This window comes from Furipterus horrens, unplaced genomic scaffold (assembly GCF_987537825.1).
Source record: "Furipterus horrens unplaced genomic scaffold, mFurHor1.1.pri manual_scaffold_6, whole genome shotgun sequence".
Classification (NCBI taxonomy): Eukaryota; Metazoa; Chordata; class Mammalia; order Chiroptera; family Furipteridae; genus Furipterus; species Furipterus horrens.
Window position 1 is genome coordinate 85290824 of NW_028327176.1, and position 70185 is coordinate 85361008.

The window sequence follows — 70185 nt, forward strand, 5'->3', positions numbered from 1 at the left end:
CCCTCACTGGCAAGGTGCTCATTAAGGCAAATGACTTCCCCCTCAAGGTCATCCACAACGTTGTCACCACCTGAAAAAGTTCTATGATAAAGACAGAGGTCTCCTTCTGGGCATCTACCTGCTGTTTGTGCCAAGTCAACTCATTCAACACTTTGAGATTGAGACTTTCTTTCAGACAGCACCTCTTATACCTCCACCCTGGATGCACTCATCACCTGCCTCAGTTCCTCATGTTCTGCCTCATGGATAGAGTCAGCTGGCACCCCCTAAAGACTTCCTCTTCCTGCAATCCTCCGGCTCAGCCTCTGTTTCTTTGCTTACTGAGTTCCTCTGTCATCCTCTTTCACTTCCCAGTGTTATCACTGGCCTTCTGAGTCATCCAACTTTTAAAAAACATTTTATTGATTTTTAGAGAGGAAGGGAAGGAGAAAGGGGGAAGAAAAGCATTGTGTGTGAGAGAAACATCGATTGGTTGCTTCTCACACACCCCCAACCAAGGACCTGGACCACAACCCAGGCATGTGCTCTGACTGGAAATTGAACAGGCTTGCTCTCAATCCACTGAACTACAAGCAGTCAGGGCATCATCCAACTTTTTAGTGTATCTTCTCATTTCATGATTTCTTCTTGGGCCCCATGGTATTTCTCAAACAAAACTGCTTTCTCCTATCTAAAACATTAGACAAAACAAACAGACTCATAGATACAGAAAATAAATAATTGCCAGAGGGATGGGCAGGCAGTGGGAGGATGAGGAAAAGGTGAAGGGGAGTAGAAGGTACAAACTTATAACATAAACAAGTCACAAGGATGTAAAGTACAGCTTGGGGAATACCATTAATAATATTACAATAATTTTGTACTTTGACAAATGGTTACTAGACTTCTTGTGGTGATCACTTCATAAGGACTATAAATGTCAAATCACTATGTTGTACACCTGAAACCAATGCAATATTTTATGTCAAGTATACTTTAATTAAAAACAGCTTTACATTCCAGAGGGAAAAATACTTTTTCCTTATCCATGTTGTCAATTACAGAGCACAGGAACTTTTCATTTCCTCAGACTCTTCCTCAGGTGGCTGTTTTACCACACTTTTTCCCTTCTCTACAAGTCTTTCCCTTCATTTCTTTCACTTTCTTCTAATGCATCTGGAGGTCCTGCCTTAGCACATCTCCTTCCTCCTCAGTGACCGTCAGCTCCTGAGATATGAGTAACTGTCCATGCTCTCAGGAGAGCCGAGGCCCAGCTTCCTCCACTCCTGCTCACTGAGGACATCTTTCATTACCTCATCATACTTGCTTTGAGTTTCTTAAGTTTCTGGCTGAGATCGGAGCTGTTCTTGAAAACCTTGGCATTGTTTAAGCACATGATTCTGTCCTCCTGGACTGGCATTTGGCCTATAGCTGTTTCCTCTGCTTCAGAGATTGGAGAATCTCTTCTGCAAATCCTAAAAAATCTCTGCAATTAATTGCTGAATTCTGACATTGCTGCCAACAGTAGATTTACTCAATGAATGTGTTAAGACAAATGGAGAGAATTTGGAGTCAAGAGGGGAAATTCAGGAGGTTTACCTTGGGATGGGGCCAAGTCAGTGTGAGTGGGATGGTAAGAGTGAGAGTTCAGGTCAGCTTCAGCCTCCGTGGGTATTTTGACCTGTAATTTTTTACTGTGTAAGGTTCAACTTTTGCTTGCAATAGCACAAAAATATCTTATTGAACCATTTCAGAAGTTGTATCCAATCAACTGTCAGCACCTGTTGTATTGTCACTCATTCTGTCTTTGTTTTCCAAGTATAGAACTTAAAAGGTGGTTCAGCCAAAAATTCTAATTTCATCCCAAAAGTGGAGTGAAATTATTGATCTTGGGAAAGACACATCACTCTGCTGGGCAGGACTGATAGGAGGTGGTGGAGATTTGCATTTTTTTTTTTTGGAGTTCCACTTCTTTCTGAGTTTAACTTAGAGACTTTATTGTGCTGCTTTGGTTTTGTTGGTATCCTTAAATCACCATCCTGAGAGATTTTTGATAATAGAAAACTTTGAGTTCTGCATTTTCTGTGAATAATGTAAAGCACTGTGTCCAGGAGAATCTGCAAGGGTTAGGTCTGAGGCCTTTTTAATTAAGACTTCATTATGTTAGAGCTGCTATCTGACAAGCCAGTGTGAGGGCAGTTCTTCCTTTTTGTCCCTGGAATTTATTTCTGCTCAATGATCCAGAAGAAGACAACTGACCTCACTGTAGCTATTTGTGTTACAAGAAGCAATCCTCTACAACCACTTTCTCCTGAGTGGAAATGTCACACATCACAACATTTTAACAATTCCTTAGGTTTCACAGTCATCTGTGTCAATTAATTACTTGACCATTATAGTTTATTTAGCATGTCAAGGATGGGGTCTTGTCCCATTCTCAGAGAGATTCTTTTCATTGCTGAAGGTCACAAGGTAGTGAGCGTAGAGAGGGAACTGGAACCCAGCTCTTCCAACCGCTGGTCCCGAGCCCTTTCCTCCATAAAGTCAACCATCCTTCCTGGACTTCCAGGTGTGGCAGCACTGGCAAACTGTCTCATTGGCTCAAAGCCCATTCTACCAAAAGAATATTAATGTTTAAATAAAGTAATATGCTAAGTGTGTTCCAAGGCAGTTAGAAATGGTTGCAAACAGAGATGAATCCAATCCTACTGTTTTGAGGGGGTTGAAGAGGCCCTCATGGTGTAGCTCTGGATTCAGGGTACTCCCCAGGATCTTGGCCTGGCTGCCCCTCACCCACCGAGGCTCCAAGTCATCTTAAGTATAAAGTGTTTCGCTCCACCCTGCTTCCAGCCCCTTGTGCTTTGCCCCATAAACTACTTTGTCTCCTCCTTTAGACCCCTGGACTCAACAGCCCAGGGCACCCACACATCTCAGGGCCCACTGCAGGTCCTGAAAAGAACCTGAGACGACCCCACATGGCTGACACAACCCAAGGCAGGACTTCGCTGGCTGCTGGACCAGAGTTTACAGGAAGAACCAAGGATCACCTGCCCCCCACCCCGGCCTAAAGGAAATACAAGTTGTTCATGGATCTCAAAGCAGAATGAAGGCACTTCACAGGGAGTGCACTGAGTGTGGGTTTCCTCTTCTCAAACTGTGGGTGGCTGCACCTGCCAGTTGGGAAAATACTCATTTTAAACAGCATTACGTTGGTCCTGAGGCCCATAAGTCAGGAAGTGCTTCTTCCAGCCTCCTCCCCACAGCTGCCCCTGGATTCTAAGATCCCAAAACACTCCCTACAGCCTCATGTCACCAGGAAGGCAGGACCATCCTGGTTGAGTCGGGGTCTGCTGGCCTGGGTGAAAAGTCACCACTAAGGACCCAGAAAAATCCCACAGAGGTTCTGTCCCATTAAGGGAGAACCTACTTTAGACCCAGTGTGACCTCCATCATAGTACTGGAGTGACCTCATGGAAATGACACAGTAACAGTTGGGCCTATAGTGTTTACAAAATGCCTTGACTGGCAGCCCTTCCTGTCTCTGACCTGACCTGTCCCAGCGTTCCACAGTCACCTGTGTTGACCACAAGGCTCAAATATGCAGGGACAAAATGATATGGTATGCAGAAACAAAATGTAAAGGGGAGAGTGGGAAAGGAAGGAAGGGAGACAGTGTGGAAGACAGGAAGAAAAGAGAAAAAGAGAGAAAAAAGTAAAGGGGAAATAAATTATATAAGATGTAATATTATTTCTAACCTTTATTTTTACCCGTATCTAGTCTCTGCATTTGTTGACATGTTAAAACAGCTGTTTGATCTTTCTTTGTATTCAGATGTAAAGAGACAGCTGTAACTGTTACTGTGGGACCACGTGAGAGTAAGCAGCAACATCAGGACCCTTTTACTCCAGATGTTGAGGGCGTATTTCTTAGTAACAAGAATAAGTTGTCTTGTTTGTTTTGTATACATCACCATAGTACACATTTCCAGGAGGATAATATGTCTAAAGCTAACTTTGTTGGGACACATGTTACACACAGTAAAATGCACCTTATTGAAATGCACAGCAATGCACCTTATTGAAATGCACGGCGGTTGAGTTATGACCATTGTACACGCCCATGTCACCACTACCAGAGTGAAGATGGAGAACATTCCATTATCCCCAAAGATAGTCATGTCATAAAATGCTATGCAGCCAATAAAAATATATATAGTTTAATGTATTGCTGTGGAAAATATATGTCCAACACACTTTCAAGCTTGTTTAAAAGGTTAAGAACATGCTAAATTATAATGTCACAATACCACTTACAAATTATATGTTTTATTTTTTATTATATTTTATTGATTATGCTGTTACAGTTGTCCCAATTTTTTCCCTTTGCTCCCCTCCACCCAGTACTCCCCTTCCCTCCAACAGTGCCACCTTAATTCATGTCCATGGGCCGTGCCTGTATGTTTTTTGGCTTCAGCCTGTCTTACACTATTCTTAACATCCCCCTGTGTATTTTGTACCTACCAATTATGCTTCTAATCCCTGTACCATTTCTCCTCCTTCCCCCTCCTAGCTGATAACACTCCAAATGATCCCCATACCTATGATTCTGTTCCTCTTCTGGTTGTTTGCATAGTTTGTTTTTGTTTTTATTTTTATTTTTAGATTCTGTTGTTAATAGTTCTAAGTTTGTTATCATTTTAATGTTCATAGTATTGATCTTCCTTTTTCTTAAATAAATCCCTTTAGCGTTTCACATAATAATAGCTTGGTGATGATGAATTTCTTTAGCTTTACCTTGTCTGAGAAGCATTTTATCTGCCCTTCCATTCTAAATGATTGCTTTGCTGGATAGACTAATATAGGTTATAGGTCCTTGCTTTTCATCACTTTGAATACTTCTTGCCAGTCCCTTCTTGCCTGCAAAGTTTCTTTTGAGAAATCAGCTGACAGTCTTATGGGAACTCCTTTGTAAGTAACTCTGCTTTTCTCTTGCTATTTTTAAGATTTTCTATCTTTAAACTTTGGCATTTTAATTGTGATGTGTCTTGGTGTGGTTCTCTTTGGATTCTACTTGTTTGGGACTCTCTGTGCTTCCTGGACTTGTATGTCTATTTCCTTCACCAGATTAGGGAAGTTTTCCTTCATTATTTTTTCACATAAGTTTTCAATTTCTTAGTCTTCCTCTTCTTCTGGCATCCCTATGATTCAGATGTTGGTATATCTGGAGATGTCCCAGTGTCTTCTTATACTATCCTCCTTTTTTAGAATATTTGTTTCTTCTTTCTGTTCTGGTTGAATGTTTATTTCTTCCTTTTGTTTCAAACTGTTGATTTGAATCTGGCTTTCTTCCTGTCACTGTTGGTTCTCTGTAAATTTTTCTTTATTTCACTTAGTGTAACCTTCATTTCTGCCTGGGTTTTTTTCATGCTGTTTAAGTACCTACCAAGTTTCTTAAGCAGCCTAATAATCAGTGTTTTGAACTCTATATCTGATAGATTGCTTATCTCCATTTTGCTTAGTTCTTTTTCTGGGGTTTTGTTCTGTTCTTTCATTTGGCCCATATTTCTTTGCCTCCTCATTTTGAGAGCCTCCCTGTGTTTGTTTCTATGTATTAGGTAGGGCTGCTTTGACTTCCTATGTTAATAGCATGGCCTATTGCAGAAAAGCACACCAATAAGTTGGATGGGGTGGAGCCTTAGGTAGTCACCAGGGTAGGGCAACCAAGTCACTACTCTGTGGCTCTATTGTGGGGAAGGGCTCAGAGAGGGGACAGTGCCACTGCCTGGCCTCTGGGTTTTATCCAGGAAAAAGCTGTCTCCTGGCATTCACCCTGATGCCAGACCTCAGTTTCTCCCCATATGCCCTTCCAGCAGTTGCCCTGGTTCTGAAGCCCAGAGGGAGTTAGTCTGTGTAAGTTATAAGTTTGTTTCAGTCCCTTTAAGAGGAGACTCATGAGTTCCGGCAGTTTCTTCTGCTGCCCCAACCCCCACTGGTTTTTACAGCCAGAAGTTATGGAGACTTCTCTTCCTGGCTCTGGAACCCTAGGCTCAGTGGTCCGGTGTGGGGATTTTTACCCACCACATGTGGGTGTGGGACCACCCATTCTGCCTCTTCGTATCTCTCCACATCTCTGCCCCTCCTACCCATCTGGGTTAACATGGCTTCTTTAATTTCTTGGTTGTCGGACTTCCATACAGCTTGATTTTCTGACAATTCTGAATGATATTTGTTTTGTAGTCTCTAGTTTTAATTTTTGCCAAGGTTGTGCAAGGAGGTGAGCCATGTTTATGTACACCTCCATCTTGACCAGAAGTCTGAAACTGTTCTTGAAGTAAGATCAAGGACTGCCTTTGTGAGCTCTGGCCCCATGTTTAGGTTAATTTTCTCTGTCATCTTGGCTAGGCCATGGTACCCAGATATTGGATCAAACATTATTCTAGATGTTTCTGTGAAGCTATTTTTTATGTCAGAATAATATTTAAATTGGTAGACCATGAGTAGTGCAGATTACCCTCCATAACATGGGCAAACTTGAGCCAATCAATTCAAGGCCTAAATAGAAAAAGAAAAAGAAAAAGAAAAAAACCCTGACCTCCTCCAAGGAAGAGGGAATGGTGACAGCAGACTGCCTTCAGACTTGAAATTCAGCACCAGTTTTTTCTGTGGTCGCCAGTTAGCAACCTACCCTGCACTACAGAGTTTGGACTTGACAGCCTGTGTAAACCACATGAGCCAATTCCTTAAACTATGTCTGACTCGCTCTTCTCTCTCTCTCTCTTTCTCCATATATATAATTTTAATACAAAGATACATAATAAAATATCTTTATGATATATAATTATATGTTTTATATAAAATGATATCTATTTGAGTTCAGGTGACAGAGTAGAGATTATTGCAGTTGTCACCACATCTGGAATTTCTGGCCCTTTTCACCTTAAATTCAGGTGTACTTTATGAATAATAGGAGCGAAGGCTAACTCTATCAGGTCAGCATTTTAAAACCAGAAAAAGAGATGAAAAAGAGAGTTTCGAGACTGTATTATTCAAGGTTTAACTGAAACTGGTACTAATTTAGAAGCAGTAGCAAAGTCTCTTGTTGCTTCTGGAGCAAATCTCGATTACCACCGATGTGCAGAAACACTCTTTGACATTCTTGTGGTCAGGGAAAGCTGGCCCTAGGTGGTACACTGGCAGATGGCATGACGTGTACAGATGTCTGTGTGTTTGCAGCATAAGACCTAGAGACCATACAGTCATTTTCTCAGGTTTTAACAAGTTTTTCAGACGCTACCAATACCTGAAGAAAGGTTTTGAATATGAAGTAAAAAAGCTGCTGCTGTTCTTTGTGGGTTTTTTAAAAGATTTTTATTTTTTAGAGAGGGGATAGGAGGGAGAAAGAGAAGGAGAGAAATATTGATGTGAGAGAGTGAGACATCATTCAGTTGCCTCTCACACTCTCCCAACCTGGGACCTAGCCCTCAACACAGGCACATGCCTTGACTGGGAATCGAACCAGTAACCTTTCAGTTCACAGGCCAACACTGAGCCCACTGAGCCACACCAGCCAGGGCTGCTGTTCTTAAAGAGATTTTCAGAATTGGAGAGGAAAAAGCTGGCTATGTTGACTGGTGTTCTTCTGGCTAATGGAACACTTAATGCAGCCATTCTTAACAGCCTTTATAATAAGAATTTGGTTAAAGAAGTGGTTTCAGCAGCTTTTGTTATAAAGCTCTTTAAATCATGGATAAATGAAAAAGATATCAATGCAGTAGCTACAAGTCTTCAGAAAGTCAGCATGGGTAACAGACTGATGGAACTTTTTCCTGCCAATAAACAAAGCATTGAACACTTCACAAAGTACTTTACTGAGGCCACTTTTAAAAGTTTTCATACTATGTTTGGAATCAGCAAACCATAGGAGCCCGTAAGGAACTCCAGAAAGAACTTCAAGAACAGATGTCCCATGGTGATCCATTTAAGGATATAATTTTGTATATCAAGAAGTAGATGAAAAAAACAACATCCCAGAACCCACTGTCATTGGAATAGTCTCGTCTGGTGTAATGAGCACTGTGGAATGGAACAAAAAAAGGAACTTGTAGCAGAGCAAGCCATCAAGCACTTGAAGCAATACAGCCCTCTCCTTGCTGCCTTTGCTACTCAAGGTAAGCCTGGGCTGGTGCTGTTACGGAAGACTCAGGAGTATTGCTATAAAAACATTAATCTCACGAAAGGTTTCCAGAAAGTAATGGTTTTTTTGATGAAGCTGAAGTCCTGAATGAAGAGCCCATTCTGATGTGGTATAAAGATGCACATGTTGCAAAGGGAAAAACTGTCTTCCTTGAACATATGAAAAAGTTTGTGGAGTGGCTCAGAAATGCTGAAGAAGAACCTAAGTCTGAAGATGAAGAAGGTGAATGAATTTTGAAACTACAGCCTCAGTAAAGCAAACAGGAGTTTTAGATAAAATGTCATGTTTCATGTGTCCTTGTTCTTACATCTTACCTCCCTACATCAGACATAATATAAAGGCTTTCATAGCAAATTTTATTTTAACCATTTCTATGATTACTGGAAATGTTGGGTTTAGTTTCTAAAACCATATTTTAAGTAGCCACAGGAGCTATAGATTTGAATCTAATGTTACATTAGTCTTTTAGTTATCTTCTACCTCTTGTATTTTCTACTGTAGTAATATAATTTAAGGCCTTCCACAATAAATACAACTGTTCACTTTTCCCTAGGTTTTCTATATACACAGTTGTCAAGATATAATTTGGTTAAAAATAATGTTATAAAAATTCTGTTTGCAAATTCAACTGTAAAGCTATCCAAAGTCTCAAAAAACAATGATTTGTGTGATAATTTAGTATGCCCAAAGCCATCCTGATTGAGGAAAATCTCATATATGGTAACTGAATTCATTAACATGAATCTTGAGTATTTGGACCATTGCTTACATGTTATTTTTTTCTTGTACTTTTAACCCAAGATGTTCTTGAGCTTCATGGTTTGCTCTCTGGTTTTCATTCCTTAGTGAAGCCATGGAGAACAAGCTTGAAAGTGAGGTATTTGGGAAATTGTATGTGGCAGAGGTGGTGGGAAGAAGAAAATTTAGCTTTTTCCCATTGAGAAACTTCTGCATTCCGTTTGTATCTTTCCAGACCAAACAAATGGGTATTCTTTTCATACCATTTTCAACTGTACCTTAGAGAAGTGTTGTTATTTAACTGACTTAACACTTGTCATACACTTGGATTGATAGGAAAGGATTCATGAAATAGTGTGAGTAAAGAAATGACTTTACTAAACTCAGTAAATTATTGAAAATAATAAGTGTCAGCATGTTCTAATTGGAACTCTAAATATAACTCATATTTCCTATTGGCTTAGAGTATCTGGTGTAAAGAATGGAGTGCAATGATAATGATATATTCCCACTTGGTCATATAGGACCAGCTTCATTCTCTCAACATATTCACTAGTCACTCAAGCATCTGGCTATTAACATACCCTAGTAGCCTTTTTTTAATTGCCATGAGCCAAATATCTCTTCTATACAACTGATTCACCTGTTAAATGGCTGTCTTTTAATTTTCGTCTTTTCTGGCTGCCACCCATCTACATAGGTAGTCAGTAGAAAACAAAATATAACCACACTTCTTGGTGAAAAGACTTTATCTTAAAAGTGAATATTTTGGAAATTTCAATTGTTGAAAGAAACTATCTTGGATAGTTAGAGGATGAATGGAAATTGCCCCTTCCAAAGGTGCCATTTTTATGAGTCAAGAATTTGGTGTTTAACAGTTCATCTGGAAAGAATAACGTTTAGTACAATTTTAAATAAAGTTGTATAGGAATCTCAGAAAAAACATTATTACTGATACCACTATGAATGGTGTGAAACTACTAAAAGAATAACTTTGACCAAGTTTTCATGCACAGGCAAAATGTTTTCACTAGGTTTCAAAAATAAAGTCTATCCTTATACTTAAAAAATAAAATAAACTGATATCTATTTGTATTTATAATATATAAATATATAAATATTTTCAAATTTATAAATATACAGACATATATTAAACATCTACAAAGTTTCAGATATTCCAGCTGGCTTAGTAATGCTTTACCCTGTCTTAATTCTTTTTTTTCAGCTTCTTTATTCAAGAAGAGGGAGAGTTTATTATGACTTTCTCCAAAGTGATTGACTGCCAAATTTAATAAACTAGCATATTTCAATTTATTAAGTTACAAAATGTAACATTCTTAGGGAGTGCAATTTGTGGCAGATACTAGATAGTAACAAGAGAACTGGAGTGTTCTGTACCCCTAGGATGTGTGTGAACTTTGAAATATTGGTTAGAAGCTAGAAGGCAACTTTTTAAAAATCTATACATGCTGCGAAAAGAAGAAATGTTTATCAGATTTCAAGTGACACTGAAGTAAATCAATAATTGGCAGCTTTCCACATAAAATTTCACCAGCAAGTGAAAACTGTTTGTAGTAAACTAGACCAGGCAGTTAGGTATAAGATCTCTAACATCCACTCTATGCAAATGGGTACTGTGTGCTCTCTATTCAGTCTTTTGAAGACTGCCTGTAACAGTCACAGTTGTGGGAAGAAATAATCCCCCCCCCCCACTTTTTTTTTAGTTTTTTAAGTTGTATTAAAGTCTTAGCACCTTTGGCATTTTTGTCCAAAATGACTTCAGCATGTGAAGTGGAAACATTCCCCTCTTCATTTTCATTTCTACCCCATCATCTTTGTCTTTTATGACAAACAACATTTCTCCTTCAGCCACTGAAATGGTTCCTTCCAGCTGACCATCAACCGTATAGACGGCTTTGCAATGGCAGACAGGTAGTGTTCCTGATGTCCTCAAAGGGATCACCTGACTGTCAGTGTACCTGCCAACTGGGCTGCCCTGGTCCTGAGCACAGTTGTTGATTGTCAGAGTTAGACATCCAGCTCTGTCACAGGCCTGTTCCCTGTGTGCCTGGAGCCTGCCTTCATCTCACCAAGTCAGGCCTCAAATTTGGGGGCCTCTGGTCATAGTTTTTCCATATTTCAGGAGACTTCTGTTCATCTGTGATCCAAACTGGCTGGGTCTCCTTTCTTTGATCCATCTCATTGACTTTCTGTTGGAGCTTTTTCCTTGTCTGTTCAGGTAGGAGGTTGCTGAAATCCTCTGGTTTGCACCCAGCTTGAGAGAAAGCCCTGGCTTTAGACTCCTGGAGCAGTAGGTTGAAGGATGGGAGACCAGAGCTCTGGGACCAGCAGAGGATGCGCAGAAGCAGGGGGAGGAGGAGAGCCTGATGGGGAAAGGGGACATAAGCTTAGTTTTTTGTTTTGTTTTGATTTATTTTTCTGATGAATGGCCATAACTTTCCTTTGAATCTGCCAGCAAATTTGAGCTCCCTTTTGCTGTATCCTCTGACTTGGTATGCTTCATCAGCTGAGTGAATCTTCAAACTCCACATATTCAGGATGCTAACTTTGACCATGTGTCTTCCTTGCTTCTCCAGTTCTCACTATCCTCTTTTCTGCTTCAGCTGTATATTCTGAAACATGTTGAGAATGGGAATGTGGTTGGATTTCTGAGGAATGGGTGAGGAATCTGCTTTGCTGTCCTATGCCACTTGGTGTCGTGCCTTTTTAATACCTGCCCCCATTCTCTCACAGTACTGCTGTGCCAAGTCAGCCTCTTCACAATCCTGCTCAATTGACTTCTCCTTGGTTCAAGTTGCTCCCAGGGGCAATCATCCATCACTTTGAGGATGGAAAGGAAGGCTGTATATGCCCTACACCTGAAGTCTCCCTCCTCCTTTGAGTTCTTGTCAGGTAGGCATTTCTTCAAAAGATTCTTGAGTTGCTTTGCATGCTGAGTTCAATCTCTGTTCTTCCCCTTAGAAATCTGATGTGTTTCTCAAGAACATCAATTCCACACTATGTGTTTTTCTAAATTGTCAGCTTGATCCCAGAGCTCAGTGCCCAGTTCATGGTGCAGGGGGTGGGAAGTGTCCCCTTCCCCAGTAATCCCTTCACCCTCTCAATCCCCAGGAACTTTGTCCTGGGTGTCCTCACTGCTCCCCTCACCACCACCCCCATGACTCCTCAGCAAAATGGTCTGGAGAAGCAGTAGCTACAGTGTCCAGAGAATGAGGAGAGGGGGAGGACTTAATATTTTAAAACAAAGGTTTATCTTACTGTTGATTTTTATTTTTTAAGTATATTTTATTGACTATGTTGTTACAGTAGTTCCAATTTTTTCCCCTTTTCTCCCCTCTGCCCAGTACCCCACTTCCCTCCAGCAATCCCACCCCACTTAGCTCATATTCATGGGTCGTGCATATAAGTTCTTTGGCTTCACCCTTTCCTATATTATTCTTAACTTCCCCCTGTCTATTTTGTACCAATTGATTATGCTTCTTAATCCCTGCACCATTTTCCCATTCCTCCCCCTCCCTCCTCCCAGCTGATAACCCTCCAAATGATCCCCATACCTATGATTCTGATCCTATTCTGGTTTCTTTAGTTAGATTTTGTTTTTATTTTTTAGGTTCGGTTGTTGATAGTTGTGAGTTTGTTGTCATTTTAGTGTTTAGTTTTGATCTTCTTTTTCTTAAATAAGTGCCTTTGACATTTCATATAATAATGCCTTGGTGATGATGAACTCCTTTAGCTTCACCTTGTCTGGGAAGCACTTCATCTGCACTTACATTCTAAATAATAGCTTTGCTGGATAGAGTAATCTTGGTTGTAGGTTGCTTTTCATCACATTGAATACTACTTGCCAGTCCCTTCCTGCCTGCAAAGTGTCCTCTGAGAAATCAGCTGATATTCCTATAGGCACCCCCCTGTAGGCAACTCTCTGCCTCTCTTGCTGCCCCCAGGACTCTCTCTTTATCTTTCACCTTTGGCATCTCAATCATGATGTGTCCTGTCACGGTCCCCTCTGGGTCCAGCTCCCCCAGGACCCTCCATGCTACCCGGACCTGTATGTCCATCTCCTTCGCAAAATTTGGGAAAATTTCCTCACTGTTTTCAATTCTTGCTTCCTCATTCTGCACTGGTTGATTGTTTTTTTCTTCCTTACGTTCCAAATCATTGATTTGAACTCTGGTTTCCTTCCCTTCACCATTGGTTTTGTGTGGATCTTCCTTCGTTTCACTTAGCATAGCCTTCACTTCTTCTCTTATGCGTTTGCCATACTCAAGCATACCTGTCAAGTCTGTGAGCATCTTTATTATCAGTGTTTTGAGTTCTGCATCTGTTAGGTTGTCTATCTCCTCATCTGTGAGGTTGGCTATCTCCTCATCACTTAGTTCTCCCACTGGAACCTTGATTCGTTCCCCCTTTTGGGTCATACTTCTTTGTCTCCTTATTCTGACAGGCTCCTGTGTTTGTTTGTCTCCTTGTCCCAGGTAGAGTTGTCACTCCTGTTATGTTGTAAAAGTCAGAGCCTTAGGGATTCATCAGTACAGGGCAACCTGTTTCACCACATTGTGGTGCTGCATGTGGGGAAGGGTTCCATGAGGGAACAATGCCGCCAGCCCAGCACTAGCCCCTTTTCCAGGCACCTCTCACACTTCCGCATTGGATTGGCGCCCCTCTAGGTACTGCTCTGGCCTTCGCTCCCAGAGTGGGTGGGTCTGTAGATGTTCTAGGACCATGGGGGCCCTTTAAACACACAGACTCTGCTGAGACAGCAGTTTCTGCCTCCACCCCAACCCCCACTGGTCTGCACAGTCAGAAGCAACGAGGCTTTATTTCCCCCAGTGCTGGGACCGTGAGCTGCGAGGTCTGGTGAGGAGCTAGGAACACTCCCCAGGTGTCCCTCCTGACTTTTTAAAATGTGTGACTGCGCTTTCTGCCGGTCTGCCACTGCTGCCGCCACTACTGCCACCACCGCTGCCACCACCACACCACGTCCTCTCCACCCTGGCTCCACCCCTCTTACCTGTCTGGATGAGTATTTCTTTTTTATATCTTTGCTGGACTTCTATGCAGTTTGATTTTCTGGAACTTCTGGTTTCTTCTAGTTTTGAGGTACTCATATTCCTTCTTAGTTGTGGAGGGAGATATAGCTTGTCTGTCTATGTCCCAATCTTGGCCAGAAGTCTAAGCATTCTTTAAATCCAATTCCCATGGAAACCCTCTGAGTGGCCTTCTATCCTGTCTTCCCCACCTTCCAGTTTTCTGTTGAGACTTAGAAGCTTCCCAGGGGTGGCAGCGTGGCTCACGGCTTGGGCTACAGTTTCCAAAATCACAAGGAGCAGTTTCCCACAATCATTGATCTTAGAACAAATTTTGTTTATTGTCAGTGAGTATCACTGAAATATACAAGATCTGTCCAGAAGGTATCCAGCCATGTAAGATGAAAAATAGAGACTTTTATTGAAGAAGGTACAAGATGAAAGAAACAGTGTACCTAGGACAATGATGCCTCAATCCCCTTCAAAGTAGGCATCTTGGGACTTCACACAGTTCTCCCAATTGCCATCAGTGGCACTGTCATATTTTCCTGAAGTTCATCCTGGTCTGAAATCTCTTCCCTTTCAATGGTGATTTTTAGTTTTGGAAAAAGCCAAAAGTCACGGGGCACCAAATCTGGGCTGTATGGGGGCTGAGTCACCTGAGTAATTTGATGTTTTGCAAGAAAAAACTCTGTATGAAATGTGATACATGAGCAGACACATTGTTGTGATAAAGCTGCCAGTCACCAGTTGCCCATAGCTGCAGCCTTCCAAATCAACAGAATAGTTTCCACAGAGGAATGTTCAGGCTTAACACAAAATTTGATGCAGATTCATTGCTCTACTTGCTCAGTCATTTGTGACAGCCACACAGTACACGTGCTCATTCAATGGTGTCTCCCGCTCTCACTGACTAGTACAGTGAAGTCATCATTGTTCATGCATGAGCATTCCAGACCACTCTCCTTGGCTGCCAGGTTACAGAGATGTCATGCAAACCATTCTTGTTATATTATCAAGGACTGGACTTTTTCCAGACTACCTTCATATGTTCCTTGAGCAAGAGGTCTTGTCTGTTTCTTCAAACTGTATCTCCAGCATCATTACCAGCTCCTCATGGTGGCTCAATAAATATGTGTTAAATTAATAAATATGTCATTACAGCAACTTAGAGAAGGAATTTGACCATATGTATGAAGAGGCATAAAAGTGTTTAAACCCTATGACCTAATATTGGCCATTTGAGTAGTCTATCAATTTTAAAAAGTCCCAAGTATAGAAGAATCCTTATGCACAACAATGCTTATCAAATCATTATTTATGAGAAGAGATAAAAAGAGATGTATATCCCTGAACACTGTTGTTAAGGTGGTTGGGCATTGACCCACAAAGCAAAAGGTCACCAGTTCAATTCCTAGTCAGGGAACACATGCCTAGGTTAGGCGTTCAGTCGCTGGTATCAATCAATGTATCTCTCTCATTAATGTTTCTCTCCCTTTTTTGCTCCCTCCCTGCCCTTTACTCTAATAAATAAATAAATACTTCCTTTTAAAGCTTTTTAAAAATACAGGTGAATAGCAAAAGAATCTAATTGTATCCCATTGTCTGAAGTTGTATACAGCTTGTAAAAGTTGTATAAATTTATACAGAGCTTATAACATGGAAAACTACTTGTTGTATAATAACACATTTCACAAATAACATTCAAAATAACCCATAACATATAAATGCAACTTTCTAAAATGAACACACATGTACATACATATATATTTTATACGATAATATATTCATACAATATTATATATAACATTTTAATATATTTTTTATTTTTCAATTACAGTTGACATGCAATATTATTTTGTATTAGTTTCAGGTGTACAGCATAGTGGTTAGATAATTACATACCTTACCAAGTTCCCCTGGATATTTCAATTCCTACATGGCATCATACATAGTTATTATAATATTATTGATGGTGTTGCCTATGCCATACTTCAAACACATAGAAAACTACAGAATGAAAATCAGAACCATTATGAAGGGCAGCTCCAGGGAACACTGCTCACATTGAAGTCTGTGAATTTTCCACGATGGAATAGTTAACAGTGACTTTTGAGGGGAGGCCATATTTTTATATTTTGTCTGTGCATTTTAAAGTTTTCTGTGGTCGAAGGGTTTCTATTTTTCTAATATAAAAACATTTAAAATTTCAAAATAAAACATTTGATGTAAATTTTTTGTGTCAGGCTGACAAAAAAAATCTCTCATTTGGACATCACAGGGCAGAAATCCCTACTGGTAGCTGTTGAAAAGAAACGAACCCTTTGTCCACAATACAGGATTCATCCTTTGGTTATGGAGAGCAGAAGGGCAACAGAGGCAACACCAAGAATACCATTAATGTGTAGATTACCAGCTGCTTGGCCTAGATTCACAGGAAATGTTGGCCTTGAGACTTCAAGGAGCCTGTGGAGCCCACCTGGGATGTAAGCCATATGGTCAGTGGCTCCACAACAGTGGGAAAAGCAATGAGACCACAGGATGGGTCCCACTCTCAGTGTGTCCTCATCAATGGAATCCAGCTGAAGGATGGGCTGAGGTAAGAGTTCCCACCTTTCTTCAGTTGTGGGGGGAGATGGGTGAGTCATTCGGCTGTCAGCGAGGTGCAGGTGCCTGGTATTCCTAGAGCTTTCTCTAGTTCCTCTGCTGAGGATTCACCTGCATAACCCAAAACTACATGTTCACTTGTGAGCAGGTTTTCTTCAGAAATACAAGCACGACCTTCCTCATATTTAAGGCTAATCATTGTCATTCCAAGTGAATCTTACTACTTGGATAAGCTCCTAAATTAGATAAGTACCACTGAAAATTAGGCTCAGACTTGCATCTGGATATTTGGATTCAAGGCAGGAAGTCATTTGGGGGTTTAGATTTGGTTGATCTATAGGATGTTCTGAAAGAGCTTTCTACAGACAGAAGAGCAAGGGGAGCTCCAAGGAGCAGACGAAGTCCTGATGGGAGAAGACAGATGGGTAGATTCTAAAGCAAAACTTAGTTTACCACACAAGAGTTTTAGAATATATTTTCAAGCCTTTTTTTAAACTAACAAAATATGCATAACATAAAATTTACCATTTTTATCATTTTAAAGTGTATGATCCAATGACACTTAGTACAAGTTATGTAATCTTGTATAATCATCACCACAATCTAGTTCCAAAGCAATTTCATCACCCAAGAAGGAAATCACTTACCCATTAATCAGTCACCACCACCCCATGGAATCAACAATCTGCTTTCCATCTCCATTTGCCTCTTCTCGATATTTGATATAAATGGAATCATACAATATATAGCCTTTTGTAGCCTTTTGTGTCTGGCTTATTTCATTTCTCATAATGTCTTCAAGGTTCATCTATGAAGTACTTCATTCTTTTAAAAAATTCTCACCCAAGGACATGTTTATTGATTTTTAGGAGAGAGAGAGAGAGAGAAAGAGAAACATTGATCACTGCCTCACACATGTGCCCTAACTGGGGACAGAACCTGAAACCTAGATATGTGCCCTGACCAGGAATCCAACCCATAGCCTTTTGGTTTATGGGACAATACTTCATCCAACTGAGCTGCCCAGTCAGGACCTTCATTTCTTTTTTTCTTTTTTTAAAATATTTTATTTATTTATTTTTAGAGAGAGGGGAAGGGAGAGAGAAAGAAAGGGAGAGAAACATCAGTTTGGTTACCTCTGGTGCACCTGGCTCATAACCCAGGCACATGCCCTGACTGGGAATCAAACCGGTGACCATTTGGTTCACAGGCTGGCACTCAATCCACTGAACCACACCAGCCAGGGTAGGCCTTCATTCTTTTTATGGTCAAATAATATTCCATTGTATGTGTATACCACCATTTCTTTATCTATTTATAAGCTGATGGACATTTGTGCATGACATTGCCTTTTAAATCCTATAGGGGAAAAATAGTTACAAAACAAAAAACAAAAAAAGCATAATACTGCCTTTTATATTTAGCTATGTAGTTACATTTACCAGTGTTCTTTATTTCTTCATCTAATTTGAAATTACTTCCTGGTGTCTCTTTATTTCAGCTTAAAGTGATAAACTTCATCACCTTTGTTCATCTGGGACTGTCTGAATTTCTCCTTTATTTATTTATTTTAATATTTTTTTAAAATTTTAGTTAGAGGTAACATACAATATTATATTAGTTTCAGGTGTGCAACATAGTGGTTAGACATTTATATAACTTTCAAAATGTTCACCCTGATAAATCTAATGCCATCATGGCATCATATATAGTTACTAAAATATTATTGATTATATTTCTTGTGATGCATTTACATCCCCAAGACTATTTTGTAACTACTAATTTGCACTTCCTCATCCCTTCACCTTTTTCACCCAGCCCCTCAACCCCTCTCACAATAAAATGTCCTCTGTATCTATTACTTTATTTGTTTTGCTTGTTCATTTATTTTGTTTTTTAAATTCCACATATGAGTGAAATCATCTGGTATTTGTCTTTCTCTGTCTGACCTATTTCACTCAGCACAATACTCTCTAGGTCCCTTCATGTTGTTGCAGATGGCAAGATTTCATTCTTTTTTATGGCTGAGTAATATCCTATTGTATAAATGCATCACTTCTTCTTTATTCATTCATCAATTGATGGGCACTTAGGTTGCGTCCATAGCTTGGCTATTGTAAATAATGCTGCAATAAACATATGGATGCACATGTCTTTTCAAATCAGTGTTTTGGGTTTGATTGGATAAATACCCAGAAGTGGAATTGCTGGGTCCTTCTTTGTCTCTTGTTATAACTTTTGTTTTTAAAGTCTACTTTGTATATTTACAATAGCTAGGATACAGAAACAGCCCAAGTGCCCATTAGTAGATGAGTAGATATAAAAGCTGTGGTACACTTCTGGTCAAAATAGAGGGGAAAGTAGACACACTTTGCTTCCTTGAGCAACCATAAAAATAATTAGAACTAAATCTCAAAAAAAATAACACAGAGAACTGTTAGAAAATCAGACTGTATGGAAGTCCAACAACCAAGGATTTAAAGAAGCCACAATCATCCAGATGGGGAGGAGGGACAGAGACTTGGAGATGGGCATAGAGGCAAGGAGAAGCGATGTGACACAGAAAGGCAGTGGTGGAGGCAGAACAGGCACAAGGGGTCCCACAGTCATGTGTGGTGGATAAAAATCAGGAGGAATACCTTGGGAGCAAAGGATCCTAGCCCCAGGCCAGACTGCATAACCCAGGGTGCCAGTGCCAGGAAGATAAATCCCCATTACTTCTGGCTATAAAAACCAGGGTGGGGGGGGTGTTGGGGTAGTGGAAGAAACTGATGGATTTTCAGGAAACTTCACTTAAAGGACATGCATGGTCTTAAAACATATACAAACCTACCCACTCTGGGATTCAACACCAGGGCAACAGCTGTAAGGGCACCGGTTGCATACGGGGAGTGGGTGAAGTGACTGGAAATGGAGAGAGTGCTGAGCAAACCCCCAGAAGCCAGGCAGCAGCATAGTTCCCTCTGTGACCCCTCCCCCACACACAGAGCCACAAAGCAGTGAAGCAGGTTGCCCCCTCATTGATAAATACCTAAGGCTCTGACTCATACAATTTACAGGTGCCTTTTACAGGGAGTCAAAGCAGCTCTACATAACACACAGAAACAAATACAGGGAGGCTGCCAAATTGAGGAGACAAAGAAATATGGCCCAAGTGAAAGAATAGAACAAAATCTCAAAATAAATAAATAAATAAATAAACAAAATGGAGATAGCCACCCTATCAGATGCAGAGTTCAAAACACTAGTGATCAAGATGCTCAAAGAACACATTAAGTACAGCAACAACATAAAGGAAGAAATGAAGTTTACACCAAGTGAAATAAATCTACAGGAAACCAAAGGTGAAGGGAAGAAAGCCAGGATTCAGGTCAACAACTTGGAACAAAAGGAAGAAATAAACATTCAACCAATAGAGAAAGGAGAAACAGAAATTTTAAAAAACGAGGACAGTATAAGAAGACTCTGGGACATCTCCAAACGTGCCAACATCTAAATCATAGGGATACCAGAAATAGAAGAGGAAAATCAAGAAATTGAAAACTTATTTGAAAAAAGTATGAAAGAAAACTTCCCTAGTTTGGCAAAGGAAGTAGACATACAAGTCCAGGAAGCAAAGAGAGTCCTAAACAAGCTAGACCCAAAGAGGACCACACCAAGATACATCATAATTAAAATGCTGAAGTTAAAGATAAAAAGATAATCTTAAAAGCAGCAAGAGAAAAGCAGAGAGTTACCTACAAAGCAGTTCCCATAAGACTGTCAGCTGATTTCTCAAAATAAACTGCAAGCAAGAAGTATTCAAAGTGATGAAAAGCAAGGACCTACAACCAAGTTTACTCTCTCCAGAAAACATTTCATTTAAAATGGAAGGGCAGATAAAGTGCTTCCCAGACAAGGTAAAGCTAAAGAAATTCATCATTACCAAGTCATTATTATAGGAAATGTTGAAGGGACTTATTTAAAAAAAGGAGATCAAAACTATGAATAATAATATATCAACAAACTCAAAAAATATCAACAACTAAATCTGGGGGGGGGGGGGGGGAAACCCTGAGCAAACAACCAGAACAAGAACAGAATCATAAGTATGGGGATCATTTGGCAGGTTATAAGCTAGAAGGGAGAAGTGGGAGACAGGGGGAAACGGTGCAGGAATCAAGAAGCATAATTGGTAGGAACAAAATAGGGGATGTTAAGAATAGTATAGTAAAGGGTGAAGCCAAAGAACTTACATGCAAGACCCATGGACATGAACTAAGGGTGGGGGGTATTGCTGGGAGGAAGCGGGTTACCAGGAAGAAGGGGATTAAGGGGGGAAATTGGGACTACTGTAATAACAATCAATAAAATATACTTAAAAAAATAAAAGCTGTGGTGCATTTACACAATGGAATACAACTCGGCCTTTAAAAAAAGAAAGAAAGAAAGAAAATCTTAAATGTTGTGACAGCATGGACAGTCCTGGAGATTATTATGCTAAGTTAAATAAGCCAGTCAGGGAAAGACAAATACCATATGATCTCACTTATATGTGGAATCTAATGAACAAAATAAACTGATGAACAAAATAGAAAGAGAGACATAAATACATGGAACAGACTGATAGCTGTCAGAGGGGTGGAGGGTTTGGTGGACTGGATGAAAGAAGATGAAGGAATTAGCCAAAAAACATATATACATAACACATAGACACAGACAACAGTGTGGTGTTGGACAGAGGGAAAGGGGGAAGTAGGTGAAGGTTGGCAAAGCAGGGGAAATGGGGATGGAGAGAGACTTTATTTGGGACAATGGACACATGATGCAGTAGGCAGATGATGTTTTATGGAGTTGTACACTTGAAACCTATAAGGTTTTGTGAACCCCTGTCACTCCAATAAATTCAATTTTTTAAAAAGTCTATTTTGTTTGAAATATATATTGCTATCCCCGCTTTTCTTTTCATTTCTTTTTTCATAAAATATATTTTTCCATCCATTTACTTTCAGTCTGTGTGTGTCTTTCTATTGAAGTGAATGTCTTGTAGACCGCATATACATATATGGGTCTTATTTTCTTATCCACTCAGCTAGCATACGTCTTTTGATTGGAGCATTTAATTAGTTTACATTTAAAGTAATTATTGGTCCTAGTTGATAGCTCAGTTGGTTAGAGCATCATCTCAATACACCAAGTTTGCAAGTTCAACCTCCACTCAAGGCACATAGAAGAAGCAACAAATGCATAAAGAAGTGGGAAAATAGGACTTCCGGCCAAGATGAAGACCTAGACAGACACACTGCATCTCCCTCCATAGCTAAGAAGGAATACAACTACCTCAAAACTAGAAATAACAAGAAGCTCCAGAAAATCAAGCTGCATGGGAGTCCAACAAACAAAGATATAAAGAAGAAATACTCATCCAGACAGGTAGGAGAGGCGGAGCTGGGGCGGAGAGGATGTGGTGTGGTGGCAGCAGCGGCAGTGGAGGCAGCAGCGGCGGCAGCGGCAGGCTGGCAAAAAGCGCAGTCACATGTTTTAAAAAGTCCAGAGGGACACCTGGGGAGTGTTCCCAGCTCCTCACCGGACCTCACAGACCACAGTCAGAGCACCAGGGAAAATCAAGCCTCAATGCCTCTGACTGTGGAAACCAGTGTGGGGTTGGGGCAGAGGCAGAAATTGCCAGTATCTCGGCAGAGTCTACTTGTTTAAAGGGCCCCCATGGTCCTAGAATGTCCGCAGACCCACCCACTCTGGTAATGACGGCCAGGGCAGCAGCTAGAGGGGCGCCAGTCCGGTGCTGAAGTGGGAGAGGTGCCTAGAAAAGGGGCTAGTGCTGGGCAGGTGGCATTGTTCCCTCTCAGACCCCTCACCCACATACAGCACCACAACGTGGTGCAACAGGTTGCCCTGTACTGATGAATCCCTAAGGCTCTGCCCCTTACAATGTAAAGAAGTGATTGCTCTACCTCAGACGCAGAGGCAAACAAACACAGGAGCCTGTCAGAATGAGGAGACAAAAAAAGTATGGTCCAAAAGGGGAAATAAATCAAGGTTCCAGTGGGAGAACTAAGCGACAAGGAGATAGCCAACCTCACAGATGAGGAGATAGACAACCTAACAGATGCAGAATTCAAAACACTGGTGATAAAGATCAAACATGTCAAAAGTGGTTTGCAAAGTTTTGTGCTGGAGATTTCTTGCTGGATAATGATCCACAGTTGGGTTTACCAGTTGAAGTTGATAACGATCAAACTGAGACATTGATTGAGAACAATTAATGTTATACCACATGGGAGACAGCCAACATACTCAAAATATTCAAAGCAGAAAAGTTACTGGTGAAAATAAAAAAATATATCTTTTATTTTATGGAAAAAAATAAATGGATTTTTTTGGTCAACCCAACACTTTTATTTAATTAGTTTCAATGTTCCTAGTCAGCATTCTTGCAACATCATAGTTGCTCTTTAAGTGAAAGCATAGCATTCATGGAGCACATTTCACTGAGTACCCAGGCTATGAGCAAAATGAAGACTTGTAGAGGAAGTTCTTAACTCCTGCCCAAGATAGAGATACCAAAGCTAAACAGAAAATGTAACAATTCATTATCGCCCATCTTGAAAGCATATGTTTACTACCTATTTCTAAGTGGATAATCCAAAGATATCTTATATCTTTTGATAGTGAATTAATAATAACATAAAATAATTATGGCTATTTAATGTTTTAAGACTCCTGGACATGCTCATGAAAAGCTAAGGTGTCTCCTATTTTCTTCTATCCTATGCAATTTTGAGATTACAAAAGACACAGGACAGAAAGTCTAATAATAAAAGCAAGAACCTCACAGTTTTGACTATGCCAGGAATCCCATTATTCTTTAAGAATTAATGTAACATAATAATTATTCATATACAAAACCCATATTTGGATAAGCCAGAGACTTCCGGTCAAGATGGAGGCATAGACAGACACGCTGCGTCTCCCTCCACAACCAAGAAGGGATACAACTACCCCAAAACCAGAAACAACCAGAAGCCCCAGAAAATCAAACTGCATGAAGTCCAGCAAACAAAAATATAAAGACAAATACTCATCCAGACAGGTAGGAGGGACAGAGCCAGGGCGGAGAGGATGTGGTGTGGTGGCAGCAGCAGCGGCGGCAGCGGCAGGCCGGCAGAAAGCACAGTCACACGTTTCAAAAAGTCAACACCGGCAACTCCTGCGGCGCACCTGAAACCAAGCTGTATTGACTCTGTCTTTCCCTTGGACCCTTCAGCTGCGAAGAGAGGGGGGGTCTGCTGCATGGGCAACAGCAGACCCTCCATATCACCCTGCCCAGGCTCTGTAGCTTCAGCTTCACTGGAGAGGACACTCCAGCGTCATCACAAGATGTCGATTCAACATGGGAGGAGACAGATACCGTGTCACTCCCGAGTCGGACTGCACAACCATTCTCGGCGGTGCAGATAGACTCTGAAGAAGCTACACCATCGTCTCTCGAGACGGACGGCTGCCGACGGTGATAAAGATGCTCACAGGCCTGACAGATATGCTTGAGTATGGCAAACACATAAGAGAAGAAGTGAAGGCTATGCTAAGTGAAACTAAGGAAGATCCACACAAAACCAATGGTGAAGGGAAGGAAACCAGAGTTCAAATCAATGATTTGGAACATAAGGAAGAAAAAAACCAGTCAACCAGTGCAGAATGAAGAAACAAGAATTGAAGAAAATGATGAAAACTTCCCAAATTTTGCGAAGGAGATGGACATACAGGTGTGGGTAGCACAGAGGGTCCTGGGCGAGCTGGACCCAGAGGGGACCGTGACAGGACGCATCATGATTAAGATGCCAAAGGTGAAAGATAAAGAGAGAGTCCTGGGGGTAGCAAGAAAGAGGTGGAGCGTTGCCTACAGGGGGGTGTCTATAGGACTACCAGCTGATTTCTCAGAACACCTTTTGCAGGCAAGAAGGGACTGGCAAGCAGTATTCAATGTGATGAAAAGCAACCTACAGCCAAGATTACTCTATCCAGCAAAGCTATCATTTAGAATGGAAGGGCAGATAAACTACTTCCCAGACAAGGTAAAGCTAAAGGGGTTCATCATCACCAAGCCATTATTATATGTAATGTTAAAGGGACTTATTTAAAAACAAGAAGATCAACACTATGAACATAAAAATGACAACAAACACAACTATCAACAACTGAATCTAAAAAATAAAAACAAAAACAAACTACGCAATCAACCAGAACAGGAACAGAAACATAGGTGTGGGGATCATTTGGAAGGTTATCAGCTGAGAGGGGGAGGGGAGAAATGGGTAAATGGTGCAGGGACTAAAAGGCATAATTCGTTTGTACAAAACAGACAAGCGGAAGTTAAGAATAATATAGGAAAGGATGAAGCCAAAGAACTTATATGCATGGCCCATGGACATGAACTAAGGGGTGGTGGGATTGCTGGAGGTAAGGGGGGGTACGGGGAAGAGAAGAGCAAAGGGAAAGAAATTGGGACTACTGTAACAACATTATAAAATATATTTTTTTAAGTAAATAAATAAATAAATTTTTAAGTGAAAATACAAGTTGATCTCTCTCTCTCTCTCTCTCCCTCTCTGTCTCTTTCTCTCAAATCAATAAATAAAAATTTTAAAGATAAAGATATAATAAAATTAAAAGTATAAAAACATAATAAAATAAAAATAAATTGATTATTGATAAGTACATAGTTATTGTCATTTTATTATTCATATTTACATTCCTTTCCCTCCCTTCTTCTTAAAGAAGTTCCTCTAACATTTCTTGTAATACTGGTTTTGCGATGAGAAACTCAGTTAGCCTTTCTATATCTGGGAAGCTTTTTGGTGTGAGCCTCTTTGGGTTTATCTTGTTTGGGACCCCCAGCACTTCCTGGACTTGTATGTCTATTTCCTTCACCAGGTTAGGAGTTTTCAGTCATTATTTCTTCAAATAAATTTTCAATGCCTTGCACTCTCTCTCCCTTCTCCTTCTGGTATCTCTATGATGTGAATATTTTTACACTTGATATTGTCCCAGAGGTCTCTTAATCTATCCTAATTTTTTTCTTCTTGCTGTTCTGATTGGGTTTTTCTGGTATGTTGTCTTCCAAATTGCTGATTTGATTCTCTATCATCTCATCTGCTGTTGATTTCATCTAACTTATTCTTCATTTTATTTACTGTATTCTTTATTTCCGACAGTTTTTTTTTTTTATGGTTTCTCTCTTAGTGTAAGTTCTCACTGAGTTCATCTATTCTTCTCCAAAGTTTATTGAGCATTCTTATAACAAGTGTTTTGAATTCTGCATCTTGTAGATTGCTTGTCTCCATTTTATTTAGGTTGTTTTTCTGAAGTTTTGATCTGTTCTTTCTCTTGAGAAATGTCTCTTTGTCTCCTCATTTTGGCTGCCTCCCTGTGCTTGTTTCTATGTGTCAGGTATAGCTGCTATGTCTCCCAATCTTGGTAAAATGGCCTTATATAGTAATTGTCCTGTGGGGCCCAGTGATGCAGTCTCCCTGGTCGCCTAAGCCGGCTGCTCCAGATGGTTTCTTGTCTGCACTGTGTGTGCCTTCCTGTTGTAGTTGAGCATTGCTTGCTGTTGGCACATCAATAGGAGGGATTAACCCTCAGCTGACTGGTTATGAGGACTGACCATGAGAACAGTGGAGGAGCTGTTTTGCAAGGGCTGACCTTAAACAGGATTTGCTTTAGTAGAACTCTGGTGCCTGCCAAATCTGTCCTTTGGGTGTATCATTCATTAAGTGGTATTCTGGTGCAGTCTGAAGCTACCCAACTGGTGTGTTTGTTTCAGGACCTCTTCAGAGGAGCAGGTCAAGGTTACCTGTGCCCTGCCTGGAGCCACCTGACATGAACCACAAAGTGATCTTCAGATGGTTGCCACTTGTACTGAGATTAAAGGTGCCTGGGAGAGGCTAAGCTGTGCACGAAGGCCAATTGCCACTAGCACCAAGCTTGGGGCTGCTTAGCAAGAGGTACTAAGTACAACTTATACCAAGACAAAGTGCTACTTGTTTTGGGTTTGTGAACCTTTGAAAGATTTTAGAAAAGTCTACAGCATGAACCAAGATAGGCCATTTGTTGGAACCGTGACTGGAAGCAGCTTGGATGAGACTGAAAGTTGGGTGGGGTGGTGTCTCAGAGAATCACCATGGTGAGACCAACAGTGGTTACTTAGGCTGATAGAGACCCAGATATGGTGCCCACCTACACCTGCAGAAGGAGCTCAGCAAAGGAACAATGGCTTCTGCCAGCACTTCTTTCTGGGGAAAAGTTGCCCCTCTAAGCCTCACCCTGAAGGCAGAAAATTCAGCTCCCCCCTGTATGTCCCTTGTACCTTTTGAGCTTCTGCCCCAGAGCTGGAGCTCAGAGTGAGTCCATCAGTAAATAAGAGAAACACCTGGGACTCCAGAATCCCTTCATCTCACTCAGCCACAATTCCCACTGATTTTCACAGCTGGAAGTTTTAGATACTTCTCTTCCTGGTGCTAGAATCCTGGGCTAGGGGAACTGGTGTGTGGCTCCTTAGGAGGACCTATCCAGCTAAAATATTTCTCTCAGTTCTCAACCCCTACATGTGCATGTGGGACCAGCACATTTGTGTCTCCTCCTACCAGTCTTGATGTGACTTTTTTTTTATATTCTTAGCTATAGAACTTCTACTCAGTTATATTTCAGGCAGTTCTCAATGGTTGTTCTGTAGTTTAGTTGTAATTTTGATATGGTTTTTGGAGAAGGTGCATATAGCATTTACCTACTCTGTCATCTTGACTGGAAGTTTCTCCTTTATTTCTTTTTTTAAACGGGCCATTTTAATGTTCTTTACAATAAAATAAATAGTTCTCTTGATGGCTGCAGATGTGTAAGCCATTGTAATATTGTACTAAGCAGAAACATCATAGTGAAGTTTTCCTGATTGGTGCATAGTCTTCAATAATTACATGGAGTTACTTGTATGAAACTACTGTCAAACCAGTAAGACTGCATTTATACACCCATCATTTTCAGGATTATTGGTAACCTGAGCATATATTCCCCAAATAACCTTGGCTCCTTGTGTCACAAGGCACAACTCGCTTACATTTACCTCGATGACAGTACCTTTGGTAATAACACCCGAAGTTGTATAAAGTGGGGATGAGGGATTCTTCTTTACACCAAATATTGGAAGGCAAAAGGTGACTTTCAGTTCAGGATGTAGTATATGGGCTTTCTTGAAACGTAAACCCATTGGCCTAATGAATCTTTCATATTTAGGTGGTTTTTGAGTAAAGCCATCTCCAAAAAAGCAGACTTTAGTAAACATCCTCTTCCAAGCTTTTGTCTTTCTCTTTTCAGTTTGAATAACTTTTAATACCTCTGTTTCTCCCTGGGCACACACTTTGAGCAGAGGAACTTCCCATTTTCCTGCTTTCTCTTTTCATTGTTTAATCATATTGGAAGGTACTTTAGCTCGGGGCTGTCCCTTTTTGTCCAGTAGATATGCGGGTACTGCTTCTTGTGGAGTCTTTTCATCATCCTTTTGTTTGATGTTTCTGTTTTCATGCATCTTGATAGTCTTTTTTATTTGTATTTTCTTAGCATCATGCTGTTTATGGTAGAGCTTAGCCTTCAGACCAATCTTTTTTTGTTGTTGTTGTCTTCTTTGAACATTCATGAGCCTCTCAACCTTCCTTCTTTCTGTTTTTCTCATAGTAATCCAAACAATATTCATAGAACTTATGGTGTAACTCAATAAACTCATTTTGTGAGATGATTATGGCTGCTGGGAGTCCCCTGCGCATGAAAAAGATTTCAACTTTCGGGTCTCAGAGACCCACAAACCAACTTCAAGCAACCCATGACACGAAAGGGTCATTTCTCTCTCTTTTATTTATGAAGGATACTTTTGCCTTATATAGACTTTTTCGTTGAGTTTAATCAGACTTTAATTTGTCGTCCCACTTTCTTCTGGAATCTATAGTTTCTGCAAAGAAATTGGCTGTTAGTCTCATTGAGGTTCCCTTATATGTGGCTACTTCTCTCTTGCTGCTTTCAAGTTCTTTGTTTGCCTCTGGGTTTTGACAGTTTTAATTAGAATGTGTCTCTGAGTGAATTTTTTTGAAATAATTCTGCTTGGTTTTTTTTTTTTTTTGAGATTATTGAATTGTAGATTTATTAATTTCATTATATTTGAAGGGTTTAGCCATTATTTCTTTAAATACTCTTTTTAATGCTTTCTCTTTCTTCTTCCTTTGGTGACTCCCATGCTATATATGTTGATATGTTGAATGAGATCTCACAGATTTCTAAGGCTCTGTTGTTTTTATTTACTCTTTTTCCTTTCTGCTCCTCAAACCACATAATTCAATGGACTTATCTTCAAGTTTGCTGATTCTTTTCTTCATGTTCAAATCTGCTGTTGAAACCCTCTGGTAAAATCTTTATTTTGGTTACTGTACTTTAAGCTCCATAATTTCTATTTGGTTCCTTTTTAAAATTCCTGTCTCTTTAGTGATATTTTCTATAGGATTAAACATAGTTCTCCTGGCTTCCATTACTTATTTATCCATAGTTTCCTTTCTCTCTTTGAATATATTTAAGAAAGTTGATTTAAATTCCTTCTCTGTAAGCCCAAAGTCTGGACTTCCTCAGGAATAGTTTTTCCATTCCTTTTTTGCCTGTGAATGGGCCATACTTTCTGACTTCATTGAATGCCTCATAATTTTTGTTGATGACTATATATTTAAAGTATTATTATGTGATAACTCTACAAACCATATTTGTCACCCTTCCGTGGGGATTGTTTTTGTTGTTTATTGTGGGTTATAGTTAGTTGTTTGATGACTTTTATGAACTATTTTTGTATAGACTTTATTCTTTGTGTGTGGTCACTGAAGTCTCTGATCTGTTATCATAGTGGCCAGCTAGTGATTTGACAGAGGTGTCTTTAAATATATGGAGAAAAATATAAAACATCTCTCAGTTTTTGGAGATGAGGTGTGTGTGTGTGTGTGTGTGTGTGTGTGTGTGTGTGTGTGTGTTGAGCATGCCTTCAACACCCATCTCTGCAGTTTACAACTCTTGTCTTTGTCATTACTTCCTGCTTGTGTGGAGATTGAACATCAGCCAGAGATGTGGTCTCATGGCCTTCTCAGGTCTTTTCTGATTTGCCCCAAACTGGGCATGAACATGACCTTCAAGATTCCCGTGAATATGTGAAAGTTTTCACAGCCCTTATTGCCCATGGCAACTCACTCCCCAGCTCTTTCTCCCAGGCTTCTCTCCACATCCATTATTTGCCTCAGCTGACGTTTTTGCCCCAGTGACAGCCGCCGGTTCTTTGGCATTTAAATAGTTTTGGCACATGGTCTTTGCCTTAGTTCATTCTCTACCCTGAGAGAGTTCTGAGCTAGAGGAAATAAAGGTAACCCATTTACATTCATCCTGCAAGGAGCCTCCTGACAAATCAAAACAGAAAGTCACAGTGCTCTCTGATAGTGTCCATGCTGACTCCTTCAGCACCAGGAACCCACACGTGTGGCACTGTCTTCAAGATCACAGCTCATCAGGGGAGGGGGATGGACCAAGGATTACCAAGACAATGCAGAGCTGTCCTATTCAGTTTCTGTTGCCTTCTATATTTTTAGCATTTTGTTGGTAGCTATGCACACACCATATTTTTCCAAAATTATGATAAAGCTCGTTTTGACAGCTTTTGTTAGTCTTTTCATTGTTCTGTGTAAGGACAGACCTTTGAAGTTACTTATGTCACCATTTTCTCTGATGTCACACCATTCAGCCTCTTTTAAATTGTACTTATGCATCACAATCCTGGCCTTCTAAGGACTTTCAGGAAACTCATTTATTTAGTCACAGTGATTAAATATCTACTTTGTTTGGAGTACTGTGTATAAGAAGTAAAATTTGAATAAAAACAATCAATCTCTCTCAGCCATGAAGGATGACACAGCCTAAGTGTAGGAGGGAAGATGGATAAAGAAATTATAACACAACATAATGAGCATTTTATTTATCCTGTTTGTGTGTTTTAAACTCAACATCATTAATATTCTATAAAGACAGTATTATTTTATATGGGCCCATTGTTACCAATTGATTTTTTGGCTTTCCCTCTTTCCTATATTAGGCTGGCCAAAAGTCTTGTTCGGTTTTTTTTTCTGCAAGATGGACAACTCTAGTAACACTTAGTTGTCTTTAACTTCATTGAAAACAATTCTGTTAGATTGTATTCTGACAGCTGTCATATCAGTGTGCATTTAAAAAAATTTATCAAAATCTGTGAATTTCTATGTAGCCATTTTAATATTTAAGATGAAAGTAAATGAGCAATATTTTTGGCATGTTATGCCTTATTATTTCAAAAAATGTAAAAATGCAACTGAAACACAAAAAAGATTTGTGCAGTGTATCAGAAGGTGCTGTGACTGAATGTGTCAAAATGGTTTGCAAAGTTTCATGCTGGAGATTTCTTGCTGGACAATGTTCTACAGTCAGGTAGACCAGTTGAAGTTGATAATGATCAAATCAAAACATTAATTGAGAAAAATCAATATTATTCCACTCAGAATAAAGCCAACATACTCAAAATACCTAAATCAAACATTCAAAATCGTTTTCACCAGCTTGGTTATGTTAATCGGTTTGATGTTTGGGTTCCACTTAAGTTTAGCAAAAAAAAAAAAAAAAAACCCTTCTTGACCATATTTCTGTATGTGATTCTCTACTTAAACATAATGAAAATGTTCAGTTTTTAAAACAAATTGTGACAGCTGATGAATATTGGATACTTTACAATAATGTGAAACATAAAAGATCATTGGGCAAGTGGAATCAACTACCACCAACCACACCAAAGCCTGGTCTTCATCCAAAGAAGGTGATGTGTATATGGTGGCATTGGAAGGGAGTCCTTTATTATGAGCTCCTTCCTGAAAACCAAACAAGTAATTCCAGCAAGTACTGTTCCCAATTAGACCAACTAAAAGCAGCACTCAACAAAAAGCACCTGGAATTAGACAACATAAAACACACAATCTTTGACGACCAGGCAAATACTGTTACAGCTTAGCTGGGAAATTCTGGTTCACCCACAGTATTCCCTAGACATTACACCTTTGGATTTCCATTTATTTTAATATTTACAAAATTCTGAAAATTTGTGATTCCCTGAAAGAGTGCAAAAGGCACCTGAAACAGTTCTTTGCTCAAAAAGATAAAAGGTTTTGGGAAGATAGAATTATGAAGTTGCCTGGAAGATGACAGAAAGTAGTGGGATAAAATGGTGAGTTTGCTGTCCAATAAAATTAATTGGTGAAAATGCAAAATGTGTTTTTTATTTTTATTTTAAAACAGAATGAACATTTTGGCCAATACAAAACAACCTCAACATTGCAAGTGTTCAATGTCGTCATCCAAACGATGGACAGGGAGAAGGAAACGCGGCTGAAGGATCCTAGACCTACGGTAGAATGAGGAAAGTTCAGAGAGGATGCGATGGACCCTGGAGCCTGTCTGCCTTCAGAGGAGCAATGGTCCTGCCTCAGTTTCCCTGCTGTTCTCAGTCATTGGCAACATAAGCCCATGGGAAGTGCAGCCTCAGCACAAATACGGCAACAGATTTCAGACTGTCACAATGGGTACCGTCAGTCAATTATGCTTCCTCTCTCTGAGGCCTGGGATGTACATTCTCATGATGTCCACCTTGATCTTGTTGGGAGAAAAAATAATAATGATAAAGGAGAACAAATGGAAGAACTGCTGGACAAACATATTTAAGTGGACGAGAAGGGATGAGGCATTGAGCACCAGCCCGGGGACTGGCTCTGTCTGGGAGTGTGGGCAGCTCACCTGGGTGAAGGTCTCCAAGTAGCTGATGTTGGAAATCTGTAAAAGTTCTCTTCTAATGTGTTTGGTTTTCTCAGTGAAGCAAGAGACAAGGTTACTGGCAGTAATAAGATGGGGAAGGAGGGTGGACATTTGATCAGAGGATGGGGTGAAAGTGAGAGAGCCCTGAAGGGAAAGGATGATTGCACGCAGCAGTGTGGCCCCCCTCATGGTCTGGGTCATGAGGTTAATGTGACAGCGTCAGTGCAGCTGAGTGGTTCTCCAGCCGCCTGTAGCTGGTGGGGCAGGCGCAGGGCAGGCGCAGGGCAGGCAGAGGCAGGGTCAGCGGCTGTGTAGTTTCTCCAAGCAAGGGTGACAAAGCAAGAGAGGGGCAACGGAGGGACTGAAGTGATGTCTCATGGAATTGAAGAGGAGGGAGGAGAGGACATTGAGGGGGTGAGGGACAGTGAATAGATGGTAGGATCTAAACTGGGATCCAAGATGTCGCAAAGGATTGTTGGAGTTGATACAGCACAGGGTGAACTCAGGCCTAGAAACAGGCATATTTGTGATGAAACGTTTGCTGATTCTACATTACAACGTATAATCAAATTATCATACCAGTGTTTCCAGAGCTTAGCGCCCCCTGTAGGGCTGAGGGGGGAGGGGGATGGTGGGCAGAGCTTGGGAAGCATGAAATGGAGACTGTGGCAGGGCTGGGTTATTGGCAATGACAAGGTCTAGGAGATGACAAGGGAGGGGGCCCAGGGAGGACAGAGCATAAGGTCATGGAGGAGAAGAGTTCAGGGAGGGGAGAAGTAGGGACTGAGAGCATCTTCTCTGCTATGTGTGTTTTGTTGCCGCTGTTAAAATTACCATAAACTAACTGACTTTAAACAGCGGCCATGCCCTGGCTGGTGTGGGTCAGTGGATTGAGCGTCAGCCTGTGAAGCAAAGGGTTGCTGGTTTGATTCCCAGTCAGGGCACATGCCTGGGTTGTGTGCCAGGTCCCCAGTCGGGGGCTTCTCAGGAGGCAACCCCACATTGATATTTCTCTCCCTCTCTCTCTCCCTCCCTTCCCCTCTCTCTAAAAATAAATAAATAAAATCTTTTAAAAAGTAAAGAAAAAAATAGCGTCCATTATTTCATGGTTGTGTTGGTTACAGGTCCGACATGTCCTCACTGAGCTAGGAGTAAGGTGTGGGCAGGTCTGTGCTCCTCATTGGGGCTCTGGAAGAATCCCCTTCCCAGCTCACTCACTTGGTTGACTGAATTCAGATTCCTGCAGATACAGAACTGAGGTCCCATGTCTGTGATGGCTGTCAGCTGGAGCCACCCTGAGCTCCTAGAGAATGTCTTCGGTGCAGAAACGTGGCCCCTACAGCAACCCCAATCCTTCCTCATGTGGAACCTCTCTGACTCCCCTCTGCCTCATCTCTTCTGCAGCCTCTCTGACTCCAGCCAAAGAAATTTCTCTAATTTTTGCAATTTATGTGACCTGATTGGGTCCACCCAGATAATCCAGGAGAGTCTCCCTATCCCATCTCCTTAACCTGAATTACATCACCCAAGTCCCTTTGCCATGGAAGGAAACCTGTTCACAGGGTCCAAGGAATAGGCTGGGCACCTTTGGGGACCACTATTCAGCCTTCTACATGAGATGATGTTGACATCACCAAGGATCAAGGAGGCAGTGCTCTGGGGAGGGTGACAGTGAGCCAGGAGCTAAGAGAAGTGGGGGGAACGGCCTGGGGATCCACAGGAAATTCCTACAATGAGGGGACTGGGGCCCCAATCTGATGACAGAAGATTCATGTAAGAAAATGTTTCAGGAAGAGGAAGGAACTTATGGTACAAGGTCAGTGGGAGGGGAGACCCCTGTGGGAGGACGTCAGAGGGAGCCACGCCCTCAGGGATACCCAGTTTCTGTCAGAGCCGCAAGGTGCAGGGACATCCTGAGGGAGGCTGTGCGGGTTTGGCTGATCCTGGGCTGAGATCTCCGGGTTCGGTGGGCCATTTCAGGAGTTGGGAGGGGGTGTGGGAGGAGACAGTGGGGTGTATGGAGTCTGAAGATGAGTGTGCAGGATGTTGGGGACCAGGGTTGACTAAGACCATCAGGGAAAAGGACAGATGAGGTTCGTTCTGGTGGATTCAGGGCAGATGGTGGTGAGTGTGGGAGCCGGAGGTGGGAGGAGTAGGGTTTTGGGGCTCTCACTTGGGCTCTGCTGATTGAGATGAGGAGGTTTGGGTGGTCGGGTCTGAGTTCTAGTCCTGACCCCTGGATTGTGGGGTGAAGTGCCTGGAGGAGAGGAAGGGTCTTAGCAGATGTGCATGAATTCACTCTTAACCCCGAGAGAGGGGGTTGTGTTCACACCAGGTCTCAGTGTGACAGCTGCTGTTGGAGGTGTGACTTCTGGGGATTCAGGTGTGACCCTAGCACCAGGCTCCTCTTCTGTCCTGCTGAGGGGACAGAAGGCCCAGGGGAGCTGTGGTCCTGGGCGCAATAGTCCCAGTGCGCATATCCACATGAGGACGATGTAGACATTGAGATGTTGTTCCCAAATAAGAGGTGATTTTATTTCAAAAACTGCGTTTAAAACACAGAAATAGTGAGTGAAGGAAGTAGTCTACTTTTCAGTTTTCCCTAGTGTTGCCGTCAAGGGGCAGGAGAGAGGGGTTGACAGGAAAGGATGGGAACCTCAGAGACAGTACAAGGGCTCTTGAGCACCCCTTTCCCCCAAATGAAAGACATTTGCAGGATAATGTAGAGAAGTTTATATTACTTTGACATTTGTATAAAATTAAGGAATTATAGTTATTTTCTTCAGTGGAATAATAATATTGTTGAAGAAAAAGGTTATTTTTTAAGAGACAAATACTGAAATATATATTTAGGAGTGAGGGTCATGATGCTGGCAGGTGATTTTCAAATATTTTAGGAAAAATTATAGAAATATATTACATAAAGAAAATATAGCAAAATATTAAAATGATTAAATATAGGATGACCATTGTGTTGTTCTTCAAACTTTGATTATCTTTGGAATTATTCACAATAATCTGGAGAAAATTTTTTAAATAATAATGCATAACCACATGGGGAATGTTCACAATATAATGTTAAATGAAAATTAGGCTTTATGCATATGTGTGTGAAAATGTGTGTATCAGTGGGTGTGAATGTGTGTGTCAGTATGTGTGAATGTATCAGTGTGGGTGCAGTATCTGTGTGTTGGTGTGTAGCAGTGTGTGTGGCGTATGAGTTGTGCCTTCACTCATTCATTCACTGAACAGATATTTTAAAATCAACAACCAGGCACATTCAGGCAGTGGGAATACATCTGTGAAAATCAAATCCCTGTCCTTGTCCTGATAAAGCTTATATTCTCAAGGAGGAACAGACAGTAAACAATGAAATCAATACGTGTGAACATGTGTGTTAGTGGACTGGGTGTGAACAAAAGCAGAGCAGGGTGGGTTAGAGGGAGTCTGGGGGTCCCCCGGGTTGGGGCATTGCAGGGCGGGTCCCTCAGCGAAGACGTCTAGGGGGCTGTCAGGGAGGGAGGTGCTGCATGGGTGACAGGTTTTCAGGCTCCAGAACAGCAGTGGGGATTCTGAGGTGTGAACAGCCTGGGCCCTGTGCTGGAAGAACACGGGGAGGACATGGATCCAGGTCCATTACATGGTCACAGCTGTGCCATCTGGACCTGAACTAGAAAGGGTCTTGCAAATGTAAGGTCACTCCAGACAGTCCAAGGAATCGAACTGGGACATTTTCCTCCCTCCCCAGACCCCAGGCACCAAGGTTTCCTGCCAGAGAGGTGCATGTTACCAATTTTTCACGTATCCTTCCTGAAGAAAACGTACATATATGTTGCTACTGTTGCAACATCAAGAAGGAGTCCTGTGAAAAACAGGAGAAGAAAATGTTTCTTTTTGTTTTTCCCTGTGTTGTCATCAAGGGGCTGGAGAGAGAGGTTGCAGTGGGGAGATGGAAACCGCTCCCCTCCATCAGTCCCTGTCGCACCCTTGACCTTGGCACCTGTAGAGTCCAGGACTGCTCGGAAGCTATTATACTTCATGCCCCACGGGTGCCCAGCTTAAGGTCAACATCTCTGACCAACTCAGACCGCAGACCCTCCCAGGGAGCAGTCACCCCCAGGAGCAGCGCGGCGGCGCCCCCGTGCGGCCACAGGGCTGACGACAGAAGACCTCGCTCACTTCTCTGCTGCCCAGCCAGAACCTCCAGGGTCTCCCTCTGCCCCCAGCACTAGATCAGGGCTTTTATACAAGAGGGGGCTCGTCCTCTGTCGGGTTCGGGAGGCAAAGTGTTTTCCAAAACCCACACTGACATTGATGTTTCCTTCCCCTTGAGTCACCGTGGACGCCGCCTCAGAAAAGAGTGAGGTCTCCAAGCCATAACTGCTGGTTCCCAGGTCCAAGATGGACCCCACAAACAAACTAGGTGCCCTTAGTCCCCGGAATGTTTGTGTCCTCAGAGTTCATAAATTGAAACCTAACCCCTAGTGTGATAGGGTTGGAGGTGGGGCCTTAGGGAGGTGATTAGGTCACGAGGGTGGAGCCCTTATAAAAGAGACCCCAGAGAGCTCCCTTGCACTGTCCACCGTGTGAAGCAGTGAGAAGGCAACCGTCTAAGAACAAGAAGACAGCCCTCACTAGACACTGAATCTGCGGGCACTCTGATCTTGGGCTTCTCAGCCTCCAAAACTATGAGAAATAAATTTCTGTTATTTATAAGCCAGTATATTGTATTGTCTTAGTAACCCAAACAAACAGGGGGTCTGCAAGCAATAGGAGGGTTCCCCAGAGCCCCATTGGTGGCAGCTGAGCCATGGCTGCAATCTGAGCATCAGTCACCCATGACTCAGCAATTTAGACAAATCCCAGTCCCAGCCCAGAAGACATGAGAGGCAGTTGGTGGCCAGGTGTCACCCGTTTGCTATGATTTGTGGTGATACCAGAGTTGGAGGATGCACTAAGAATTTTGATTGATGAGGGGCTCTGGAAATGGAGACCAGCTGGTAGGTAACAAATGCAGACGTCTTCGGAGCCCCCTGTTATGGACTGAGTTGTGTCCCCCCAAATTCCTATGTTGAAGCACCAACCCCCAATGTGATTGTATTTAGACACAGAGCCTTTAAGGAGATCATTAAGGTTAAATGAGGTCATAAGGTGGGGCCCTAATCTGATAGGACAGGAGAGAGTTATCAGATACCTAACTCCCCATTCCCTTTCTCTCCCTCCACACAGAGGAAAGACCCTGTCAAGACATAGGGAAAAGGCAGGCATCTACAAGCCATGAAGAGGTCCCTCATCTAGAAACCAAATTGCCTGGCACTTTGATCTTTGGACTTCTAGCCTTCAGAACTGTGAGAAAATGAACTTCTGTCATTTAAGCCACCCAGTCAGTGGCATTTGGTATGGCAGCCCAAGCAGACCAGTAAGCCCTCCCTTCCAGTCTCAGACTCAGCTGAAAGGGATCTGGTTCCAGAATTTATTGATTCATTCATTCACAAATATTTAGTGAGTGCCTCTGTGCCAGGCTTCACATTAGGCCTATTGATCATTTAACGAAAACAAATAAAACACCTGCTTTCCTGGTGCTTACAGTCTGACAGAAATGACAGAAAATTACAAGAACGCACTAATAGTAGTCTGTGTTCCGGTTATCTGTCACTGGGTAACAAATAATCCCACAGTAAAACAGCCCTTTTATTCCCATTCTGTGGTTAACTGGGCTCGACTCTTCTGCTCTGTGTGACACGGGCTGGGGCTGCAGTTATTGGAGACCCAACTGGTCCAGAATATTCAAGAGGGTCCCTGGTGGGATTCAGCTGGTGCCAGCTGTGGGCTGGGAGGTCACTGGGCTCTTACCCTGGTGGCCTAGGGAACCCTTCACCTGCTTCTCCACTTGGGTTCGCTGCTCCCAGCCGGGCATCTGCTTCCAGGAGGGCGTGTTCCAAGTGCACAGTCAGAAACCACAGGGCACCTTATGTCAGAACCTCAGCACTCGATCAGTGTCACCTTCCTCATGTCCCAGTCATCAGAGCTACTCACAGTCCAAGGGGAGGGAATCAGTTCCCACCTCTAGACAGGGGATGGCGAGGTCACATTACAAAAGAGAATGTGAGTTGGGGGATACTGTTGAGGCCATCTTTGGAAAAAGAAACCATCACAGTATGTTAGAAAGTGGTAGAAGATACAGAGAAAAAATAATAATTCACAGTAGACAATTAGTGCAAAGTGATGGGAGAGGAGACACTTTAATTTATTGTCACTTTTCAATTACAGATGACAGTCAATAGTATTTTATATTAGTGTCAGCTGTACAGCATAGTGGTTAGACATTTATATATTTTACAGTGATCCCTAGTAAGTCTAGTACCCACCTGGAACCATACATAGCTGTTATAATATTATTGACTATATTCTCTATACTGTCCTTTACATCCCTGTGACTGTTTTGTGACTGCCAATTTGAAATTCTTAGTCCCTTTACCCAGCCCCACAGCCCCCTCTCCCCTCTGGCAAGTACCAGTTTCTTCTCTGTATCTGATTCTATTTTGTCCATTTATTTTGTTTTTTAGATTCCACATATAAGTAACTTATTTCACTTAGCATAATACTCTCTAGGTCCATCCATATTGTTTGTTGCAAATGATAAATTTCATTCTTTTTATGGCCAAGTAATATTCCATTGTATATATGTGTCATACCTTGTTTACCCAATACCATTTTGGTCAGAGAAGATGCCTGATATGATTCCAATCTTCTTAAATTTATTGAGACTTGTTCACTGGCCTAACATGTGGTCTATCCTGGAAAATGTTCCTTGTTCACTTGAAAAGATGTAAATTCTGTTGCTTTAGAGTGAAATGCTATATGGTGTATTAACAAACCCATCAAGTCGAGTGTGTCATTTAAGGTTACTATTTCCTTGTTGATTTTTTGTCTGGAAGATCTATACATTGATGATAATAGGGCATTAAAGTCCCCTATTATGACTGTACCACTGTCAATCTCTCCCTTTATGTCCATCAATATTTGCTTTATATATGTATTTAGATGCTTCTATGTTGGGTGCTTAAATGTTTACAAAGGTTATATCTTCTTGTTGGATTGATCCCTTTATCATTATGAAATGTTCTTCTCTGTTATGATAGCCTTTGTTTTAAAGTCTGTTTTGTCTGATAGAAGTATTGCTACCCCCAGCTTTTTGTTTGTTTCTTTCTATTTGCATGAAATATCTTTCCACCCCTTTACTTTCAGTCTGTGTCTTTCTATCTGAATTGGGTCTCTTGTAGACGGCATATATGATACATGAGTCTTGTTTTCTTTCTTTTTTTTTTTTTTTTTTTAAGATTTTATTTATTTATTTTTGGAGCCAAGGGAAGGAAGGGAGAAAGAGAGGGAAAGAAACAACAATATGTAGTTGCCTCTTGGGTGCCCCCAACTGGGGACCTGGCCCACAACCCAGGCATGTGCCCTGACTGGGAGTCGAACCAGGGACCATTTGGTTCACAGGCCAGCGCTCAATCTACTGAGCCCCACCAGCCAGGGCAAGTCTTGTTTTCTTATCCATTCAGCTACCCCATGTCTTTTGATTAAGGTATTTAATACATTTACATTTAAAGTGATTATTAATAGGCTGTATGCCATTTTACTATTTATTTTTATTCTTCTTAAAGATGTCTCCCAGAGGCTCCTTAAACCATTCTTTTTTTTTTTTTTTCCTGTTTCAATTGTGTGTTTTCTGGTACCTTGTCTTCCAAATTGCAGATTTGAATCTCTGCTTCATCTGTCTGCTGTTGATTCCATCTAATGTATTTTTCATAAGGTGGTACTCTGTTGTGTCCTTCATTACTGACTGGATTTTTTTAATGGTTTCTATGTCTTTATTTTTACTATCTCTTTATTGAAGTTCTAAGTTCCTTGAGCATCCTTATAACCAGTGTTTTGAACTTTTATCTGGTAGTTTGCTTGCCTCCATTCCATTTAGTTTTGTTGCTGAACTTTTGTTCTGTTTTTTTCAATATGAATGTTTCTTTGTCTCCACATTTCAGTTGCCTCTGTTTGTTTCTATGTATTAGATAGATCTGCTGTCTCCCAGTCTTGGCAGGGTTGCCCCTTATGTCCTGTGGGGCCCAGTGGTTCATACTCTTGTTCACCTGAGCCAGGTGCTCCAGAAGTGTCCCTTGTGTCTCCTGTTGTAGTGTAGCCTTGATTGCTGTTGGCATGTCTATGGGTGGGGCTGACCCTCAGGCTGACTGGCTGAGAGTACTGGCCATAACTATAGCATCTGAGCTGCTGTGTGGGGGCTGACCTCACAAAGCAGGATTCACCCTAGCAGGACTTGGTGCCTGCCGAAACTACCCTTTGGATGTTCTGCTTGTGGGGCTGATAGGGTAGCATTCTGTTGTAGTCTGAAGCCAGCCACAGGGTGTGTTGGTTCTGGGGCCTCTTGGGAGAGGCTGCGGTGTAGGCCAACACCCAACACTACGTGGTAGGAGCTACAAAGTGATCCGTGGTTAGTAGCTATGTGTGCTGAGCCTGGAGGTGCATGCAAGAGGTCATGCTGTGAACCAAAGCCAGCTGCCCCCAACACCAGGCCTAGCGCAGGTCAGCAAAAAACACAGGGCACCCTGAATTCTGCCACTGCCTGTAAGGCTCAGCCAGTGTAAGAGCCTCAGGTGATACCTGAATTGGATGAGGTGGGATCCCAGGGAGTCACCAGGGTGGGACGAGTGGTGTTCACCAGGCTAATGCAGATTTATGTTTGGCCATGTGAGGGGAGCACTCACCACAGGAAAAGGGCTGCTGTCCCTCCAGCCCTCACCCTGAAGCCACACAGCTGTTTCTCCCTGTATGTCTGGCACCCCCATGAACTTCCATCCCTCCTTTGGAGCCTAGGGTGAGTGCCTGAGTGAGTCTGCACTGGCTCTTTAACAGGAACACCAGGGACTCCAGCAGCTCTCTGTCGCACCCTGTCAAATGGAATCCCCACTGACTGTCACAGCCAGATATTGTGGGGCTCCTCTTCCTAGCACTGATGCTCCAGACTGGGAAGCCTATTTGGGGGCTGTGACCCCTTGCTTTTCAGAGGAAACCTCTTTACCTGAGACATCTCTACCAAATGCTCAACCACCACACATGGGTATGGGGCTAGCCCATTTGACATCTCCACCCCTCCTACCAGTCTCAACGTGGCTTCTTTATATCCTCAGTTATAGGACTCCCATTCAGGTAGTTTTCACATTGTTCTCCAGGTTGATTATTCTATAATTCAGTTGTAATTTTGTTGTGGTCATGGGAGGAGGCAAGCATTTACTTCACCATCTTGACCAGAACCCTGACTAGGCACTTTTAAATAAGGTGGTCAGCGTGGACCCATTGAGTGACATCTGAGTAGACCTGAAGCAGCTGAGAAACTGAGCCACACAGATATGGAGAGGAAGGAAATTCCTGGACTGCTCTCTGCACGTGTCCAGGACTCTGACGGGGCAGGTGGCAACACTGCAGTGGGAGTAGAGGTGGGCGCATGTGGGCAGATGTCTGGAGGGAGTGGTGGGGTCCACGGCCTCTCCCCCCTGCTCTGGCTTTTAGAAGTCCTGGCGCTGCTGTGTGGGGAAGACTAGGAGAGGAGGGAGGAAGTAGAGATGGGGGAAGGAGGTGGGATGCCCACAATGTCTCTTGGCTGTCACTCCTCTGTGTCCAGTGCCCCCCCTCCCAGGTTGTGGTGATTGAAGTAGGACAGTGAGGACAGTCACACTGTGAGAGGCCAAGCATTTGCCTCTTCACCTGCCAACAACAGGCTGGCCTGGCTGCAGGAAGAGAAGCCGCTGACTGTGGACTCAGGACTGAGGGGGATCAAACCTGGTGGGGACAAGTCACATCAATGATAGACAGCTGTGGGGTCCTCCCCAGGGAGGAACTGAGACACACCTTGGCCTGAAGGGCCCTCAGTGTGACCTGGGGTGAGTTGCTGTCAGAGCCCAGGGGTGAAGGGGAGGGTGGATCTCACCCACACTTTGCCCCAGCCCTCTGCCCCTGCACCCAAGGGCCCTCCCTTATCTCCTGATTGAAGAGGCCAGGACTGTCTTCAGTCTCTCTGATCACTCACCCTCCCTCATTCGGAAGTCCTTTTGATCTCACTTCTTCCTTCTGCCCTCACCCCCTTCCTTCTGCCCTCACCTCTTTCCTTTGGCTCTCACTTCCTTCCTTCTGCCCTCACCTCCTTCCTTTCTTCCTTCCTGCCTTCACCTCCTTCCTTCTGCCCTCTCCTCCTTCCTTTCTGCTCTCACTTCCTTCCTACCTGTTCTCATCCCCTTCCTTCCTGCTACACCTTCTCCACAGCCCTGGCTCAGGCCTCTCTCCTCTGCCCTCCAGTGGTGGGAAGGAATCACATCCCACCAAGTAGCAGGCTCTGAGGGAGAGGCTGGGCTCTTGCTGAGGTTAAGAGAAGGAAAGGCTCCTGGTCAGGGGTTGGGGAGGGAGCATGGGCACAGCCAGAGGAAAAGCTGAAGGGTTCGGCGAGGTGACCAGGAAAGATGTTCCCACATCATCATTTTTCTGTCATAGTCCAAGGGAGCTATCCTTCCCCCAGGCCCAGAGACATGGAAAGGGCAGCAGAAGAAGAGAAATATTTCACGTGAAAGGAAAATATAAGTGATTCCTCCCTTCCTCTTGCCTATTCTGGTTAATTTTGTAAGTGAAACTTGTTTCTGAAACTTGAAATTATTGCTGTTAGGAAACCCTCCAAATACTAGGGAATATAGTTATTAATGTTCACCCTGGCTGGTTTGGCTCAGTGGATTGAGCGTCGGCCTGCGAGCTAAGTGTCGCTGGTTCGATCTTCCAGTCAGGGCACATCAGAGAAGGAAAACTCTGACTCCAAAAAACCTCCGCTGCCTTGCGGCATACCTCTTCAGGGGAAAGGCTAAGGGAGTAAACCCCAACAGAAAATCCGGAGCCGGAGTCCCTAAGGCGGTTTGACGTTGTAGTCAACACCGGCAACTCCTGCGGCGCACCTGAAGCCAAGCTGTATTGACTCTGTCTTTCCCTTGGACCCTTCAGCTGCGAAGAGAGGGGGGGTCTGCTGCATGGGCAACAGCAGACCCTCCATATCACCCTGCCCAGGCTCTGTAGCTTCAGCTTCACTGGAGAGGACACTCCAGCGTCATCGCAAGATGTCGATTCAACACGGGAGGAGACAGATACCGTGTCACTCCCGAATCGGACTGCACAGCCATTCTCGGCGGTGCAGATAGACTCTTAAGAAGCTACACCATCGTCTCTCAAGACGGACGGCTGCCGACGATAGTTATTAATGTGTAAGCCCCGCAGACTGGAACAGCAGCAGCTTTAAGAAATAAAGGCGTGTGTGAGGACCGGCCATCATGTGCTGGGTACCGAGGCTGCACTGCACAAGCTCTAAGGTGGTGCTGCAGCGAGAGCCACCTGTGTGCCTGGGTGAGCTGGGTGCCTCTTGGGACCTCTGTGTCCTCTTCAGAAAAGTGAGATGAACCCTGGCTGGTGTGGCTCAGTGGACTGAGCGCTGGCATGTGGACCAAAAGTTTGCCGATTGGATTTCTGGTCAGGGCACACACAGGGGGTGCAGACTGTGGTTGGGAGCATGTGAGAAACAACCAATTGATATTTCTCTCCCTCTCTTTCTCCCTCCTTTCCCCTCTCTCTAAAAATAAATAAGTAAAATGTCTTTTGAAGAAAGAAAGAGGATCATATAGAACCATCAGCCAGAATCGTCAGAAATTGAGTTGAGTGGAAGTCTGACAACTACAGAATTAAAGAAACCACATCCATCCAGACTGGTAGGAGAGGCACAGATGCAGAACAGGCTGGCCTCTCACCCGCCTGTGGTAGATAAAAAATTCAGGAGGAACATTTCAGGAGCAAGAAGTCCCAGCCTCACACCAACCCCCTGCCCTAGGTTCCAGTGTCAGGAAGATAAGTCCCCACAACCTCTGGCTGCAAAAACCAGTGGGGATCCAGTTGGTGGAAGAAACTGCTGTAGCCTCAAGCAGTTCATGAGAAAAACCCGCACATGGACTCACCTATTCAGACTCACTCCCTCTGAGCTCCAGCACCAGAGTAGCAGCTTGAAAGGCACCAGTAGTATACAAGGAGGAATTGAAGTGTCTGGCATCAAGGTGAGCAGAGGCCATTGTCTCTTTTCTAAACCCTCCCCCAACAGAGCCAGCAAGCTGGTACCATACCTGAGACTCCATCAACCTGACTAAAATACTGTTTGATTCACCTTGGAGATCCCCAGAGACTCCACCCAACCCAATTTATGGGCCCACTCAAGCTGCTCTGGGCTCCTGATTTACAACTTGCTAAATCCTATCAAACAAGCAACAGCTGGCCTCAGTGAGCTCCAGGCCCTGCACTAGGAGTAGCCAGCTTAGATTCACAGCTTGGCTTTGCCTGGAAATCTCCAAGCCAAGCACTAGCAGCAGCCATCTCAGATTGCTTTATAGCTCAGTCAGGGTGCCTCGGGAAAAACAGAAGTTGGGGCTGAACTTGGCCTGCACTACCCAGGAAACCCCAGGGCCAGCGCACCCAGTGGACAGCTACAGACCACATCAGAGCACCACCACCCTGCCCCTGCACAGCTGATCCTCCACAGAGGGCAGAGGTTGGTGGTCAGTGGTCGCACCCAGTCCTTGCTGCTGACTGGCTTAGGTAAATCCCTCCCATTGATCTTCCAACAGCAACCAAGGCTCAACTACAGGAGGAGGGTATACTCATCCCACATGAAGGGTGCACCTCGAGTACCCAGCTTGGGTGATAGGGGAGGCTGTGCCACTGGACTCTGCAGTACAACTATTACATTAGGCCATACTACGAAGACAAAGAGTCAAAGCAGCTCTACCAATACACAGAAACAAACACAGGGAGGCTGCAAAATTGAGGAGGCAAAGAAATATGGCACAAGTGAAAGAACAGAACAAAACTCCAGAAAAAGAACTAAAAGAAATGGACATAGCCAACCTATCAGATGCAGAGTTCAAAACACTGGTTATCAGGATGCTTAGAGAAATGATTGAGTATAGCCACAAAATAAAGGAAGAAGTGAAGGCTATACAAAGTGAAATAAAGAAAAATATACAGGGTACCAACAGTGATGGGAAGGAATCCAGGATTCAAGTCAACAGTTTGGAACATAAGGAAGAAATAAACATTCACCCAGAACAGGAAGAAGAATTCTACAAGAACATTTTAAAATGAGGAGAGAATTATGTACCTCTAGGACAACTTTAAACATACCAATGTCTGAATCATAGGGGTGCCAGAATGAGAAGAGGAAGAGAAAGAAATTGAAAACTTATTTGAAAAAATAATGAAAGAAAATTCCCTAATTTGGTAAAGGAAATAGACATGGAAGTCCAGGAAGCACAGAGAGTTCCAAACAAGTTGGACCCAAAGAGGACCACATCAAGACACATCATAATTAAAATGCCAAAGATTAAAGATAAAGAGAGAATCTTAAAAGCAGCAAGAGAAGAACAGAGTTATCTACAAAGGAATTCCCATAAGACTATCAGCTGATTTCTCAAAAGAAACTGGAGGCAAGATGGGACTACCAAGAAGTATTCAAAGTGATGAAAAGCAAGGACCTACAACCAAGATTACTCTATCCAGCAAAGCTATTATTTAGAATGGAATGGCAGGTAAAGTTCTACCCAGACAAGGTAAAGCTAAAGGAGTTCATCATCACCAAGCCATTATTATATGAAATATTAAAGGGACTTATTTAAGAAAAAGACGATCAAACTATGAACATTCAAAGTACAACAAATTGATAACCATCAACAACTGCATCTAAAAAATAAAAGCAAAAACAAAAACAAACTAAGCAAACCACCAGAACAGGAACAGAATCATAGGTATGGGGATCATTTGGAGGGTTATCATCTGGCAGGGGGATGGGGGAGGAAGGGGGAGGAAGGTGTAAATGGTGCAAGGATCAAGAAGCATAATTGGTAGGAATAAAATAAACAAAGGATGTTAAGAATAGCATAGGAAAGAGTGAAGTCAAAGAACTTACATGCACGACCCATGAACATGAACTAAGTGGTCGGGGAACTGCCGGAGGGAAGGGGGTTACCGAGCAGAGGGGGGCAAAGGGAAAAAAAATTGGGACAACTGTAACAGCATAATCAATAAAATAAACATTTAAAAAAGAAAGGGGGAAAAAGTAAGGAAAAAGATTAAATGAACCCTGATCCTGGTCTTGAAATATCATTCTTTAATAAAAGGAACCAGGGTTCCTTAGAAAAATAGCTGATTCTAGGGCTACAACAGAAAAAATGTGTGTGTGTGTGTGTGTGTGTGTGTGTGTATGCCTGGAACATCGGGTAATGTCAGAAAATGTACCTCCCACATATAAAGCATGTCACAGGGACACCAGAGCCAACCAGAAAGAGCTCACTCTGAACACAGTTGGAACAGTATGAACAACCAATGACAATGATGGTAGATTATAACTCAAAATATAAAGTAGTCATGAGTTCATACTCATATAAATGATTAAAATTTTTTTAAATGAGGGAGTAGGGGCAAATCTTCCTTATAGATTTCCAAGTTATATATAGAGAATGCCCCTTTCAGGAGGTGGAGCTTAATTCCTCCCCTTGAATGTGGGCTAGACCTTGGCAACTTGCTTCTAAAAAATAGAATATGGAAAGTGAAAAATTACTACAACCTGTAAAGTTGCTACAGTTGACCCTTGAACAACACAGGTTTACACTGTGCAGGTCCACTTTTATACAGATTTATTTTAATAAACACATACAGTATTGCAAATATATTTTCTCTTGCGTATGATTTTTTTTGTTTTTTAGGATAGAGGGTAAGAGAGGGAAAAAGAGAGGGGGAGAAACATCCATCAGTTGCCTCTCACACACACCCTAACCAGTAACTGAACCCACAACCTAGGCATGTGCCCTGACCAGGGATCGAACAGGTGACCCTTTGCTTTGCGGGACGAGGCCCAACCAACTTAGCCACACTGGTCAGGGCTTCTTATGATTTTCTTAATAACATTTTTTTTTAGCTACTTTAGGTAAGAATACAGTATATAATACATATAACATACAAACTATGTTAACTGACTATTATTGGTAAGGCATCTGGCCTACAGTAGACTACTAGTAAAGTTTTGGGTAAGTCAAAAGTTATACAGCCCTGGCTCGTGTGGCTCAGTGGCTTGAGTGCTGGCCTGTGAATCAAAGGGTCCCTGGTTCAATTACCAGCCAGGGCACATGCCTGTGTTGCAGGCCAGATGGCCAACTGGAGGCATGCAAGAGGCAACCAATATGTGTCTATCACACATTCATGTTGCTCTCCCTCTTCTTCTCCCTTCCTGTCCCTCTCTCTAAAAATAAATAAAATCTTTTTTAAAAAAAATATTTTTAAAGTTATACACAGATTTTTTACTTTCCAGGGAATCGATGCCGCTAACCCCCATGTTGTTCAAAGGTCAACTGCATTTTACAGAAGAGAAACTTGGTAGACAAAACCTTAATCATGTGATAAAGGTCATGTTAATATAATGTGTACTCTGATATAATGTGATGAGAAGGGCACTTTGCTGCTATGGTATTCTTCCCCAAAACACATAACCACAATCTAATCATGACAATACATCACAAACAGCCCTGGCCAAGTTGCTCAATTGATTGGCATGCCATCCTGTATACCAAAAGGTCATGGGTTCAATTCCTAGTCAGGGCACATAACTAGGTTGTGGGTTCTATCTCCACACTGGGCACACATGAGAGGCAATCAATCAATGTTTCTTTCTTTCTTCCTTCTTTCTTCCTTTCTCTTCTCTCTCTCTCTCTCTCTCTCTCTCTCTCTCTCTCTCTCTCTCTCTCTCTCTCCCTCCCTCCCTCCCCAACACCCTACCCTTTCTCACTCTCTAAAATCAATAAATGTATCTCTGGGTGAGGATTTTTTAATTTTTTAAACATCAAAAAATCCCGAAATGAATGACATTCTACAAATTATCTGTTTAGTAGTCTTTGAAACTTTCAAGGTTATGAAAATGGGTAAAGAAATTCAACAAATCATTAGAGGAGACTAAGGAGACATGACAACTTAATGCATTAAGGTACCACGGATTTGATCCTGGAACAGAAGAATGTTAGTGGAAAAACTGGTGAAATCCGAATAAAGTGTGTTGTTTAGTTAATAGTATTGTACTATTAAACTGCTTAGTTTCTTAGTCTTAACACAATTGTGTTAGATGTTAACATTAAAGAAAGCTGAGTGAAGGGTGAGCAGGAACTCTGTTTTCTAGCTTCACAATTCTTCTATAAGTCTAACTACTCAAAAAAAATTGGACCTGACTGCTGTGGCTCAGAGGACTGAGCATCGGCCTGTGAGCCAAGTGTCGCTGGTTCGATTCCTAGTCAGGGCACATGCCTAGGTTGCACGTCAGGTCCCCAGCTGGGGGCACGAGTGAGAGGCAACCACACAGTGATGTTTCTCTCCCTCTCTTTCTCCTTTCCCCTCTCTCTAAAAATAAAACAAATAAACAAACAAATAAATATTTTTTTTAAATTGTAAAAAGTAAAATGGACAATCCAAATACACCCATAGTTATAAGAGAAATTAAAATTTTGAAATGATGTAACATTCCAAAACAGCACCAAGCAGGTGGGTTCACAGTTTAAGTCTACCAAACATTTAGGGAAGAAATTACACCAACTCTCTACAATCTCCTTCAGAAGATAGGAGAGGGAATACTTCCTACTTCATTCTGTAAGGTCAGCATTATCCTAGTACCAAAACCAAGTATTACAAGAAAACTATAGATCAATATCTCTCATGAACATAGGTGCAAAAATCCTGAACAAAATATTAGCAAATCAAATCAACAATGTATAAAAAGAACTATCCATCACAATCAAGTGGGATAGTCCAACGTTTGAAAATCAATTAATGTAGCCCATCATATCAACAGGCTAAAAAGGAAAAACCGCATGTTCATATTAATAGATGCAGAAAAAGTGCTTGACAAAATCTATCACCTATTCATGATAAAATAAAAATTTAAAAAACCTTTTAGCAAATTAGGAATAAAGGAACTTTCTCAACTTGATAAAGAACATCTAACACACACACACAGTTAACATACCCAATAGTGAGAAACTAGAAGCTTTCCTGCCAAGATAAGGAACAAGGCAGGGATGTCCCCTCTCACTGCTTCTTTTCAACATCATACTGGAAGTCCTCTCTAGTGCAGTAAGACAAAAGGAAATAAAAGGCATACAGATTGAGAAGGAAAAAATAAAACTGTCTTTGATGGCAGATGACATGACTATGTAGAAAATCAAAAGAATCCATAACAACAATAACAACAACAAAAAAAAAACACCCATGCAACTTAACAGCCAGCAACTGTAGCATGGTTGCAGGATGATACATGGTTAACATACAAGTCAACCATTTTCCTATATACCAGCCACGAACAAGTGGAAGTTGCAATTTACCATTTACATTAGCACCCCCCCAAAACATGAAATACTTAGGTACAAATCTAATTAAATACTTACAAGATCTATATGAGAAAAAGTATTAATGAAAAATTTAAAAACTAAACAGGCATTTCATATTCATGGATAGGAAGATTCAATATTGTCAAGATGTCAGTTTTTCCCAACTTGATCTATAGATTCAACACAATCCCAATCAAAACCTCAGAAAGTTATTTTGTGGATATTGATAAACTGACTCTAAAATTTATATGGAAAGGCAAAAGAGCCATAATAGCCAGTATACTACAGAATGAAGTTGGAGGGCTGACACTATGTGACTTCAAGCTACAGTAATAAAGACAGTATGGTATTGGTCAGAGAACTGACAAATAAATTAGAAGAAAGAACCCAGAAATAAATCCACATAAATACAGTCAACTGATTTTTGACAAGGCAGCAAAGGCCATATAATGGGAGAAACAATAGCACAGGGGAACAATTTTTAACATAATTTCTGTTGAGTTTGATTTTTCAGCTGTTTTAGACTTAAATAGACATGCTGATTTAAAAACTGCAGTTAGTTGTCTTCTATCACATTGTTTTTTCTGTACAGCTTATCTTAATGTGACCACTCTAGGCTGGATGGAGCCTGGATTGAGGGAAGGACTAGTGGCTGAGAGCAAACCTCCCTCAAGTGGGGAGGGGTGGGGGACAACCTTGGAGACCAGCGACATGTTCATACTTGTCTAGGCTATTCAGTTACACATGAGACAGTGCGGTGAGAGGTAGTGTGCTGTTCTATATAGTGAATCATATTCCAAAGTGTAGTCTGAGTTCTTGTCTGTACAGAAGGAGTTAGCAAATTTTTTTTTTAATTTACATACATATTTTCTTTCTTTCAGATCATGTCTGCCTCTGCTATTTCTTGTCATAAGTGCCTAAACAACCCTGATTCGTTTTGTTCTATCTGTGGCAGTTTCACCATTCCCAAAGGACAAACATCAGTGCATTTGTCAGGCAAGGCTATTTTGCATATTTTGAAGTAAAATTTGGTGATCAAGATCAGTCTTGGGCCCCTCACAAGGTGTGCAAGCAGTGTGTGAAGAATTTACGGATGTGGATGAAGGGAACACGTGATAAATTGCCATGTGGTATACCCATGGTTTGGCGAGAGCCCAGAGATCATTCAAGTGACTGTTACTTTTGTATAGTGAAAACATCAGGATATAACAAGAAAAATAAATGTAAAATAGAGTATCCTAGTCTACCATCAGCTATACGCCCAGTGCCTCACCCAGCTGAAGTCACAGTGCCAGTTTTCATTGAACTACCCTCTTTCAGAAAACAGGAGTATGGTGAAGAACTAAGTGACAGCAACGATGAAGATTTTGAAATTGAAGACAACTCAGTTCATAAGGGATTTGATCAGCATGAGTTGAATGATTTGGCATGAGATTTGGGACTATCCAAAAAGGCTTCCAAACTCCTAGCATCAAGACTGCATGAGAAAAACTTGCTTGAAAAAGGAGCGAAGGTATCCTATTTTCAGTCAAGAGAAAGTGCATTTCTGCAGTACTTTCCAAGTGACGATGGCTTTGTGTATTGCCATAACATACATGGTTTAATGGAGGATTTGGGAATTCCAATCTATAACGCAACTGAATGGCGACTGTTCATCGATAGCTCAAAGCTGAGCTTGAAGTGGGTCCTCCTCCACAATGGCAATTTATTTGGTGCAGTCCCAATTGGCCATTCAGTTTGTTTTCGTCAAGAATATGAAGACATAAAGAGAGTCATTGATCTGTTGCAGTATCACAAGCACAATTGGATCATCTCTGTTGACCTTAAAATGGTCTGCTTCCTTCTTGGTCAGCAACGTGGATACACTAAGTATGCCTGTTTTCTGTGTACGTGGGACAGCAGAGCTTGTGAGAAGCATTGGGTGGAGTCGAATTGGCCTCCAAGATATGATCTCAAACCTGATGATCCAAACATTCTACATGAACCACTTGTTGACAGAAAGAACATTATATTCCCACCTCTGCACATAAAACTGGGTCTCATGAAGCAATATGTGAAAGCTTTCCCAACTGAAGGAAACTGTTTCAAGTATCTCATTTTGGCATTTCCTAGCCTGTCGTTAGAAAAGATAAAATATCTTAATATGTATGTTTGGTAGAACTTTACTACTTGTACACAATTTGACTTACAGTAACAATATATAGCCTTTATATGAATAAAATAACTCTAAACAAACAGTATATTCATGTAATTTTTTCTTTATTTTCCTTTGTATGTACATTTTGTATGATTTTTGGGACAAAGGGAGGATATCCTGCACCATAAAAAGTTGACCTGATAGAGAAAAACTGGGTGATTTTTGGATTCAGATGCCAAAAGTTAGTCAAAAACAAGTGTCAGATTTCACTCAACAAAAATTGTGTTCCCCAGGGTGGTCTTTTCAACAAATGGTACTAGAACAACTGGACATCCACAGGTTCTAAAAAGAAAAAGAAAAAAAAAAAAAGTGAAATGAGAAAGCTTTCTTGAAAGGTTGCTATGGTCAACGGTGACAAAAATAAGTGCCCAACAGAATCTCTGACACTTAGTAAGCTCTCACATTAATGTAATGGGTGAACTTCAATATTCCTAAGTAAACATCTCCAAAAGTTTCACATGAAGGGTACAAATGATTCATATCCATCACACTAGCTCTGCCAATCTGCTGGATAGAATGCAACATAGAAGGCACCATCAGACGTACACTGACCTCAGGAAGCACTGCAGCCCCTTGGCTTTATAGATACTTCCCATAATCCCCTGCTTGTCCCTGGTTAAAGACAGACCCCTCCTGCAGAGGCCAGGCAGGAACTCTGATGTAAGACTATTATAGTCTCAGGAATAACAAAAAATAAATATACACGGTAACATAAAATTAGGTAATCCAGTTTACATATTTATCTTTATTCCTTCATTTCCTTGATGATGGATCCAGAACTCCTCCACTAGAACTGACCCAAATACCAGCCCTTTCTTTAGCTCTCACAGATGAGCAAAGCCAACATCCACTCTAGTAAACTTATGGTTTAGTACTACTATAAATTATTGGAGGTGAGTCCATTTTAGAGCTCATAACCTAAAATAAAAATTCAAATGGTTGGCCCTACCCAGTGTAGCCTCAGTTGGTGGGAGTGTCAGCCGGTACACCAAGAGGTTAGGGGTTTGATTCCATCAGGGCACATACCTAGGTTGAAGGTTCAAGCCCCAATTGGGGCATGTAGGGGAGGCAACCGGATTGATGCTTCTGTGTCACATCGATGTTTCTTTCTCTCCCCTTCCTCTCTCTAAACTCAATAAACATACAAAAAAAATTTCAGATGGTTATGTCTGGTTTTCAGGAATAATACTTTGTTATTAGAGCACCATTTAGATTACCTTCCAGAAACTTCATTTGATTTCTTAATAGCTGTTGATCTTGCTTTTAATTTATAAATGTAGTTAGTTTAGTTTCAACGTGGGTTGTTTAACCTTATATTGGATACCTTCCCACAACTCTAATGGTAGTATGGGTCCTTATGTTCCAATAATTAAGACTTTAAGCCATACACACACTGCAATTCAAACGTATAACTCTTATCACTAAGGGACATGAGGGGAAGCTTCTCACCCATTTTACAGGGGTTCAAGGGTCTTTTTCCACCCAAAAGTGGGAACAGGCCACCAAAGGAAATTATGAGGTCCTCGTCGCTTTGTGCAGGTGTGGTCTGCAGTCCACACACCACGCTATGCTGGCTGTGCATGTCTCGTGTCTGGAACTTGTATTGGGCATATCTTGCTGCTGCACCAGGTTCTGCCCCCAGACCTCAAAGCCCTTGGTGACCAGTACTGTAAAGGACGAATTTAGGAGACATAGAAGGTTGGTTCTGACGAATCCCGGCGTTTCTTTCAAGAATGGGAGGTGTATGCAGCAGTGCTATGGCAGCAAGCTAATGAAAACAGACAAAAATTCAACTGAAAACGTATGTTTTGGAATCACCCTACCTTAAGAGAAACTTAATAACTTCCATGATGAACAAATAGGACGGCTGCAGGGATCTGATACTAGAAGCCACTAAATCCAATAGGCAATTTAGTATTACCAAGTCTAGAAAAGCAAAATTTTAGTCTATACAATAAAGCTTAACAAAACAAAAAATAAATGAGGTCCTTGGCCTCATCTAAATATGCTTCAGCCCCACAAGTTGGAGAACCATTGACCTCCAGTAAGTTCTCCCCTCTGGTTCCTGGACCCCTATGCCATAACTTAAATGACCTCTGAATTTAGTGTGATGTTCCAAAGCTGGTTTGCAGCTGTTCCCCCTACAGCGATCTTATTTTCTAGAGCATGTTTTTCTACCTTTTTCCAGACGGACACATGGCAGTGCCCTCCAGCTACAACAGTACATTGCAGAACACGCTGCAGGAAGTCTTAACATATAGACACCAGGTTCACATATGCAGTGCGTGGACAAGGCCTTTGTTCTAATGCAGATTTGAAGGAAGGTCTCCCTGGTTCAACAAAGCCTGAAACCTATACCTATGTCATGATATCAGGACCCAAGGGTAAAAGTGACAACAGCACCAACCCCTACCAAAGGTAAACCCCTAAAACGTGCAATGCACAAGTGACAGGAAAGGTCATTCTGGGACAGCAATAACGAAAGAAAATTAAAGGGAAATCAATACAAGAACCAGGTCAGGTCAATGGTAGGAGCTTTCAAGTCAGGTAGTCTGGGTGTGAATCCCCCAGCTGTGGAGCCTTGAGCACATCTGGCCCAGAGCAGGTACCAACAGATATTTGCGGGATGAGTGATGAATGAAACCCTGTGAGCCCATTTCCTCCTCCACAAAACCAACGATGTAATTCCTACCTTACAGAATGGAGGGGAGTAAGATACAGTGCTAAGAAAAACAGGTGTAAGACGTGGTAGGTTGGGCATGTGTTCTAAAGCCAGTTCTGCCTAAACTAGCAGGAACAGGACTCGGTCTAGTGCCAGGCTGGGAGGGAAGTGAGGGCAGGGGCAGGGGCAGGCAATGAAGCGAGGCAAAAGCCCAAGAAGCCAGTTCCTGGTGGCTGTTGGGCAGCTCAGACAAGCTCCCTGCCTCATGCGCCATGGTCCTCCTCCTAACCTGGCTCTCCAGATGCCGCTGCCGCCGCCTCCTCCTGCCTTCCTGGCCCCTGGCCCCTGAGGGATCCCAGAGGTGCTGTTCCCAGGGCCCCAAGGCAAGCACAAAACAACAGACCAGCTCCACAGGCAGTGAGAAGGTGAGGTCCCCCATCATGGTTAAGTTGTACCAGGAGCAGGAATGGAAAGCATGAGGGGCGACTAGGGGGGTGGGGGGCCTCAATCTCACCCAGCACCACAGGCCTACTGAGGGCAGTTACCAACCCAGGTCCCCGGAGCTTGTTGCTTAGTTCCAACTCCCAGCTTCCCAGCGGCTTCCCCACCCCCACTCTACTAGAACTCAGGGCTCTCCCTCCCAGCACCCATCCCTCCCACAGTCCACTGAGTCCTAGAGTAGAAATTCCCCCTCATCTAAGTTAATTATTTCTGGTGAAGGGGGAGGGACAGGGGCAGGAAGTCCTCTCCTTCCTCCTTGTAAGGTTCAGTTACAGCCCCAGGGCCAGTGATCTCTTATCTGCCCAGCCCCTTTCTGAGAGGCCTATGCCTAGAAAGGAAGCTACCCTTGAATCCCTGACTCCCAGCAAGCCTCAGCTACCGGCTGTGGCTGAGGCTCCCTCTCCCATGCCCCCTCCCCCAGGGGCCCATGCACACAGCTGAGCTGGCCCAGGCTGAGGAGTTGCTGGAGCAGCAGCTGGAGCTGTACCAGGCCCTGCTGGAAGGGCAAGAGGGGGCCTGGGAAGCACAGGCCCTGGTGCTCAAGATCCAGAAGCTGAAGGAGCAGATGAGGAGACACCGAGAGAGCCTGGGAAGAGAAACCTAAGCTCCCCACCAGTTCCCACTTCACCCTCCAACACTGACAACACTGCACACTACCTGCAACCCTGAGACCTTCGGTCAAAAACATACCAGCTTCACCCAGGCCACTACAAAAAACAGATGACACCGCCACAGAGGGCCAGAAGCTGGAAAGCAGTGGGGAACCATGACCTCTGCAGTCTTCAGTCACATTCCCCCACTATGACCCTTCCCAGTGAAGACCTCAGCCCCACATAAATTATCTAAAATAACCTCACCCCAATGCCAATAAAAGGAAGGAGTGCTTACAGACACAATAGACGCATGTGTTTTTTAGTTTTGTTTAAAAAAAAAGTTCTGACAAATAAGGAAATGAGGGTTTAGAAGGGGTGATGCAAAAGAGGGAAGTCATGGGGTAGGGTTGGGGGTTGTCAGGGGTAGGTGGCAGTAGTGTCTCCTTCACCCCCAGGCCTGGTGTCATCTCTTGAAGAGGGACTGTCACATTCCAGAACAGGTGGATGAGTCCTCTATCGTGTCTGTTCAACTGAAGAGAAAATATGGCTGTTAGAATAAGACAAGAAACAGAAAAGGTAAGGTTGGCAGAAACACACACGCCCATACATACAGATGTCTGTGTAGTGTCTGGGTCCAAAGGGCAAACTTAGGGGTGGGGAAAGAAATACTTTGATGAGAAAATATCCCACATAGAGGTCAACTAAATATCCCAACCCAGCAAGTGTCCGTTATGTACTAGGGGTTTTACATACATAATGGGATTTAAGACAAACACACAAAGGAACAAGGAGAATCAGAAACATGAGGAGCCAGTTGCTACGATCAATACTCACTGTAGGAGGAGATGTCTATCTCATCAGGCAGCTCACTAATGTTGACCTCAAAGCGATCTTGCACATCATTGAGAATCTTGGCATCATTCTCATCTGACACAAACGTGATTGCCAAACCCTTGGTGCCAAATCGGCCTGCTCTGGCCACCTGGAAGGAGACAGAATGTAGGACTGGAAGACCCCACAGAAGAAAACATCTAAAAGGAAGGATAAAGATGTATGCTGTGAGGATACAGAAAACAGTGAGTGGGAGAGGTCACTGAATGTCCTTGTGGGTGTGGGGCATACCCGATGCAGGTAGGTGTCAGAATCTTCAGGCATGTCATAGTTAAAGGCAATGTTCACCCGTTCAATGTCCATGCCTCGGCCAAACAGGTTGGTAGCCACAAGTATTCGTCTTTGAAAATCTTTAAACTGCTGATAGCGAGAAAGCCTTTGTAAGAAAGGAAATTAGAAAAATGTTGAGTCCCTTCTCTCAATAGCCTCTTTTTCTCCCAAGGACATACAAATCTTCCCCATTTCCAACTCACCTCTCCTCCTGGGGCATCCCACGGTGGATGGCGATGGCTGGGAAGTTCTGCTCCACCAGGAGCTGGGCCAGGGCAATGCAGCGCTGCACAGACTTCACAAAGATCACCACCTGTGTGTTTTTGTGTGTGTGTGTGTGTGTGTGTGCGTGTGTGTCCAAGCACACGTGAGATTGTATGAAAAAGGAGTTTTCAGTAATTACTCTTCTAAAGCAATTCCTATCATGTATTTCCTCTTCTGCTATAACTTAACCCTAATCATAGTTTTTAGTGCGAATAAGCCATGTAACAGGTGACGTGGTGAAATGCTTCTCCTCAGTAAATAGTACAAAAAGAAAAACACATTTAAGAACCTAACAGAATCAAGATACTTTGGGACTTCTACAACCCGATTAAAAAACCCTTTAAGAATTTCATTTTTTTTAAGTTTACTTTATTCAATGAGCTTACTTACTACCTATCTGTGCCACCAACAGAACAGAAAAGCAATTCCCACCTTGCTCATACTCGGCTCCAAGACATTTCTGTTCTCATTTTTTAAAATCTCACTTTAATTAACAATTAATTAATTAATTGTCACTTAAGCCCTGGCTGGTGTGACTCATTGCACTGAGCACCAGCCTGTGAATCAAAAGGTTGCTGGTTTGATTCCCAGTCAGGTCCCCAGTTGTGGGCGTTTAACAGGCAACTAATCAAACATCAATGTTTCCCTCTCTTCCTCCCTCCCTCCCCTTTCTAAAAATAAATAAAATCGTTTTTTAATTTCACTTGAGAATTTCTCTGCCATTTTCTCACATCACATACATGGTTTCCTCAATAACAGGGTACTGAATGAAGATTTCTGCTATAGTTGGAGATGTGCTCATCTTCCTACTAGACCTGAACAACTGACCTGGTTGAACTCAAGGACATCCAGAAGGTCAAAGAGCTTCCGATTCTTCTCGTTGTCCTTCAGTTTCACGTAGTACTGCTGCAACCCATGCAGCGTCAGCTTCGTCTCATCATCCACGAAGATCTCCATTGGCTGAGGGGGGGGCGGGGAGGAAGGGGTAGGGAACGGGAGGGCAGAGTGGGGGGGTTAAACCTGGGGGGGTGGAGGAAGTTGATCTCCAATACACCCCATGGGGGGATGGGGAGAAGAGAAGACTGAAAACCTCACCCCACCCCCCAAAACACCCACATTTTAATATGCTCTCTTCCATTTTAGATCTAATTTCCTTTCTATCAATGAAGTTCTAAGACTGAAAACTGTAAAGGGAAAGGAACTTTGCAAGGAGTAAAAGGAACAGAAAAACCACCCAATGGCAAAATGCCATTATCTCAAATGGAGGTGGTGAAGGAAAAAACAACAAAAAGTTCTCAAGGGAGATGATGATCCAAAAACCAGGGAAGTGATGGGAAATACTGACTCGAGGTCAGAACAATTCCATCAGAACAAGTATAAAAATATGGGGGAAACGGACATGGACTGCTCCATTTGAGTCCTCTTTCAACTAGGAGAATCAGATCCACATTAAGATGGAATGCTACAATAAACCTAATCAAAATGCCATGAAAGAAGCAAAAATTACTCAAGATGAGTAACTTGCCCTTGACTACAAGGGAATAGCTCTAGATGCAACTGGTCTCTGAGCCAAGAATCAAACCATCCAGTGTTACATGGAAGGTATCAGTAAGTGGTAGTAAGAAATTCAGAGCTGCAGGTATGCAGTTAACTTTTTTAAAAAACCAAAACTCTCATCCCTTGAAGGGGAGGAAGGTAGCATTAAAAAAGACAAAAACTGACATAAAACCCAACTTCAGAGTCCAAATATCCTAGCACTCTTCACTAACTTGGGAACATAGTTAACATCAAGACCCAGGGTCCAAGATTTCAGGAAAGAATGTTATGTGTCACAGGAGACAACCAGAAGCTGATCACAGAAGGCAGGCTAGCAAAGGCAGGCTTTCCAAAAGTAAGTTCCATGGCCTCCTTCATATCTAATTGCAACCCCAAGTCCAGCTACTGACAAGGAGTTATCATCCCATGGGAAGGGGCAGAGCAGGGAGGCAAACAACACACTCCACTGCTTATACAATGGGCCACCTAGCCCCAATCCCTAACCCACCTGGTTACATCAAAGTGGACCACCTCACTTTACCTTTCCTATACCCCTCTTCCCTGACTATTAAGTAAAAGAAAAAAAAATCTTCCACCCCATTCAGGACACCCTTCCCCATCCCAACAAATAAGGGAGAAAACAAGGAGCACGGCACGCCTTGGGTTCAGGAAAAAAACCGGGAACAGAAAAAGAGGCTGGCTGGTCCTCAGCTTCCTGGTCAGGTTTCCCTGCGGCCTCCGCTGCCGCCATCCACCGCTGGGTGCTGTCCGAATTCTCCCGCCGCGCCATGATGCTTCTCTCTGCTGTCAGCTCACATCAACCGAGGTTCCGTGTGGGTGTGAGGAGGTATGCGTGGCAAGGAGTAGGGGATGGGGACTGAGGTGCCAAAGGCCCCCACCCCTGGAGGTGGGGAGGGAGCGCATTCATTTGTGCTGTTTGCTCTTCTTTTAGACATGCCCTGCCATCTGTCCCTCTCTTACTCTCCTGCCACCGGGAGGTTATGAGTTTTAGGGAGCTAGGCACCAGGTGTATGCTCGATGTCACCTTGAGGGTGCGTGGCTGTAGGGGGTATGTAGGAGACGATGGGTGGGTGGTAGGGCAGAAAATCCTGCCCTCACCCAAAAGGGAGAAGAGGTTCAAAAATGCTGTGATTTTTTAAAAAAGTCGAACACTACCCGCTCTCAAGTTAACCCGACCAAGTCTTCCGGAATTTCCCTGGCACCCGCGCAGACCCTAACACTAGCTATTTCTGCCTCTGTGCGTCTCTTCAAGGAGCCATCACTCCCAGATGGGATCGTGCCCCCTTCTTGGCACTTGAAGGACAAGGGAGTCTGGAGGAAGAGGGCACGGACGGGGAGGAGGCAGTGGGCGGGAAGTGGAAGAAGAGAAGGTAGAAGGGTATTTACGTCTTGCATGAACTTGCGGCAGACTGGACGGATCTCTTTGCTCAAGGTAGCACTGAACATCATGACCTGCTTCTCATGGGGGGTCATGCGAAAAATTTCCTGGACATCCCGACGCATGTCTGGAAGAAAAAGGGAACAAAATCATAGGAGAAAAGCAGTTTGCATCATAAATAAAGACCAAAGATAGGCTTCTCAATGTGGTCAAGATTGCTGAAAATAGGTGAACAAGAGTTAATTCAAGGAAAGATTTGCGTCATGTCTCTCTCTACTCTTATTTCCTTCACCCTCATGAAATCACATCCATACTAACAATACAACAGAAAGAGCAATGAATTTAGAATAGATCTGAAATCAAGAGTCCAGCTCTGTATATTTTAACCAGGCAAGAAATATGATGAAACCCCAAAGCCCACAACTATGAAACAGGGATAGAGCCCACCGTGGAGGCACCCAAGGGTAAGACCGTTGAAAAACACTTAACAAGTCCCTTCTCCCTACTGCTCTCTCCCCAAGCCCCAGCTATCTACAAATACCGCACACCTATTATATTCTAGCTATCAGAGTCCACTCCATGCTTCCTCTGAATCACACTTTCCTATCCAGCACCAAAACTGTTTAAAAAGCATAACAAAGACCAACCGAGGAAGCCAGAGCCATCAGTCCTGGGTGACAGATTAAGAGTCGTCCTGGCACTAAAGTGCTCCTGTATCAAATAAACATCATTTGGCTCCAATGGGCAACTCCCAGATCACTAGCCCAGTCCCAGCACTGCCACTCACCGAGTTGTTCAAGCATCTTATCACATTCATCCAAGATAAAGTGTTTTATGTGTTTGAGGTTGAGGCTCTTATTTCGAGCAAGGGCGAGGATGCGGCCAGGAGTCCCCACGACGATATGCGGGCAGTTCTTCTTCAGCACCTCTTCATCCTTCTTGATAGACAAACCACCAAAAAACACCGCGACCTGCCAACCCAGGAGAAAAGTGTCTCACAATGAAGCAATGATTCCAATTTCCCCACAGTTCCCATCCTTTCAGTTTTATCTAGACCAATTCTTAGAACATTTCAGAGCTAAAAGGAACATTAAGAGGTCATCTAATCTAAAACTACTGTATCACTGCCCTGGCTGGTATGGTTCAGTGGCTTGAGTGCCAGCCAGCCTATGAACTGAAAGGTCACCAGTTCAATTCCCAATCAGGGCACATGCCTGGGTCACTGGCTGGGGGTGTGCAAGGGACAACTGATCAATGTCTCTATCACACATTGATGCTTCTCTTTCTCCCTCCTTTCCCTTCTCTGAAAATAAATAAAATCTTTAAAATAAAATAAATATAAATAAAATTACTATATCACCAAACGTTGAGGCTAAGAAACAAAAATGACTTGCCCAAAGTTACATGGCTAATCTGGGAAGCTAGGACCAGCATTCAGTTCCTCTGACGACTAGGCTTCATTGTTAGAATGAGAACAGCAAGAAATCACCTGTGTCAAGTATCACCACAAAGTTCATGGAACATCAAGTTTTCCTAACTCAACCCAGATTTTGATTTTGATATTTAAAGATTTTATTTATTTTTAGAGAGAGGGAAAGTGAGAAAGAGAGGGAGAGAAACATCAATGTGTGGTTGCCTCTTGCACACTCCCAACTGGGGGAACCTGGCCCGCAACCCAGGGATGTGCCCCAACTAGGGATCGAACCAGCGACCCTTTGGTTCCCAGGCTGGCACTCAATCTACTGAGCCACACCAGGCAAGGCTCAACCCAGATTTTTAAGTTCCTTTGTATAAATTCTATGAAATTACTGATTCAGGATAAACATAGTACTCTACATTAAAACTATTAGGGGAATGACTGCTGAGAATCTGGGACCTAGTACAGTATAACACCATAATTTGCTTTCTAGTTTCAACGGGGGAAGATCAATCAGGGGATAAGACAATCATGACCCTAATTCTATAGTAAATCTAAAATCACTAATTGTGGGACACCCAGGTTTACAACAAAACAGGAGGTACACAGCATCACCTATGAAGAATTCTTGCCAAAAATGTTTAATTAGTTTAGCTTTCAAATATAAATTTCAGTTTACAGGAAATACTAGGGAAAAAAGTACAAGCTAAACAAGATCATAAAGGAGTAACCAGATGAATCCAGAGATAGGACATTCTGCAGAACTGGCCTGGCTTCTTCAAATCACTGTAGCACAATTTTAAGCATAAGAAAATGTCATGACAATTTGTATTTGATCTTGACACCAAGAATATTGGCACAAGGTCATAAATTGGACCTAAAAAGGAGGAAGTGCAATCCTAGCTTACCACAGAGCTCAACAATAAATGTTTCCATAATCCTAACAATGAAAACTCTTTTCTGGCTTCTAAGTTTTATAATTAACCTAGATAAGACTGCTTGGAGAAAAGACAGAAAGTAAACACTATTGACGTAATGTAAAAATAAAGGTATACCTGTATATACAACACTCATATCATATTTAGAGAATTAAAATTAATGTTTCAAAAAGAATAACATAAAAGGAGCTAAGTCAAAAAGGCCCGTAAGTTGATAAATTTGAAGAAACAGTGCTTAACACTTGGTTTCAAGGAACCATTAGGACTTCTAAAAAGTTAGCAAGTGATTATTTTCTGTGAAGTAGAATTAAAGATGAGAGAACACAAATCTTTTCATTATAAGGCCTTCCAGATTATAGCAGCATTTTTATCATGCAATACTACTGGCACTACTTTGGTTTTTTAAAATTATTTTTGAAATATAACAATCTGAACAAAATTACTATTCTTCACATCATTCTAGCCAGAATAGTAGAAAGTTACTATACATTAAGTTTATTAATGGAGAATAATTCAGGCCAACTTTGTTGTGGCTCCCAGACATCTTTCCATTTTTTGCCACTTCAAAGATTCTCAGCACTGGCTAGTGTGGCTCAGCAAATTGAACGCAAGCCTGTGAAGGAAAGCTTGCTGGTTCAATTCCCATTCAGGACACATGCCTGGGTTGCAGGTCAGGTACCTGTTTGGGGGCATGTGGGAGGCAACTGATTGCACATTGATATTTCTCTCACTCTTTCTCTTTCCTTTCTCCTCTCTCTAAAAATAAATAAAATCTTTAAAAAAGATTCTCAACGTTTACGGCACACTAGAGCCATTTTGGCGCATTTCCAGCCTTCTCCTGCCATATACCCAATTCTCAAACTGTCAACCAAAGCACAATGAAATGATTCAAAGTGTCAACATAAAGAAGCAGAAGGGCTCTGGCTGGTGTGACTCAGTGGTTGGAGAGCCAGCCTATGATCCAAAAGGTCATCAGTTCAATTCCCAATCCCAATCACCGCACATGCCTGGGTTTTGAGCTGTGTCCCCAGTTGGGGGCATTCACACACAGATGTTCCTTGCCCTTTCTTTCTTCCTCCCTTCCCCTCTAAAAAAACTACTACTAAAAAACAGGTTGCCCCATGGGGCACATACAGAAGGCAACCAATAGATGTTTCTCTCATATCAATGTTTCTCGCCCTCTCTTCCTCCCTTCCCTTCTCTCCAAAATCAAAAATAAAATAAAATGTAAAAAAATAAAGAATTTTTTTTTTTAAAGCAGAAGGATGGTCCTGTGGCAAGCATCTTCCACAGCCAAATCACCCAGCCTCCTGCTGCACAAGTGTATTTATACAATGTGTTAAAAATCAAAAGCCTACTAAAGCTTCTCCAAAATTAAAATAAAGTAAACATCTCTGAAATTATAATGCAAATACAAACACATTTTAGAATGTAAATCTCTTCACACCAATGTCTGCAGAAACTTACTATTAGATGTAACTGAAATTCACATATAGGCATTTAACATTCGTGGGTCATGAGGACTATTGATCTCAAAGTCTCTAATGCCTCCAACTCCCCACAACCTCATACTCCCAGATCTTTACCGTGGCTTACCTTGACATTGGGCATGTATTTAGAGAAGCGCTCATACTCCTTGCTGATCTGAAAAGCCAGCTCCCGAGTGTGACACATCACTAGCACAGACACCTTGGGGGGTAAGCAGATGGAAAGACAGTATATCCCTTCATTAACCCTCTAGGGAAGTGACTGTCACAAAATCATACCTGGCAGAACATAAATAACTTCAGTACTGAGATCTAAATAATTAACCCCATGATTACTACAAAATATTCCCCATGACCTCAAGGGTGACAGAGGTCATCTTAGCAACAAACACAGTTCTGAATGCATCATGTACTTAAGATAAAAACACCCTGCTCAGCCCTGGCCAGGTGGCTCAGTTGGTTGGAGCATCATCCCATACACCAAATTTTGGTTGGGTGTTCAACCCCCGGTCAGGGCACATCCAGGACACAACCGATGTTTCTCTTTCTCTCTCTCTCGTCCTTCCTCTCTAAAATCAATAAACATATTCTCAGGTGAGGATCTTTAAAAAAACTCTCTGCCCAAATATTCGTAACTAAAATGCCCTCCCCAGTACTCTCCCCAACTGTACCTGCCCAGTAACTGGCTCCAGCTGCTGCAGTGTAGCCAACACAAACACTGCCGTCTTTCCCATGCCTGACTTGGCCTGGCATAGGACATCCATTCCCAGAATGGCCTGAGGGATGCACTCATGCTGAACTAAAAGTAGAAGAAAAAGAGATAAATGAGGCTTCAGTCTACAAATAACCTTTTTTGCCATGTCAAACCCATTTCTCCACACTTAATTCTTAAGTGGTTCTTGTCCACTTCCAGACCTTTTCTACCTCTGCTCCCTTAATCAATCAAATTTATCTGCAAATCAGACCCTCCTAGTTCCTTCCAACTTTAGCCTCCTCCAGCTCCAACCGACCCCTGCCCCCAGTCCTAATAACCCATTAGTACCTACTAACAGCTTGCCTTTGGAGCTCCTGGCTCTGTCCTTATTTTCCTTAATCTTAAATAATCCATGATATTTGAGTGCCTGCCACAGGCCATTTTTCATACTTAGGCTGCCAATGCTTTGGGTAATGTAACCCTACAGCCCTAGACTAACTGAAAGATTTGGTACCTAACCCAGAAGCTAGTCAACTTTAGACCAGCCATAAAGGTTTCCAGAGACCAGAGCTGGCCTGGCCCAAAAAAGGAATACTAAAAGTGCAGTCAACTCTTCTCTAGAAATTTAAAATTACAAGTCAAAGTGATAAAATTAGAAAATAGCAGACTAGGAAAAAAGCCAGTCACCAGAATAAATGGTAGACCTCTAAGGTATTTTTGAATCACCAGCACTTGCATGCTATTATAAATAAAAGACCATCCTATATAAACCTCTTTTATTGATTATAGTTTCTAGTACTTCTTTATTTCCTGATCTATCCTAAATATAAATTTGTATCACTGAGAGACCATGAACACATCTGTTTCTAGTATCTTTACAGCACTTAATACTCTATGCCCCAGAAAACATTTACCTTCTGATGGGTGCTCAAAGCCACAGTCAACAATGGCCCGGAGCAGCTCGGGCTTGAGCAGGAAATCCCGAAAGCCAGAGCTATGGATGGAGACATAGGAGCCCTTAACATCCTTCTTGGCAGGGGCCTCAGCCCCGTCTCCCCCTGCTGCTGTCTCCACCTCATCATCTTCATAATCCAAGAGTTCATTGTCCACATCGTTCTCCGCCATAACTGGGCGACAGGTAGGTAAGAGGGAGGGGTAGCTGAATGGGTTCACGTAGAATAAGTGAAAACAAGGGAGGAAAGTGGGGGCTTAAGGAACAGAAGATACACTAGCTTCTGACAGAAGAGCTAGGGAAAAAAAAAAAAAACATCAGTCACAAGCAGAGCCTTTAGCACCTCTTTTGCACCCCCACACCCCATCTTCCTTAAACTATGAAACCTTTACCTGGAAATAAAAGTAACAAACACAAACATAAAAGTAAAGGTAATACAGGGAACAGAAAAAGTGGTTTCAAAGGGAGGTGGTCCCAACAAGATAAAGATCAGAGCAGGAGAAACCAAGAAACTGGAAGGGGCAGACCAGCTTATATACTCACCTGCAAGTAAGAACAGTAAGGAAAATGAGTAGGTAATGAAAAGGAAAATTCGATTAAGGAGGTGGAGAATGGAGATAAAATGAAGACAAGTCCTAAAAAATCCTCAAAAAAAGGCCTTGCGCTTTCCCTATAATCTCAAACTGTCCATCCCTAGCGTAGCAGCCATCAGTCAAGGGTGATAGATTAAGGTCATCACTGCGCAAAGCGCTCACTTCTCAAAATGAAAACATCATGTGGCTGCTGTTCACCTCCCACAGCTCACCAGCCTCCCACTCCTCAGTGACCTCCACCTGGAGCCTAAGAAATCTCTATGTAATTAATTAGTGGCGGGGCGGGGGTAAGAAAGATGGCTGCGCCGGGGAGAAAAAAAATCATCTCTTCATCATACAATGAATAAGGAGGTTAACAACTGAGAGGACGACACTCGGCTTTAACTTAACCTTTACAAAGTGGCCTCACAGTGCCGCTGCGTTACTTCTCAGGTGAGACTCCTTTCCGAAACACACACACCAAGACATCTCTCCAAAACATCTGGAAAGCGCTCCTTATGAAGGTGAGCAAGTCGAGGTAAAAAAGTCCAACTAGGCCCACAGCGCGTTCCCTCTCCTCCTAGTGCCATCGCGGACCGAAAGGACCCAGAAATCAGAAGGAACCTGAGACGAGCCCCGTCCTCCGCAAAATGTCTAAGTATGAGGACGCCTAGCGCCGCCTCTCACCGTCGCTAGGGTCTCCAGTAAACAAGGGACCCACCGGAGGAGCCGAGAGTGAAGAGAACACAATGGCGCCGAGGCCACCATCTTGGATTGAGCCTTTACAGCTTCCCTACCCTCCCAAGAGCTCTTTGCTCTTTGCGCTGCAAGTGATGAAAAGAACGACCCAACTAGGACCCAAAGACCAGGCTATAGGTTGTGGAAGGCGTATCGAGAGCCCACGCAATAGGATGGCTGCAGAGAAACGCAGATGAAAATGGATGCTACCGATGACTAAACCTTACCTGAGCAAGGCGAACGCATATGGCGGCAGCAACAGCAACGAAGGAGGCAACCTGCCTTCACTTCCGGTTCCCTGTTTCTCTCGACCCGGGCCTTCCGCCGTCTGGGCTGTCAGCGTGCAGGCGCAAGGGACGGGAAGCAGGACCTTCCACGATTCTGTAGTTCCGCGCTCTCTGGGGTTGCCTTTAGAAACTGCCTGTCTGAAATTTTTTTTTTAAACCACTTTAACTCCTCCGCTACTGCCAGTAACAAAAGGCATAAAGGAAACTAGATCCCCTCCACCTGACATCTTTTTTTCTCTTGTCCTACTCTTCTCCACGCCCCTCATCTCTTTGTACTTGCCACGAAGGTCTTCTCTCTGGGCACCCTTCTGTGGCAAGGGACGAGGCTGGCCGGGCTGCGATTTCCCACGGGGTCCTAGGCCCGGTAGTCAAGGTGACCTGGGGGCGTATGCGCTAGAGCTAGGGAACGTCGACCCCAGCTCAGGTGAGAGTGATGGGCGCTCAAGGGTTATGCCCTTATCCTCTTCGCAGCCATGGGGATCGTGGAATGGCATTTGCCCAAAGTAGTGTTGGCTGATGTAGCAGATAACACTAAGAGGCCCTAAGTGGTGACTGGGAGGCGGGGTCTGGGTTCGGCCCCAAGCGTTAGAGATAGGGCTTGAGGGTTATAGAGCATTTTCAAAGTATTGTTAATACAACCAGAATGTTTTTAGCTCCGCCCCCAATATCCCCATTGTTCTGCCTGGATTTTTTTCCTGAATGAATTATTGCATACCTCTTCCCCTCCCCCTCCACCCATCTTTGATATGCTACAAAAGTCAGACTTGTGGGCTGCTGGCTGCTTGACAATGACAAGAAACGTTTGGCCCTTTAACTGTTTATTACACACCATTTAACACGAAGGAATGGGGACCATTATTCCCATTCTATTGACAAGCCCAGACTTGAATAAAGCAGCATGTGTAAAATAATACAGCTAGTAAAGTGACAGAGCCAGGATGTAAAACACCTCCTGTTGTATTCTGCCTCCCAGCTTAAAGAGTCTGGTTCATAAATGCACTATGGATTACCTCATTAGTTCAAGTCCTTCCGGCACCAGGTTTGTTTTCTGTGTCCAAGAGCAGTACAGTGAGTGATCCACGGATAGCGTCATAGAACGGCAGTTTTTTCAACCCTAAGTATCAGCTTATTCAACAGTATTTATCCCAAGTGCTATCCTAAGATCTGGGGACAGAGCAGTGAACAGCCCCGTCATAACACAGAGTTCACATAACGGGGGAGACAACAAACACATAAATATGTCAAGTAGTAGTAACTGCTATGAAGAAAAATAAAGCAAGGTGGTAATGGAGAAAATAAAATGGAATAAGCACTGCTAATAGAGTCACCTAAAATAGAGGCAGAGGCCACTGAGGAAGCAGGGCTTAGGCACCTCAGTTCTCAGAGCTGCTATAAAGTAGCTAAACGTGCTAACCTCTCAGTTCAAGGCTGAGTCATAAACATCTTGGAACAACTGCTGCGAGAACATGTGGACCTCACCTTCCCCTTGTGCATATTGGAACTAGTCAATCCCTAGCCAGCAATCCTTTATTTGCATGAAAGAATAGCCTTTGTGGTTTTTGCCTTTATAAACCCTGCCTTTGTTTTCTCAGGGAGCAATTTGAGTAGTTACCTGAATCTGCATCTATGGGAGTGGAAGTGCAGTCCTTTTGCTCAAATAAATGCCTTTTGTTCTTATAATAGCCTGAGCCTCTTAGGTTAATGAAGGGGCAGAGTGCTTGTTCCTACAACCCAGCTTTTCTCTACAGTTGCCATCATAGTCCTCAAATTCCCAAACCAGGAGTCACATATGTTTCTCAACTTTAGAGAAGTAATGACATATTATTTGCTATGTTTCTCCAACAAGTTTCAGAGGACAGCCCTTTGGGGTGTTTGGGGAATACAGAAACAAGACACAAGAAAATGACTGAAAATGAGAAATTATGAAGCAAAAAGATTTGCCCATAGCCCTGGCAGGGTTGCTCATTTGCTTGGAGTGTTGTCCCAATCACCAAAATGTCCCGGGCTTCGATTCCCAGTCAGGGCACATACCTCGGTTGTGGGTCTGATCCCCAGTTGGGGTGAATACAGGAGGCAACAAATCAATGTTTCTCTCTCCCTTCCTCTCTCTAAAATCAATAAACATATCCTTGGGTGAGAATTTTTTTAAAAAAAGGATTTTCCCATAATTATTTTATTGACAGTTTTTATTGTTACAAAGGAAGTCCATGCATACATGGGGACACAGCATCACTTCAGATCTCAGGAAGCAGTGACCATCTGATGGGTCTTTGGGGGAATAAGAAAGGAAGAACTCCAACAAAGAGAAAGACCAACTTAAGAGAGACAAAAGAGAGTCTAAGAAATGCCTCCTCTTTCTGGAACTACAGTAGAGGGGCTAAATAAAATCATTTCATCTTTTTGGGGATCATAAAGTCTCTGGGAAAAGAAAGATGGGACGAACCAATTCTTCAGAGAATTACTAGGGTCTCAGAATAAATTAGTAGAATTAGAGAGCCACAGACAGAGTGAGGAAACAGCTGAGTTTAGGTTTTGGCAGGTGGATGGGGTGGTAATAATATAGGGTTGGCATTAATTGAATCACAGCTACAATATGCCAGAAACCATGCGAGGCTCTTTACAGAATGATTCCTAATCATTGCAGCAACCCTGGAAGGTAGGCATTTTTGTTCCAGTCTAGCAGAGGAGGACAATGAAACTACAGGTTAAGTAGCTTGCCCTGGTTATGCAGCCAACAAGTAGCAGGGTCTGGGGTCAGGATGTTTTCTACTAATCCCTACTTCTCCATTCTACAAACTTCACAGAGGGGTTGGGTGAGCG

At 42.6% G+C, this 70185-nt stretch overlaps 3 protein-coding genes, 1 long non-coding RNA gene, 2 other non-coding genes and 5 pseudogenes across 9 annotated transcripts in view; 2 read left to right on the forward strand and 9 right to left on the reverse strand.

Annotated features, from left to right (window-relative positions):
• LOC150006719 (ankycorbin-like) overlaps window positions 1-2591 on the reverse strand; it is a 3183-nt pseudogene extending 592 nt beyond the window's left edge.
• A 4335-nt stretch (window positions 2592-6926) lies between these two features.
• LOC150006720 (eIF5-mimic protein 2-like) lies at window positions 6927-8403 on the forward strand (annotated as a pseudogene).
• A 2157-nt stretch (window positions 8404-10560) lies between these two features.
• LOC150006721 (formin-binding protein 1 pseudogene) lies at window positions 10561-11435 on the reverse strand (annotated as a pseudogene).
• A 38-nt stretch (window positions 11436-11473) lies between these two features.
• LOC150006722 (formin-binding protein 1 pseudogene) lies at window positions 11474-11986 on the reverse strand (annotated as a pseudogene).
• A 15596-nt stretch (window positions 11987-27582) lies between these two features.
• Window positions 27583-28379, reverse strand: LOC150006723 (ribosome biogenesis protein NSA2 homolog; annotated as a pseudogene).
• Window positions 28380-52209: 23830 nt separating this feature from the next.
• On the reverse strand, window positions 52210-55338 carry LOC150006724 (uncharacterized). The gene is made up of 2 exons (XR_016511994.1): window positions 53191-55338; window positions 52210-52446 (listed from the first exon to the last, which is right to left on the reverse strand). It is a non-coding gene; the product is annotated as an uncharacterized LOC150006724 (long non-coding RNA).
• Window positions 55025-56227, forward strand: MCCD1 (mitochondrial coiled-coil domain 1). Its single transcript, XM_090282067.1, has 2 exons — window positions 55025-55251; window positions 55749-56227. The coding sequence occupies exons 1-2, from the start codon at window positions 55099-55101 to the stop codon at window positions 55929-55931; spliced, it is 336 nt and encodes a 111-aa protein (XP_090138193.1). The 5' UTR covers window positions 55025-55098; the 3' UTR covers window positions 55932-56227.
• A 6-nt stretch (window positions 56228-56233) lies between these two features.
• DDX39B (DExD-box helicase 39B) lies at window positions 56234-67388 on the reverse strand. 4 transcript variants are annotated; one of them, XM_090282060.1, is made up of 11 exons: window positions 67306-67388; window positions 65731-66063; window positions 64794-64921; window positions 64232-64324; window positions 61068-61251; window positions 60289-60407; window positions 58174-58305; window positions 57285-57394; window positions 57043-57187; window positions 56755-56902; window positions 56234-56467 (listed from the first exon to the last, which is right to left on the reverse strand). In XM_090282060.1, exons 2-11 carry the CDS (start codon window positions 65939-65941, stop codon window positions 56250-56252), a joined length of 1488 nt encoding a protein of 495 aa, XP_090138186.1. In that variant the 5' UTR covers window positions 65942-66063; window positions 67306-67388; the 3' UTR covers window positions 56234-56249. The 4 variants fall into 4 exon arrangements, with proteins under 4 accessions (XP_090138186.1, XP_090138187.1, XP_090138188.1 ...); XM_090282061.1 differs by lacking the exon at window positions 67306-67388 and adding an exon at window positions 67028-67097; XM_090282062.1 differs by having other exon boundaries at window positions 56272-56450; window positions 67306-67387.
• On the reverse strand, window positions 60940-61016 carry LOC150006727 (small nucleolar RNA SNORD83). Its single transcript, XR_016512111.1, has one exon. It is a non-coding gene; the product is annotated as a small nucleolar RNA SNORD83 (small nucleolar RNA).
• Window positions 66472-66549, reverse strand: LOC150006728 (small nucleolar RNA SNORD83). Its single transcript, XR_016512110.1, has one exon. It is a non-coding gene; the product is annotated as a small nucleolar RNA SNORD83 (small nucleolar RNA).
• A 2145-nt stretch (window positions 67389-69533) lies between the features above and the next one.
• The window catches only part of ATP6V1G2 (ATPase H+ transporting V1 subunit G2), a 2280-nt gene continuing 1628 nt past the window's right edge, over window positions 69534-70185 (reverse strand). Inside the window, exon 3 of the mRNA XM_090282066.1 lies at window positions 69534-70185. This exon is cut by the window's right edge and continues 388 nt beyond it. The gene's annotated coding sequence lies outside the window, so the exon portion shown is untranslated.

What these genes read in the sequence shown, in the direction of transcription:
- MCCD1 (XM_090282067.1), top strand. Translation starts at nt 55,099, where the DNA reads ATGGTCCTCCTCCTAACCTGGCTCTCCAGATGCCGCTGCCGCCGCCTC. An exon ending in GCTCCACAGGCAGTGAGAAG is followed by an intron (nt 55,252 to 55,748) that starts GTGAGGTCCCCC and finishes CCCCTCCCCCAG; the next exon opens with GGGCCCATGCACACAGCTGA.
- DDX39B (XM_090282060.1), bottom strand. Translation starts at nt 65,941, where the DNA reads ATGGCGGAGAACGATGTGGACAATGAACTCTTGGATTATGAAGATGAT. An exon ending in GCCGCAAGTTCATGCAAGAC is followed by an intron (nt 58,306 to 60,288) that starts GTAAATACCCTT and finishes CCCCCCCCTCAG; the next exon opens with CCAATGGAGATCTTCGTGGA. An exon ending in GATAGACATCTCCTCCTACA is followed by an intron (nt 56,468 to 56,754) that starts GTGAGTATTGAT and finishes TTATTCTAACAG; the next exon opens with CCATATTTTCTCTTCAGTTG.